Below are 72089 nucleotides of genomic sequence, written 5' to 3'. Positions count from 1 at the left end.
ACAGAAGGAGCCAAACGCACCAGTACTCAAAAGCCAACCCAAGGCCCACAAACCCCACATTTCATTGTGGCCTGTCATGAAATTAATGAATGCACCGTCATACCATGCAGCAAACACATGAACAAAATGATAATGCAACATACGAAATGAAAAACAGCAGAACAGTGAAAAACACAAATCAACTCAGGACACAAATAAAAGCCTCACGCATCCCACAAACAGCATCACTAATCTCTTTTGACATGGAGAACATGTACACCTCAATACCCACTGCAGACACAATAAAACTAATTGAAGAAAACTAACTGACATACAACAAACTACCTGCAGACAATATTAATGAAATAACTAAAATTCTCAAAGCAATCACATCCCAAAATTACTTCCAATTTAAAAATGGTTCAAACAGCTCTGAGCACTATGGGACTTAACTTCTAAGGTCATCAGTCCCCTAGAACTTAGAACTACTTAAACCTAACTAACCTAAGGACATCACACACATCCATGACCGAGGCAGGATTCGAACCTGTGACCGTAGCAGTCGCGCGGTTCCAGACTGTAGCACCTAGAACCGCTCGGCCACCCCGGCCGGCTTACTTCCAATTTGAAAAGGCATTTTACTTGCTAGAAGATGGGCTTCCAATGGGATCCACAATTTCAGGACCAATGGCAAATATATTCATCAACCACACAAAAAACACAATCTTTGATGCAGTCATCACAAAGAAAGGATACAAAATTGTTTACTGGTTCAGATATGAGGCCGACATAATCTGTATGGTAGATGAACCAACAGAGAAAATTGATAAATTCCATACAGATATAAACAACTTACATAAGAATATTCAATTCACCAACGAATAAGAAACACAAAATCAAGTACTTTCCCTGGATATAACAATAAAGAGAGAGAACAATAAACACACATTTGGCATCCTCACAAAAGCCAACAGCCACAGACATAATTATACATGCTTCATCTAAACACCCACAAAATCAAAAATTAGCGGCCCTAAGACACATGTTAATGATACGAAATATCATCCCACTCAGCAAAGAAAACTATGAAAAAGAATTATAAACAGTACAACTCATAGCCACAAACAATGGTTGCAGCACCCATATAGTACACAAACTCAGCCAAAAAATTAAAACGCAACTAAAGAAAAATCAAAACATGTAGAGAACACATAACCCCACAGACACTACAACACACATGGAAACACAAATCAATAACACTCATGATATGAATAACAGAAAAAATTTGTGCCTCTGACATACAAACACAAAGCACTACACAAAATAGCAAATATATTAAAGAAACAGGGATTACAAATAGCTTACAGAACAAGAAATTCAATATAATCACATTTACAAACAACAGACAAACCAGATAAATACCAACGAGCAGGTATATACCAGCTAGAGTGCCAAGAATGATTAGTCAGTATATCTAGGGATGACAAGCACGAACTTTAAAACTAGATATAAAGAACATATAAGAAGTTTGAAATATGAAAACAGCCATTCTACCTTCCCTGAACACCTCATAAAACACGGACGTGAACCATCCAACATGGAATGTGACAAGACAGTTATAAGAGTGAATAATCACAACAAAAAGCTCCTGAAATTTCAAGAAAATTTTCACATACAAAGAGCTATTGCAATGGAAAAGAAGGAACTCAACGACCAAATCCATGTAAACAATGACTCTCTGATCATGCTAGCCAACAAAACAATAACAAACGAAATGTAACCAGGATAAATAATTAATGAATCTCATTCCCCTCTCCTCCCCCCCCCCCCCCCAATCCCCACACATGCAGACACATGAACCCATATTTATTTTTAAAAAAATACATTTGCACATACCAAAATACACACATACATAAACTATTTATTATTAAAAAAATACTTTTGCACACAGCAAATTACACACACACACACACACACAAACTCATATTTAAAAAAACGGCAGAATACACACAAAACATCAAACACAACATAAACAAAAGACAGACAGACACACAAGAACAGTTGGCAACACTACAACCTAAAACACACAAATGTTGATCACCAAATGGAAATTGAAAGTGAAACGTGCGATGTGTAGATATGGATGGAAGAATCCCAGAAATCGGTCAGCTGCAGAATGAAAATTAACAAATACATCTCCAGGACCTCACACATGTGTTAACAGCGCTGGGAATCGTAAGTAACACTGAACGATACATTCACCATACGGAACTTAGGCTACAAAAGTTGCTTCTAACCTAAAAAGCAAGAGAAAAACACGACAAAATGTAATATTGCAGCATATTATGTTTATCACATAATACGTTTATTGTATGTGTCAAAGGAAACTTGTATTTCAGGCCACTGATGATGCTTCCCAAATAAAAGAAGCGAAACGCGTATGGCAATAAACAAACTACCTTTATTTAGTTGCAATGACGGTACATACCTCCACGAATTTAGAGCAACTAAGGGAAAGACGGAAAACAGATAAAAATGACGATAATATACAATAATGAAATTTCGGCAGTACGTTTGTCTACGTAATATATTTAAATGATGAACATTGCAAGATCACAGGTTAATGTAAGAGCGAGATAATCCGTTGCCAATGTGGAATACTAGTACGTTAATAACCGATGTAACCACCCGAATGTTGAATGAAAGGCATGCAAACGTGCATGCATTGTGTTGTAGAGGTACTGAGTGTCAGTTTATGGGATGGAGTTCCATGTCTCTTGTACTTGGTCGTTCAATACAGGGATAGAAAATGCTGTTTGCGGAGTACGCTGGGGTTGTTATCCGATGACGTTCCGTTTGTGCTCCATTGGAGACAGGTTTGGTGATCAAGCAAGCCAAGGCAACATGTCGACAGTCCATAGAGCATGTTGATTTACAGCAGCGGTATGTACGTGAGCGTTATCCTGTTGAAAAGCACCCCTTAGAATGATTTCCGTGAGTGACAGCACAATAGGTCGAATCGCCAGACTGGCGTCCAGATTGGCGGGGGATAACCACGAGAGTGTTCCTCCCATCGCAAGAAATCGCACCTCAGACCATAACTCCAGGTATAGGTCCCATTAGTCTTGGTTGCTGGCCCTCAACTAACCTCTTTCTAACACACGGCCATAACTGACACCGATGCAGAAGCAGCTTTCTTCATCAGAAAACGCAATAGACATCCTCGCTGCCATCCAATGAGCTCGCAAATGGCGGTGCTTTGGGGTAAGCTGAATGCATGCTACAGGGCGTCTGGCTCGGAGCTGTCCTTCAAGCAACCAGTTTGTAACAGTTCGTTGTGTCACTGTGGTTCCAACTGCTGCTCATATTGCTGCTGCAGATGTTGTACGATGCAGCAGAGCCATACGGCGAACACGATGGTCTTCCTTCTTGGTAGTGCTACATGGTCGTCCGGGACTCGGTTATCTTGCAACCGTAGATTCTCGTAACCATCGCTGACAGCAATCATGTGCAGTGGCTATATGCCTGCCAAGTCTTTCTAGAAATATCGCAGAAGGTCCAGCTTTTCGTAGACCTATTATACGACCTCTTTCAAACTCTGTGAGGTGTTGATAATGGCGTTTTTTTTTCACCTTAAAGACATTCTTGAGTAAGATCATGTGACCGCGTCCAATCTCAGAGGTAACTAACACTAACGACCGTTACAGCGTGTACGTAAAGCAAACCTGATTTCCATTCTCATAGTGGCACTAGTAGCGTCGCTCTTAATCGACTGGTGCTAAATTTGAGTAGCCGTAGCCAGATGTAGATGTAGAAACACGTCTTCCAACTTTCGTTTATGTCGTTCAACTCCTTCCTGGTGTTGCGATTTTTTTTCCGTCAGTGGAATTTAAATTGAAATTCTCTGTAACAGGTAAACGCACACTAGAAAGCATTAGTGTTGTTCACGTTTAGTGTTGTTACCAATTCTGATAACGTAAAGAAAGGACGTGAACAACGTCCGGTACTGAAGGAGTACTCTGATGGACGCGAAGATGCTTTTTGAGGTAGCGTGGTCACCACCTGGCATAGTTTGAAACGGGCCTCGTTGTGGGTCTTCATGTGGTCGGCTGATCGAATCTTGCAATGTGGGGTATCCACATCTAGCAGTGGCCCAATCGTGGACTGCGCTGGCACGTGAAGACAGACATGCTCGTCGTCAAGGTTCCAGTCGATCACTTGTGGTCGTCACACGGAATAAGCGCCGTATTGTGCAGCAAGCACATCGCAACCCCTTCACAGCTGCCCCTGCCTTCAGACAACAAGTAATGGATGAAATGATAATTAAATCAAGACCCTAAGCTGTCGACAGGCGTTGATATACATCAACGGGGCAGTTGAAAATGTGTGCCCCGACCGGGATTCGAACCCGGGATCATCTGCTTACATGGCAGACGCTCTATCCATCTCTCCTTTTTTCTTTCTTTTAATCTCATTTTGTTCGTTATTGTTAGTTTCAATTGTTCGTGGCGGACGTCACCTGACGCCCGTTGAAGTTCGTTATTGATCCATTCACTCAGTTTTTTTTATTACAGAGGGCGGCCAACCCTCTGAACCGAACACGCCGAGCTACCGTGCCGGCGTCTGAGCCACCGAGGGCACAGAGGACAGCGCGACTGCAGGGATTTATCCCTTGCACGCTCCCCGGGAGACCCACATTCCCAACTTAATGTCCACACGCTACATTCGTAGTGCCCCTGCCCATTACACTCATTACTAGCAGCAGACAATCTTACCGAGTTCCGTAAGAGTTCGGGCAATGCGTGTGCATCCAGCACAGAAGAAGAAGGTCAATGGCCGGTTAGCCGTAACTATATGAAGATGGTATCTGTTCTTTCGGACATTCGAATTTGTTGAGATGAGTCGATAATGGTATTGCCAGCGAAAAGCAGAGTTCTGGGTTTGAGCCTCGGTCTGGCACATACAAGTAATTTTACCTGTAAGAAAGTTTCAAAACATTACAAACTCCGCTGCAGTGTGAAAGTTTCATTCTGGAAGTCTACCTGACACATAAGCGGAAAAGTGTTCAGCTCTTAGTGATAAAACACAGTGTAACCGAAGACATGTGAGGGCATTTCGATGGCTCGTCACAGAAAGACACTATTTCTCCTCACTTTAGTAGTATGAGAGATATATTACTATTGAGATTCGAATAGTTATTTTACTTCTTCGTGTCTGAAGATCAAAGTTTTGCAGCTCACAACCGGGCTTCCTTCATTGCTTCCTTGCTTCCCTGTACTTTTTAGGGGATGTTCCGTATCCTGATATTAAAAGCAATGACTTCTGTGGTCACACTCATCTATAAGGCTCAACTTGATGAGGTTTGCTTTCATTGGTGCTGCGTCCGTTCTGAGGCAGTTCAGGCACCACCAGATCTTCCCTCTCAAGTTCTCGCCATTACATCTACAGTAATGAAGGATGGTCGTTTGGAGGCTTGGTAAGTTCTTTGTTGAGGAATGTCTTGTGTGGAGCGTAAGTCTTCTAGGACCACATGAAGGAGTGACGATCACCGAAGATATGCTTAAACTTCTCACAGTGTCCCTGTTCGTACGTTTGGGCCCGCAAAACCGATCGCTTTGTATGGTTTCTCACGAGGCGTTGGTTTCGCGCAACCACTTATTGAAGCATATTTCAGTTAAGCTTAAGTTGTCCTTTTTGGTGCTTACAGATCTGGGACACGTTGGGCGTGTGTAGTCTGTCTTGGAAAAGCACAATGCTTGAGCTATAAATCTCAACGCGTTTGATCTAGCTCCCCATTCACTGTTAGCTAATTCTGTCAGCATATTATTTATTGCTGCGACTTTATGACTGGCCAGCTGCAGTGATGTTTGTACCTCACCGACCGGTTCTGCACTAAATCCAAGAATGTCGATTTATCTATGTGTTCCAGAGTGATATCATTTCAAGTTACATTAAGCTTTGGATTTGCTCGTTTTGGGCGAAGAGGAAAGGCGCTGACTTGTGTCTTTGATAGATCTCGTTCAGAAAAAAATTCTGCTGTTATTCTGATATGGCGCTTAGAGCACTAATTCTATCCTTGAGCTTTGGTGACCAGATCTTCAGCATACGGGAAGTGGGCCGAGTAATTTGGTGTTGGTTGTTCACTTGTATAAGCTGAATAGAGCCTCACCATGACGCTAAGCTCTGCGAGCCCATTTTTCTGCCATTTCTATGATCTTTCTGTCCTCTAGCGTGACATACAACGTTCTTTTTGCAGTTATGATTCAGTGATTTTTACAAGCTGGTAATCATAACATTTAACATACAGTTTTGTCATGAGCGACCCTTGATTCACTGTGTCGTATACAGAGCTTAGGTTAACCAATGCCATTTCTTTTATTTGTTTATTTTCATTTCGTTTCTCTGTATATCCAACAGGAGACAATGTCTGGTTGATGCAAGACTTTCCTGGTGTGAACCGGGACTGTTGTGGGATAAGCTTTGGGTCTAGGATGCCTGTTACGGGATTCAGCAACAACCGTTTTACAGTTTATATGAGGGATGAGTGACAGGAGAGCGATCTCGGGTAATAGATCTTCAGGAATCAGGTGATTTTCCTGTCTTTAACAGTGCTACTGTCTTTACTATTCTCCACATCTTAAGGACCCTTCATGTCACCAGGCAGTGCTTGTCAAGGAGCAGGAACGACTGCTTGGCTCCAGGACCAAATTGTTTTATCTGCTGCACACAAACGTCGTCAACTCCAGCTGCTTTTCCCTTATTCGTTGAGCTTAGACTCTTATCAAGTTACTCTAAGGTGATTGGCAAAACGAAATTATTTCCTTCTTGCTGTGGGCATCAATTGATTGGAATTTAAACAAAGAGCCACTATAGTTAGCTCTCTGATGTCAGAGATATTTAGAAATATCAGGACCGTAGGCAGTTACAATTTACAGAAGTCGAATTCAGAGTTAACCTGGCCCGGGTGCGACTTCGTGTTGCATCGCTGGGCAGAGTATTCAGCGTCTACTGGGAAGGCACTCACCATGAGCTGTGGTAGACTGAGCGAGGGGTGACACCCGAGACGCGGAAGGGCAGACGATCTTTCCAGAAGCTGTCGGAACGTGCTCCACTTGCCACTGCCGAGAACGCAATCACGCGGGCGTAACAGGCTGCTGCGCTTTCCGACAGCTCCTGTCAGCCAAAGGCGCCGTCGTCCTGCAGACGGCTGTCCAGATGATCCCTCCGATAGCCGGTTCAAGCTGTCCACACTGAACACTGATACCATCACGATAGACCGCCATCCCAGAGGGCAGGGATCGCTTTACAGCGGTACAATGCTTGCCTCGTACAGCGCTGATTCTGATCTTGTTTGTTCTGTCATGCATTTCAATTTCTTTGCCGTGCAGTTCTAACACTAGTCTATGATTGCTTAAACGCAATAAGTCTACTTGGAAAATTAAAATGCAATGGTTTTAAAGGAACCCTGTTGTGTGGATGGAATTCTACTTTTATAACAGAAGATTAGAGGGTTAGACTGAAAAACTGCGTCCCTGGAACGAAACTTGGCTGAGATTCACCAATTTTCATTCCGGAAGGAACCGTTGTTCATAGCGACTGTATATTTTACAAGGAAGGACTGAGACACAGCAAACAGCCGCAATCCCATTGGCTTTTTATTATTCCTGCATACCCTTATTTAAGCTCTAAATAGCCTCATTCAGTGCATTTGAGTGAGCTACAATAAAAAAAAACTCGCAGCAGTACATGTCACCATTTGCTGTACACCATTAACGTCATATGACGAAATGTGCTCCTGGGAGTCTGTTGCATTATAACTCACTTAAATGCACTGAAGATGGCTATTTAGTGCTCAAATGTGGATATGCAGGAATAATAAAAAAACCAACGGGGTTGCGACTGTTTGTTGTGTTCCTATCATTAATTGAGATTGCTGGAACATAAAATATGCGAGTTACACTGTGTCCAGTATGGCCGCCTGCTATTCGCGGATATTCTTGTTGTTGATTTGTCTTGAGTGCGAAGAACGGGTTGTTGACTGTCCACGCCGGTCTATCCTGTCAAGCCTCTTTACCTATGTAGTACATAACATTTTGTTCTTTTATTCCACAAACGACATTCTCAGTGTAACAGTAGTCGAAGTCAAACGTAACTGCAATCGGTTTGTGGTGATACAGATTAACAAGTTATTAAAAATATATTTCTATGTACCCGCCCAGTTGGTCAAATTTTGATCTTTTTAATTTATTTTTCGTTCTCTGCTCCAAGGAGCAGTTTGAGATCCGGCATGCTGTAGAGTTAGCATTCTTTTTAGTCAGTTTCCGGGTGAGCTAAAGTTTCTTGGCCTTCTCAGCGTCTACACGAAGGAGTTGTTGTCCTGTTCAGCCCATGACCAGATAATATGGAAATGGGGCAGAGCGTTTTCCAATTGAGCATACGTGGCGAGGATTACGAGCTCCGATATTAGCCGCAAAATAACAGAAAAACTCTCCAGAATGTTAAATGAAATTGGGGTACTGCAACTACACTATGTGATTAAAAGTATTCGGATACATACATTTTTCATAATAGGTGCATTCTGCTGCCACCTACTGCAAAGTTCTCCATGTCAGCGATCTCAGTAGTCATTAGACACCGTGAGACAGATTATGGACTTCGAACATGGTCAGGTGATTGGCTGTCACTTGTTCCATACGTCTGTACGCGAGATTTCCACACTCCTAAACATCCCTAGGTCCACTGTTTCCGATGTGATAGTGAAGTAGAAACGTAGAGGGACACGTACAGCATAAAAGCGCACAGGCCGGCCTGTACTGATAGAGACCGCCGACAGCTGAAGAGAGTCGTAAGGTGTAATAGGCAGACATCGATCCAGACCATCACACAGGAATTCCAAACTGCATCAGGATCCACTGCAAGTACTATGACAGGCGAGAGGTGAGAAAACTTGGATTTCATGGTCGAGCGGCTGCTCATAAGCCACACATCACGCCGGTAAATGCCAAACGACGCCTCGCTTGGTGTAAGGAGCGTAAACATTGGACGATTGAACAGTGGAAAAACGTTGGTGTAAGGAGTGTAAACATTGGACGATTGAACAGTGGAAGAACGTTGTGTGGAGTGACGAATCACGGTACGCAATGTGGCGATCCGATGGCTGGGTGTTGGTATGACTAATGCCCGGCGAACGTCATCTGCAAGCGTGTGTAGTGCCAACAGTAAAATTCGGAGGCGGTGGTGTTATGGTATGGTCGTGTTTTTCATGGACGGGGCTTGTTTGCGTGGCACTACCACAGCACAGGCCTACATTGATGTTTTAAGCACCTTCTTGCTTCCCTCTGTTAAAGAGCAATTCGGAGATGGCGATTGCGCCTATCAACACGATCGAGCACCTGTTCATAATGGACTGCCTGTGGTAGAGTGGTTACACGACAACAAAATTCCTGTAATGGACTGGCCAGCACAGTGTCCTGACCTGGATCCTATAAAACACCTTTGGGCACTTCGTGCCAGGCCTCACCGACCAAAATCGATCCCCTCCCCAGTGCAGCACTCCGTGAACAATGAGCTGCCATTCCTTAAAAAACCTTCCAGCACCTGACTGAACGTATGACTGTGAGAGTGGAAGCTGTCATCATGTCCAAAGGTGGGCTAACACCATACTAAATTCCAGCACTAGCCGGCCGGGGTGGCCGAGCGGTTCTAGGCGCTACAGTCTGGAACCGCGTGACCGCTACGGTCGCAGGTTCGAATCCTGCTTGGGGCATGGATGTGTGAGAAGTCCTTAGGTTAGTTAGGTTTAAGTAGTTCTATGTTCTAGGGGACTGATGACCTTGGAAGTTAAGTCCCATAGTGCTCAGAGCCCAATTCCAGCATTTCCGATGGAAGGCGCCACGAACTTGTAAGTCATTTTCAGCCAGGCGTCCGGATAGTTTTGATCACGTAGTGTAGTTCTTCAATTTATTTTGGGAAAATGTTATTGAGAGAGAGAGAAAGAGAAAAAGAGAGAGAGAGAGAGAGAGGTATTAGTAAATGACTATCTAGCTGTATATACGGGGTGTTCCACATAAGGGTCGTCAGGCGCATTTTCCCTGGTGTTTATTAACATGTTTACAGTTTCGGTTGTTGTGTTGTGTATTTGCAGTGAGCCCAGTCACATACTGCTCGTCACGTCTTTTATGCGACGCACAGTGTCGACGGAAAGTTTCGGTTTGTTTTCCGTAGCAAACTAAGTGATTTTTAAAGCGGAATTTTAGATGCCTATTCGATAGAGCGGTCCCGAATTAGTCGACTGCGATATTCGTTGTATGAACGTGTATTAACAGGGACTGTAAAACACGGAGAATAACCAGTACTTCAGCAGTGATTCGCGCGCCGCCTTGGCCCGCTGTGGCTTCGACCACGCTACCCAGACGCTGCTGTAGTACCGTTCATTCAGAATAAGTCTGAGTCTCTGGAGGAGCCAAAGTGGAAATCTGCTCCAACCTCGACGTAAAACATTAAGACCAGCCACATCCACCGCTAAAAGTCAGTCCTGTGCGAAAATCCCGTAGGGTTTCTTTGATCGTTGCCGGGTATGAAAAAGCCGTGTCAGTGGAAGCCGAGCAACGGTATGGTATGCTGGTGTGTATGGAGTGGACAGTGTTATATGTATACGGCGCACCGTAACTAGCCGTCGTCTGATGTGAAGTGACGGTTCGCCAGCCTCTGCACAGAGGTTTGGTATGGGGCTTGTTCTGAATGCGCCAGTGGCCAATCGAATGCCTTCATGATGCATCGTGTCCAACATTTTCAAAAAAGAAGGTCTCGCAGACCCATACACCGTGCACCCATAATCGATCCGAGATCGCACAAATGCCCTATAAAACCGGAGCAGACAAATCCTGTCTGCTCCACAACTAGCGTGACTAACATTTTAAAATACTGAGAGCCTTCAGCGACCGTTTCTTCAGGTCCCTGAGATGTGGCAAACGTGTAAGTTTAAAATGGAACGAGAACGATTAAAAACAACACACACAGACTTCTCGGCTGAAAAATTAAAACCACTCTCTTCAGTGCCCATTCGTGCAGACGTCGAAGAGTGAGTTGCAACTGACGTGTTGTCGTGGCAAGGCTGCAAGAAGAGAAAAACACAAAGAAGTCATCCACAAACGAAGAACACTGGACAGGACTTTGCACTGCTGAAGTAATACTATTAATAGCTATGGCAAAGACAGTCACACTTAAAATACTACCTTGAGGGACACCGTTCTCCTACTCAAAGCGATCAGATAGGACGTCACCGACTCGGTATCAAAAATACCGTTGCGAGAGAAAGGGCCGAATGAAAATGGGAAGAAAAACACGAAAACCCCAACCGTGAAATTGCTCGGGCTGGCTCCAAGTAGTATCGTAGGCCTTCTCGATGTCAAAAAATATACCTGAAAGGTGATGCCAGTGCAGAAAAGCGTGTTGTATAGGCGCCTTCAGTGAGGCAATGTTATCAAAGGTGGAGCAATACCTCGTGAAACTGCACTGAAAGCGACCAAGGAGTTGCCTGGATTCTAACATCCAGACAAGGCGGCAGTTGACCATCCGCTCCAAGGTCTTTCCCAGGCAGCTAGTGAGAGCAACACAGCAATAACTAACCGCGCACGTACGGTCTTTCCCATGTTTTAAACAAGGAATCAAAATGGTCTCACGCCATGAGTCGGGAAAGTGACCTGACGCCCAAATGACATTAAAAAGTGTGAGGAGGGATGGTGTCGTGACCAGGGGATGCGTCAAGAGCCGCAGACAATGCAGAATACAGCTCCCACAAGGCGAATGGGCGGTTGTAATCTTCATCAGAGATGGACCACAAGTTCAAATTGCCCCTCTCAGCAAACGCTGTATGGTGCTAGGAACTTGGATCCTGACTGGTGGTTGCAGTAACCGTGGCAAAATAGGCAGCCATCGTCTGGGCTATGTCTCGCGGATTGGTTTGGAGAGTGCTGTTCCCCATTACAGCAGCCATGGGGCATCTCCAGCCTCTCCCAGAAATTCGCCTGATGGTCTCCCATACAGCGGAACTCTTTGTGGAACGAGTAATGGTGTTCAGGAACTGTTGTCACGACCTCTTCTTGCTCTCTCGAATAATCTGGCGACACCTTGCCCTCGGCACCCGAAAGGCTGCAAGATTCTCTGCAGTTGGCCGACACTTGAACCTACACAGAGCTGCACGCCTAGCCCTCATTGCAGAGCCACCAAGGGACAAGGTGCCTCTTCTGTTATTCCGTGGACTGTGGAATTGATGCAGCAGCAGCTTGATGGATCATTTTGGTAATTCCTCGACATCGGCACAATCTTCAAACTGGGCTAGCTGCCCGTAAAGTGTCCAGTCTGCTCTACAGGCCACCCATCACGGCGGCATCCTTTTGGGTTCCGTCCCATCTGGCAAGGGGAACCAGACCGGGAAGTGATCACTGCCATGCAAGTCAGCGACCATTCCCATTGAGCCGTGTGAGCAAAGGCTGGAGAGCAAAGCGAGAGATCGTTGGCAGAGAACGAACCACTTGCGGTGCAAAAGAGCCTGTTCTGTCCCGTATTTAGCAAATACGCACATGATGAAATGAAAAACCTACAACTGCTCTCCCCTGGGGGAGGTAGTTCCAGAGCTCCGAGCACATTGTGTGCATTAAAATCACCAGAGAGGATGAAGGGGTGGGGGAGCTTGTAAGAAGATCGTTGAGAGCCTCTTCTTTGAGCGCATCATGTGGCGGTAGGTAAAGGCAACATATTGTCAATGGATGACGCAAGTGCACTGATATGGCAACTGCTTGTAAATTCGTTGTAAGGGAGAGGCGAGGAGTGGTAGTCGGTACCGACGAAAATACCAACTCCTCCTCTAGCTCTCTCTCCACTCAGGTCGTCCTTCTTGTGAAGTACATAGCCCCGAAGCTCAGGGGTGTATGATTCAAGGAAAAGAACCTCCTGGAGACACAGACACAGTGGCCTACCCTGAGATGGTACACGAAGTTCCTCCACATACATCCTGAACTCCTGCAAATTCCACTGAAGTATGGGAACCACCATGGGCGTAGCAACTTCATCCTGCCTCCACCGGGGTGGGGAGACTGCAGCAGGTGGAGGGGCAGTCGTGGATAGATATGATTACTCCACACATACCTCATACTCCATCAGCTCTGGGGAAAAGTCAGAAGAAGCATCAGGTAGAATCACATCGACATGGTCGGATGGTTTACCACTTGATTTTACCTGCTGTTGCTGCTTTATAGTAGCTTTTCGCGATTTTGTAGGCTTTGCTTGAGCCGGAGTAGGAGTGGTAATGGCCGTGCTGGGCTTCTGAACAGTCTCAGCCGGCGGTGGTGCCTGGGGCTCGCTCAAGTTGCGCCCTGCACCTCACCTTTGTCTGCTGTTATAGGTAGGGGGGGGGGGGGGGCTACAGGCGTTGGAACACTTGCTGCTTTGCAAGTGCACTGACATGTGCAGGTGTAGTGCCAACATTCGTCACCTCCGTTTGCGTAGAAGCATCAGATTTCGGAGTAGGCTCTGAAGCATGAACGCAAAAGATGTAGCAATCGTGGGAGGCTGCATGAACTTTCAGTTCTTTTTGGTCTCACCATAGGGGATATCCTTTTTATTTCCTGTAATTTGCGTTCCTCTAGAAAGATTCTCCAGTCCCCACTCCAAGCTGGGTATTGTCTAGAGCAAATGATACATTTAGCTGGAGACGAGCAACCAACTCCTTCATGAGCAGTCTTACCGCAGTTGCTACACGTCGCTTCTCTTTTACACCTCAGGGTTGTATGCCCAAAACGCTGGCATTTAAAACAGCGCATTGGGTTTGGGACAGAGGCGGTACGTTTAGGCGAAGAAAGCCTGCCTTCGCGTGCTCTGGGAGTTTGGGGATGTTGAAGCTAACAATGGAGTAGTCATATTTCATCAGATTTCCATCCATCCTTTTCATAACGTTCTGAACATCAACAATTCTCTCCGAAGCCCACTCATTCTTCAGTTCTTCGATTGGTAAATCAGTGAGGTCCCTACATGATATAAAACTTTTGCTGAAGTTCAAAGTGCTGTGGAGCTCTGTATCGATGGCATATTCGCCCAGGCACTGAGCACTCTGTAGGTTAAAGACTTATTGGGAACTGGATGTTTCAATCAACAGCGTCCCATTTCGCAACCGCTTTACAGATTTTAAAGTCCCGGCGATTCCTTCTAAGGCCTTCTGGACGTAAAAAGGCGAGACCATCTAGAAATTACTTTCTTTCCTTTTTATTACTAAAAGCACATTCTGATTACCAAACCGTGTTCTGTTACACTTTACTGCTGCCTGCTGCCTTACTCTCGCATCTGGAGGGGCTGACTACCTGAGCCCTCTTATTATTTGGGGTGTTAGTACCCTCCAGAAACCCACCCTTTTCGCTGGGAGGAGGAAAAAAGATTTCGGAGAATCAATTTCGGTCTCACGAGCAGCCTGAGTAAAATTTATACAACTGAGGTGCGGCAGTTCCCCAGAGGTTGCCTGCCAACGACTGCTCTACCTGAACAGCCATTGAGGAGTTTTTTTAAAGAGGTTTTTGACGTCCTCACGATCCGGGCGGTCAAGCCAAGATCCCCGTTCCATGAGACAGACAACGTTCCACCGCCGCACCGCACAGTGGTCGCTGAAGCTTGCCCAGAGCTTAAGGTGACAGGATACTTGCGGCGCTTACCAGTCCTCAGCTCAGGAACACCGAGGTCGCCAAGCCTGTTCTCAGAAACTAAATGCTGAGCCCCTGAGGGCTATTTCTTGAGAAGTAGTGGACGGTATATGTTATATCTGTGGAGCTGGGAAAAACTATGGAGTGGAATGGACAATGCTTATTCACTTCCTGAAAAAGATTAGCTTGGATTTAAGATCGGTTCGAGAGCATTTTTCCACGCGAACGACATATCATATGGCCCCCACCTCCTCCCTCGTGTGTTTCCACTTGCGTCAGTTTCCGCTACCAGTTATGAAACTCCTCGTACAGAAATTTTGCACTTTGTGCGCCCCTGGTGCCCCTCTCGCCGGTCCTGCTGAATGAGAAACAGGGAATAATATTAAGCAATATATTTACGCTACAAAAAGTAATGTAGTAATGAGAGAGCAAATAGAGAGAATTAAAAGCCGCGGTGATGAGAGACATGACTACGGCTTATTACCGACCTTCTGTGATATTCATTTTCAAGACAGAGCAATGAAGTGCCGTCAAGAAGAAACGTGAGGTTGGGAGGAAGGAATAGCTGGAAGGAAAAACAAGTTTATTCGACATTTTCATTTATTTTATTTTGTAAACAATAGCGACACAAATTGTATTTTTTTAATACGGTGGGACAATAACAACTGCAGTTATAAATTATTCGTGTGCCAGAATGCTTAAACAATACCGAAAAACGTTTACAGAAGTTGTTAGCAACAGTAGTGCATAAACATTCAAAACTTCAGTATTAAATATTCTGTGATAAATTATTAAATTGTTCAGTCAGAAATTCACAATCTCGACTGTACTTCCTTTGACGAAATAAATGTCTTCCAGAGTACAAGTTGACATAAATAGCCAGGAGAGCAAGAGCTGCATATTTTGTGGCTCTCTGCAGATTCACAGATCAGTTTGCTTCAGATTATATGGCGTTTTTGCTAAAAATGAAAAAAAAATCAGTTGAAGTTTTAAGGATCTGAAAAACACCTATGAACAAATTAGTGTGAGAGCACGTATGCCAACCAAGAAGCGAATGGAAATCGAAAGGGAAAGAGGAAGATAAATGTGACAACAGTCAAAGACGAATTTTTATATATTTATGATTCAGAGTAAGCAGTGATATGACATGCAAAAATGCTAAACCTTTTATAGAGATAAGAAATAATTTTGTGCGTTTTAGGAGAAGCATTTAATGAAGTAGTTAGTCAAATTGTTCGTATAAAGTGTAGCCTTCATGGACACTGCGAAGACGCGCAGTGTTTACAATCCAACAAAATACATGTGTGTAGAAAGATAGAAGAAATGCAGCTGAAAGGCAAAATAGGTAACGTGGAGACCTTAAAAAGGATGAATGAAGGAATGTCATTGCTAACCATAAAAAACAAGGAAAGAAACTGACCAGCGCTTCCGATAAGAAGAGACCCAATAGCACAAGAAGCTTTAGAAGGAATCGCGAATGGATAAAATGTCAAAGGATGGAGAAAGTACCATCTAACAGACATCATTATGCTAACTGGCGGTGAAAACCGTGTATCAGAACGGGACTCGAACTCCGATCCTTCGTCAATGCTGTTACCAAATGAGCTGTCCAGGCATGCATCATGACCCGCCAGGACAGCTTCAATTATATCAGCGCATCTCTGTGTCCAAACTTCATAGACCTCCCGCATACCTTGCTGTTCTACCATTCTTCGAAGAAACAATTACTGTTTAGCAGCAGCGGATTGGTTGCGTCCGAAACTGAAGCTGTGATCGGAAATAGCTCGGTCATGAGGGCATTGCTCTTGAAAATAAGGTTGCAGTTCAAGTCCCAGACCAGTATATAAACCTGTCAGGTAGTTTCCAACTAGCGCATGGCCCTCTGCAGAGTGAAAATTCCTTATCGACATTAGGATAAATGTGTCCCACAATAAAATTAAGAAAATGACTGAGAAGATTAGAAAAGGGGAACGCTTAGCTAACTGCGATAGACCGGTCCCTGGGGCAGAACAAGGTCATGATTATGGTGGAGCATCTAGCGACATTTATGAAGTACTAGCAGGTAAACCTAGAATTTGCCAGGTAATCATTTTGCCAATTTTCTGTTGGAAAGTAAACAAAAAAATGAACTGTGTTTGTAGTGTACAGTTTCTGTGCTCTGGGCTCAGCTGCTTCGGGTGTGTACACCGCGATTGTGTAAAAGTCTCTACTGCAACGCATCGTAATAGCTCTTATACGGCTGTTTTTCGTCCAAAGCTTTCGCAGTTGAAATCTGTCAAAACCGCTGCCAGGTGTCAAGGATTTCCTTAAGTTGACTTCATTGTAAGAGTGTGTTAGTAGCAAAGAATAAATATATTAAAACTTCATGAGTGACGTAGCATTTTTTTCACATATCTCGGTGTTAATGACGTCATATCTTTTGGTCTATATGGCATACGATTATATATTTGTGTAGGTACCTTCAATATGGCACTGGACGAAGTGATCAGGCAGTGGAGAGCAATAAACGAGGAAATGGGAATACCAAAGACCCATGTGGGGGACAAAAAGGACAACAGGGCTCGAGTGGACTGCCCAGCCTTTGCAGATGACATAGCAATAGTAAGTGAGACGGAAGAAGACGCAAAGACACAACTCGACAACTTAAGTAAAGTAGCGAGAAATGTGGGACTGAGGATCGCCTATAACAAGACAAAGACATTAAATACCACCGCAGACTGTGAAACACTTGAAGGCACTGTACATATGCTGGATAAATTTAAATACCTGGGAGAATTTATAGCAGGAAGGAACAGGAGCAAGGAGAGAATAAGAGAGAGAAGATGAGGTCAGCCTTCTGCATGACGAGAGAGATATACAATACAAAGAATATATCCACAGAGGCAAAGATAAGCCACCACAAGGCAACAGTGAGGAATGCAGTATTATATGCTGCTGAGACGATGACACTAGGAAGAAATGGGGCAGAACAACTAGAGAAAGAAGAGAGAAAAATACTGAGAAAAATACTAGGTCCCAAAAGAGGTGGAGAGAGGTGGATGTGAAGACCTAGGGAAGAATTGTACCGGAACATGAGAACAATATCGGGGAAATCAGACTCAAAAGGGCAAGGTTAGCTGGACATGTAGTTAGGATGAGTATGGACAGAATGACGAAGAGAGTGTGGGAAACAACAGGGAGGACAAGGGGAAAGACAGGAACCAAGTGAATTGTTGAACCTCGGAAGGACTGGTTGGAACTGGGGATCAAGGTCTAAGGAAAGGAAAATTGGAGGAACAAATATACACCGACAAATATGCCGGGGATCAATGACAGGGAAGAATACAGGAAAAGATAAGAATGTCACCAGTGGAGCCGCCAGCAGAAAGGGAAACTGAAGATCTCGGAAGAAGAGCGGGAGAGAAGAAGAAAAAGAATGAAGAGGTTCTGGGAGAAGAAGAGGAAAATGCAGTCCACGAAGGGGCTACCCGTGGTCCTACAGAGGCCGTAACGCAAGAAGAAGAAGTATGTACCTTCAGCTGCGTATATGGGTACTGTCTGCGAAATTTATTGCGAATACAGTTAGTAGTACAGAAGTAACAAATTTAAACGTCATGCATGATGTGACACTTTTTCACGTATCTCATTCTTCTTCTGAAATGTGATACGTTGTTGTTGTTGTTGTTGTTGTTGTGGTCTTCAGTCCTGAGACTGGTTTGATGCAGCTCTCCATGCTGCTCTATCCTATGCAAGCTTCTTCATCTCCCAGTACCCACTGCAGCCTACATCCTTCTGAATCTGCTTATTGTATTCATCTCTTGGTCTCCCTCTACGATTTTTACCCTCCACGCTGCCCTCCAATACTAAATTAGTGATCCATCGATGTCTCAGAACATGTCCTACCAACCGATCCCTTCTTATAGTCAACTTGTGACACAAGCTCCTCTTCTCCCCAATTCTATTCAATACCTCCTCATTAGTTATGTGATCTACCCATCTAATCTTCAGCATTCTTCTGTAGCACCACATTTCGAAAGCTTCTATTCTCTTCTTGTCTAAACTATTTATCGTCCACGTTTCGCTTCCATACATGGCTACACTCCGTACAAATACTTTCAGAAACGACTTCCTGACATTTAAATCTATACTCGATGTTAACAAATTTCTCTTCTTCAGAAACGCTTTCCTTGCCATTGACAGTCTGCATTTTATATCCTCTCTACTTCGACCATCATCACTTATTTTGCTCCCCAAATAGCAAAACTCCTTTACTACTTTAAGTGCCTCATTTCCTAATCTAATTCCCTCAGCACCACCCGACTTAATTCGACTACATTCCATTATCCTTGTTTTGCTTTTGTTGATGTTCATCTCATACCCTCCTTTCAAGACACTGTCCATTCCGTTCAACTGCTCTTCCAAGTCCTTTGCTGTCTCTGACAGAATTACAATACCAAAGGCGAACCTCAAAGTTTTTATTTCTTCTCCATGGATTTTAATACCTACTACGAACTTTTCTTTTGTTTCCTTTATTGCTTGCTCAATACACAGATTGAATAATATCTGGGATAGGCTACAACCCTGCCTCACTCCCTTCCCAACGACTGCTTCCCTTTCATACCCCTCGACTCTTATAACTGCCATCTGGTTTCTGTACAAATTGTAAATAGCCTTTCGCTCCCTGTATTTTACCCCTGCCACCTTTAGAATTTGAAAGAGAGTATTCCAGTCAACATTGTCAAAAGCTTTCTCTAAGTCTACAAGTGCTAGAAACGTAGGTTTGCCTTTCCTTAATCTTTCTTTTAAGACAAGTCCTAGGGTCAGTGTTGCCTCACGATTTCCAACATTTCTACGGAATCCAAACTGATCTTCCCCGAGGTCGGCTTCTACCAGTTTTTCCATTCGTATTTAAAGAATTCGTGTTAGTATTTTGCAGCCGTGGCTTATTAAACTGATTGTTCGGTAATTTTCACATCTGTCAACACCTGCTTTCTTTGGGATTGGAATTATTATATTCTTCTTGAAGTCTGAAGATATTTCGCCTGTCTCATACATCTTGCTCACCAGATGGTAGAGTTTTCTCAGGACTGGCTCTCCCAAGGCTGTCAGTAGTTCTAATGAAATGTTGTCTACTCCGGGGGCCTTGTTTCGACTCAGGTCTTTCAGTGCTCTGTCAAACTCTTCACGCAGTATCATATTCCCATTTCATCTTCATCTACATCCTCTTACATTTCCATAATATCGTTCTCAAGTACATCGCCCTTGTATAGACCCTCTAGGTGATTCTTACCCCCACAGAAATTATTGCCTGACAGTAAGAAATATGTGTTTGGCTGAAATCGATTAAGGGCTTAGGAGGAGATGTGGAACACACACACGCTTTTACGCGCATACATCCATCCGCTTTTGTAACCTGTATTGATTGTGTTGACTATTTATTTGCTGCATTCATAGAAGCCAATGGTCACGTTGGTTTTAACCATCCGCGAAAGTGCACATATACCAAGAGTTTCCGGGGTAGTACAAACACGGGCATTTATTGCGTCTGAACGTTTCACGTAGGAGAAAGTGAACTGTGTCTGACCTTGTCGAGACACGGAAAAGGGGGAGATTGTGACGAAGCGGAATGAATGTGCATTGTAAGCCGGTAATGAGCTGTCCACGCACGGTCAGCTAGTTCCGTAGCATCACTCTGCGTCTACAATAGTATCACGTCTTCTCTCCGAAGCCCATCCAACTGCAAACATCTCTGTGAGCAGCGATTACGCATTCAGAATTCCGTCGCAGCTCCTCCTTTTACATACAGGCGGAAATGTGGAGCGCCGGCCCCGTGTCTCGACCCCGCCTTCTTCTCCGGTCCTCCCCCAGCCAAGGTCGCTTTATGTAAGAAGTGAGAGGGCTGCCGCGGAACACAATACGCCCGTTCCGGAGTGTGAAGACGCTCCGTGGCCGCGAAAGTGAAAGGCTAATAAGGCACAGCGCGAGGGAAGCGAAGCGCTCCATTACGGGATGGAGCGGTGGACGCGCGCTCAAAAATTTTAATGGAATGCGGCGCCATTGTGTGCCTGGGAGCGCTGGGCGATAACCTTGGGACGATTAACCTTAATTGGTGGCCAGAAGAATGCTCTTTGATTACGATGATACAGCCAAAATGCTTTCCTATTCCGCCCGAGAAATGCTCGGCCCGCAACGCGCTGGAATCGAAGGGATTGTCGAAAGCCGTGACGATGGAGAAACTCGTACCTGAGGAAGTACTTTCTTACATTCAGGGCCTATTCAGATTCCTCCCGGCACACCATCCACGGCACTGATATTGAAGGACAGCAACTTTGTAATTTGTAGGCTGCCGCTTAAAATAGACCTTCGGTGCAGCTACATTTCATTATGTTGTTTAGCAAAGCGACGATCAGACTGTATTACTTTTCCATGAGTCCAAACAGTGTATTAGCTGGATAGTTGTAATCTGCCAGCATTATGGCACCGGATAATCGGATTTAAATTCCAGTATATTTGTAAAATATCAATCTTTTGACCTACAACGATCGTATGGCATTATTTGATAGCTCCATCAAGAGACGTGCAGCCGCCGAAATTCTACATCTAAACTACCTCTATTTTCAGCGAGCCACCTTGCGGTGCGTGGCGGAGGGTACTTTGTGTACCACTGCCATTTCCCCTCTTTCCTGCTCGAATCACATAGAGTTCGGGAGAACAACGATTGCCGATAAGCCTCCGTGTGGCCTCGGAATTTTTTAATTTTATCTTCATGCTTTTTTCGCGAGTTATACATAGGAAGCAGCTATATATGATTCACTCTTTAAGACTGTACACTCCCTGAACTTTAACAGTAAACCGCACCATGATGCAGAACTCACCTCTTGGAACTGAAACGTCTGCTACTGGACTTGACTGAGCATCGCCAGTAAGCTTTCGCGCGGTTACTAAATGAACTTGAAATAAAACGCGCTGCTCTTCTTTGGATCCCCTCTATTTCTTCTACCTATCCTATCTCCTACGGATTCCATACTCCCGAGCAATGTTAAAGTATTGATCGAACGACGGCTTTGTAAGCTACCTCCTTTGTTGATGGACTACATTTCCTAAAGATTTTTCCGATGAATCTGTCTGACATCTGCCTTACCCGTGATTAGTTTCATGAGATCGTTCTGCTTTAAATAGCTTCGTATGCATACTCACGGATGTTTTATGGAAGTAATTGTTTGCAGCGATTGTTCTGAAGTCGTGTAATCATAAAATAATGGGTCTTCCTGTCTGTGTATACGGAATACGATACATTTGTTTATGTTGAGGGTAAGTTGCCACTTCCTGCGTCAAGGTTCGATCCTGTACAGGTCTTCCTGCATTTTGCTGCAATTTTCTAGCGTTGTGGCGCCTCAGAATGAAATAACATCATCCGCGAACAGCCTCATGGAACTTCTCATGTTTTCTACTATGTCACTCATACATATTCTGAAAAATAATGGACCTATAACATTATCTTGGGGTACGTCCGATGTCACTTTTATATCTGAAAACTTGTCTCCGTTGAAAATGACATGCTGTGTTCTGTTTGCTTAACTCTTTAGTCCAGTCACACTGCTGGGCTGATATTCCGTACGCTCGTATTTTGTTCACTAGGTGGTAGTGCGGCGGTGTAACGAGAGCCTTATGGAATTGATGGGAGCACCGCCTTCTCTGTCTCGTGGACCAACGGAGCGACCTGGATTTCAGACGATCGTTGATTTCGGAGCCCGTGCTGATTCCAACAGGGGAGACTCTATTCTGTTGCGCCCACAAACAGAGTGTCTGTATAGCTTCACAAGCAAATTGCTACAACAGCAGAGGAGCGCAGCAGGCACCGAGGAGCTTCAGGCGTACAGGGGACAACACTAGCTTACGTTTGATGCACTAGGGCGGATGTGGGACCGCTTCACCTGATGGTGGGACAACGGTTTGTGGTTCCGTTCCCTTGTTTCTGTATAATCAACTTCCACACATGCTATGTCTGTGAAGTTCTTTCAGAAGGATCTTCTCACTGCCACAGAAAAGGTGTGTAAGGTGAACTAGAATTCGACCGACAAAGTTTCAGAGGTTGTTCAATGGTACGTTGTGAGTATTTTCGTACAAGGGACCCAAAGTCTCCAGCGACTCGTTATACTGATATTCCATATTGGTTAGCTCCTTACCCTAACTACATTCGTATCTGAACTGCACTAAAAGTAGTGTTCAGCATTACGAATACCGATGGTGTTATTATAGATAGGTTTACTGATGAAAAGTTGGCAACTTTGCATTTTGTGTATGGTTCCACTCAATACAGTGGAACAGCGGTACAACGGCGCTATGTTGAACCGTTCTCGCATCGACGACTGTGACATCACCATAGCTTTGCATGTGTCTCATGACTGTTGCATTGTTATGTGTTGTACGTCTTGGTTATTGCGTATTACAGGCTTCCTCGCTGTTGTAAAGATATTTTCACAAAAACAATGGTGATTGCGGTAACTTACCGAATAAAGCAGAATTACATTTTTACTTAAGAGCGTGCCGGCAACGCGCTCAGATAGCTGTGCGTGATAAAGCGCAGCTATCCGGACGGGGAACCGTGTAAAGAGTCAGATAAAAAATACCAATAGAATTTCTTTTTCTATGTAAAAATACGTTTTGTAATTAAAATCATAATAAAATCTTTTGGTCAGCGACTTTGTAAAAGAGGTCAAAAGGAAACTAAATCTACCATCTTCTGCTGTGTACAAATGACATGGCATTTCATTTCGTCTCGCCATTCTGTGGCGTCTTTTCTTTTCTTGCTGTAACAGAGTAACCACACGTTTCTATGTACCTTTTCTTTGGATAAAATACAAGATTTTTTTGAAATTTGTAGGTGGAATTTAATTATAACATACAACCTGATAACATCTCAGCATAATAACCACAACACTGTATGAATATTTGCATCTTTCTTTTCAGAGGTGTGAGGAAAGAATTGGCGACAAATTGCTCGAGGGTAGAACGGCCGAAAGCATTGCGCGCTCTTTCGTTACCTATTCAGTATCACTAATCAAAGACACCCCGTGATCAAGTTGCTGATAATATCTTTCCATTCCTCTCGTATATTTCGAACGTAAGAATCATGTTAGGCTGATCGCTCAATTACCTTCGAACTATGACGTCGGCAGTTGCTTCAGTGAATTGGTGTAGTATAGTGCCTCACGATATTAATAGACTGTAAATTCATAATTAAGTGAATACGCATCATTAATTTCATTTATCTATGTTTTTTGCTCAGGTTTACCGTCTCTGAGCGTTTCTCTCGCCCGTCACAGGATTGCACATTAATCAGTATGTTTTATTTCCGTGACGTACTGGGAAAAGTTCTCCAACACTGATATCCCAGACCTTTCTCTTTTACTATAAATTCCAGAGGGAAACATTTCTTACCCCACTCCGGCCTCATTTACACGATTCGCAATCATTTAGAAATTTTCACTCACTTTCACATGAACAACACCACAAACAGACAGTTGGAATACACTTATAACGTCCAGAGGGCAAACGGGGTGGCATCAACAAAGTATACTGCCAACTCCTTAAATTAACCACGACAAATTCGTTAAAAATCATGCCGAACCTCAGCCGACGCAACGCAAAAAAGAAATAAGAGGAAGACGAGCTGTCGGACACCGTGCGTCCCTTATACCAAAATGTTAAACAGATATCCCTGAACAACCTCTGAAAGTTTGTCGGTAGCGTTCTCTTTCACCTTGTATAACTTCATTAAAAAAAGTGTCGACGTTATTATTCGGCAGCTATAAACGTTCTGTATGTCGGGGGAAAAAATGGTTCAAATGGCTCTGAGCACTATGCGTCCTAACTTCTGAGGTCATCAGTCCCCTAGAACTTAGAACTACCTAAACCTAAGTAACCTAAGGACATCACACACATCCAGCGGTCGCGCGGTTCCAGACTGTAGTGCCTAGAACCGCATGGCCACAGCGGCCGGCACGTCTGGGAAATTCACCCCATTGTTCGCTGTAACATGACAAAAACAGCAGCTCGATATGTTCACTCTTTCTAGTTATATTTGAAATGATCGGTCATAACTACCTCAGCGTGTACGGCGGAAAACGCGAACCGACTGCTTTCAGCAAAAGAGTGCAGCTGTAGTTCTGGAATTAAGGAAACAGATCCATTTACCGCATCTCTTGATAAAAACACTATAAATAAGGAAACGTTTACCGCAGGAAATCCGAACGCGCAGAAACTGGAAGTAGCCTATCTGAAATGTTGTTCTACCGAAGAAATTCAAAAATGGATAGGGTGCGAAACGAAGATATGTCCAAAAGGATACGTAAGGAAAGAAGTCTAAGAAAGTAAGGAATAGGTCAGTGGAGCATCTGCTGTGACATCCTGTGTTAGTTACCTTGGCGCAGGAAGGAGCAGTAGGTGCAGACAAAGACTGAATGTTGCGCGTAGTAGCTATGTAGACTGGGTGACATACTTCGCGAGACCCCTCTCCTTTTCGTTATGCTGAACTGCCAAGATTTACTACCTGCTACTCAGCACAATAGGCAAGCAGATACATTGCTACCAATATATTACCAATTCTCATGTGTCCCTACTGTACCTTAAACAAAACAAAAATTGGGATACTAACTGGACTGAAGTTTGGAGTTAACAAAAGATGAATTTCAAGCAAAACTGGTTTAACAAAAAGGTCCATTTTTTTCTGCCACACAACAAGGGAGGAAAATAGTCATCTAAGAGCATTACAGCTAGTAATAACAACGTTCTGTGTGACTCGCACGTTTTTATAAGACATGATGTGGAGTTCGAGTAAAGTTAGTAACCGATCTACAATTTTATTTCTTCCATAGCGTTTATAGATCTTCACGGCTGGCTAATGCTTTACTACATTCTTCTCATCGCAGGGTCAGTAAATGGAGACACCAATTAGACTTGAGAGCTACAGTTCGAATGTATGAGTCAGACGTTTGTGATGGACGTTCGGTGGATCAAAGGAGCCGATAATCACAATTTCAGAGAAGAATCACATAAAAGCGGTGAACATATTTATTTATCAGTATTAACATGATTTGATGTCTAAGGCGAATCATCTTATGTGTTAATGTAGTTCTCGTAGTTATACTAAGATCCACATAAATTTTTCCTGTTGTTACTGGCTGAAAAACGAAAACTGCTAACAATCTGGAATAGTATTGCATCGGAGGGACAGGCTACAGAAATCCTTCTATACACCGTCTGTTACGAAGCACTATAGCAGTGCATTCCCTCGCTTTTTTGAGCTATTACCTCTCGAAGTATTGCTATATAAACTAAAACTCCCAACAGATTTTAGTGACTAACCGAAATTTACGTTGGAAAAAAGCTGTTGTGAATAATACTTGAATGATCTTATTTTTTAAATAACAGAAAAATATGTAATAATTTATTAAGGTTCAACAAATATAGCTCACATGTTTATTGCGTTATATTAAATCAAGAAATAATGAAAGTCAATGAGATAATTGTTACTGCTTATTTATAATAATCTTTTTTTATATTCGGTTTGGTCTCGGCGAATGCACATCATAAATTGTATTCCAAGTACAATCGGTTTCTCGCTTTTGTTTCAACTCCACCATAGCCGTAAATCCACTTTCACATCCGTAAGTTGTGTAAAATGAAATTAGTGTTCTTAAGCCTTTTTCTTATAAACATGGATATATGACAGTAATCTTCCTCCAAAGTGTTGCTAATTCTATTTTGGGGAAATCTGTTTCCAGTTTATTGTCTTCGCATAGTCCAAGAAATTCTGCTTTCGCTTGAAATTAAGAATCTTAAACATTCCTTCATTCTCTGAGAAGTTCTTAAAAGCAAGACATTTGCTTGTCGATTCTCCAGTTCAATAAGACAGTTACTGACAGGCTTTATTACTGATGGCTTATTTTGTGTCTGAAGCAGCATTATCACACTACTGTTTCAGTTCTGGGAACATCGAAATGTCCTGAACTTCACCCCTGCCTTTATAATGCTCCCACCTGCGAAGAAATCTGGCAACTTTATTTTGTGCTCTCACAAGCCTCACCAATTTCCTTGTAAGCCGAAGACAAGCATTTCCTTAGGACATTTTTGTTCCGTTGTTAAACCAACAAAAAATGCATGTTTTTCTCACCAGACGCATTTCTCCTTATTGAAGTAAGAAAGATATTCACAATGTGATTTATTTTCTAGCTAGAAAAACAGTTCATGAACAAGTTGTTGGTTTTTGCTTACGGCTGTATCTGCTTGGTTTTTTCGCGTGCATCAGAAAATGCCATCTGCTACCACGTCTTTTGTTTGTTTCTTCGTTAGACACTGATACTCGTGGTCTAATTTTACGCTACATTGCAGAATTATGTGTTTTCTTACATTTAATACAGCTCATTTTTCGTACACCACTGTTTACTATTCATTTGTATACTTCTAAGCATGTATTGTGTTTTGCAGTGTTACCAACGTTGCCACTAGACTTCTTTGATTTTTTCTTTCATTGTACGTGTGTCGTTCCATTTAATAATGTTGCTGTGCATTTACATCTGTGTAAGCGTAATGAAGGAATACTGATGGAGTTTTTTGATGAATCGCTGGGTGAGCGAGGAGGAAAGATGAGTGGAAATCAGTGTACGGTAGTGTGATGGACAGTGAGCTGGAGCAGAAAGGTGAGGGGCAAGAAATGAAATGAAATTGGGGAGGAGGGGGTGCGGAAGAGGTTGAGTGGGAGGGGATGAAGAATGGAAAAGGCCCTTTTCTTTTTCACCTGATTTCTTCAATTATTTTACATAGTGTATGGTTTCCAGAATTTATTTGATGATTGAGCAACTGTTTATTTTGTTTTAACGCTTGGTGTAAACGGGAATATTCTTGAAAACGGATGAGGTGTCTGGCTTTAGTATTCCTTTCAGTGATGGCCGGTCTATGTTATTCCGGATTTAGATGGTCTGAAAACGTTGAACTGTTTGTACCGTATTTTAGTGTTCTGATGTGTTCTTTATGTCTTTTGTCAAATGTCCTGCCAGTCAGCCAAATGTACATTTTTTTCATAGTCTCTGCAGCTGAACTAACAGATGCCAGATTGTTGTTATCATCCTGGTCTTGATTTCAGTCTTGGGATGCGGTTTGTACTGAGTTGTTTGTTATGTTAGCAATGTTTATGCCTTGTTTTTTTTTAAATATGTTACCTATTTTATGTGTAATTTTATGGTAGGACATTGCATGACTTCGTTTGTGTAGCTGTATGTGCCGAGGTGGTTTGATTAATTTTTTCATAATTTGTCTCTTTACTTTTCCGTTTAGTTTGTCTACCAGTGTTTCTTTGTGTCCATTTTAATACTGTCTTTTTTTATAATGACTAACTCTTTTTGGTCATCAGGAGTGTTTTGGGGGAACCTGTTCATTTTGTTTAATATGTATCTTATTGCAGCCTGTTTCTGATTGTGCAGGTGGTTTGAAGTTGCAACTAAGACAGTGCCAATTGTTGGGGGTTTTCTATATGTGTCAAATGTGTGTCTGTGGCTTTCATTTCTTATGGCTATGTGTAGAAAGTTGTGTGCATTTTCTTATTCTTCGTCTACTCTGAACTTTATGTTCTTGGTTGTAGTGTTTGTGACTACGTATATTTGTTGTATTATACATCTAGGTTCATCTAACGTGCATATTACGTCATCCATCGACATGTACCAGCAGATGATGTTGTAACTATTCCTTGTTATTATGTCTTCAAACATTAATTTTCGATATGATTCTTGAAAATGTTGCCTAGTGTTTCTGAAATAGGTGAATCAATGGGTCAACCTTCTCCTTGTTTGTAGTATTCTGGATTCAATTCAAAATAATTTTTCTGTGTTATTAAATGCAACAAATTTTATAGTTTCATCTGTGTGCTGATGAAGTACCTGGTTGCGTATTTTCGGGTTTTCTTCAGTTAATCCTATGGATTCATTAACAGGGATGCAACTGTACATACTTTCTACATCATTCTGCCTAGAACTGTCGGCTGCGACACACACAGTTGTGCAGCTGTGATCAAATAGCATCTCTGAGGTGCAGTTCGCCTCTCTTTTAAATCCCGGTGTTCTCACCATAAACGTTTACAACAAAACCGGTGTAACTGGTTAAAAATAATATCTCAACAATCTTCCTTCTTTCGTCTATAACATCTGCTATGCTCCTGTGCCTGAGAACAATGGAGAGACGAAGCGGAGGGTGGGGGGGGGGATGCTATATCATCTGCAGCAGTGCGTTTTTTAACGCTGCACTGGTATGTACATACCGCAGTGGCAAGAGTGTACTTAATGTGCTATGTAGTGTATTTGATATGCTACTATTGGTTTGTGTATACTCTGTGCGGTATTTGAATTCCAGTCGTTTTTACAATGGATCCATGTCCACTGTGACGATAACCCAACAATAATTGTTTTATGTCACGTAGAGATCGTGTGTAGGTGGATGTAGGTGGTGTTGTGTTGGAATTCCAGTCGTGTTTACACTGGATTCTTGTGTCTGACAGCTTTTGTGGCCACTTTATTTAAAGTGGCATTTTCATGCCATTTTAATCTAGGAATAACTATTTATGGATTGAGTAAGTGTAATTTAGGGTAATACAGGTTATATGTCTGATGATGACAATTGCAGATGCAACAAACAAATTAGTCCTTCCAACTGAGGAATAGAGGATGATCTTTTCTGCTGACGCTTCATGTTGTTCTCTATGGTGTAAAAAACCTGAGTGGTTGTTAGCATACCTAGATAAGTGGAGGAGAGAGAAAATGGAGGAGATCAGGCAACGATGCATTCGCGGTACCTTCCTGCCATTTTTCTGGTAACTATTCAGTGTGAGGAACTTTTCCCACAATTTTCACTTATTGAATTGGCCTAAGGTAAGTGGGTGGGGGGAGGAGGGGGAGAAGAGATGGAGAGGGTGGAACCCTGCAACAATGTGGAGTGAGTACTATGCAGTGAAGATCTGCCAGCAAGGTGGGGTTAATTTCCACAGCTGCAACATTTTCCTACAGTAGTATTGCTGGACGGTTGGGATCCTTAATAGATAGAATTGACGGAGGATATGTAAAAAGTTCAATGAAGCGGAACTCGCTAAGTATTATAGCGAAATAAAGGAGAATGTCGTGGATTTGATACGCAAGTTGAGACGCCAGTCATTAAAACAAAGGCGATTATCGTTGCGGCAGGATCTTTTCAATCACCGACTTTCTTCTCCAAATGAAATGTTTTCTTGAGGTCCACTTACATAGGCAGAAATTATTGTAGTAATAAAATAAGAGAAATCAGAGCTCACCCGGGAAGACTTAGGTGTTCGTTTTTCCCGCACGTTGTCCGAGAGACGAATGGTAGAGAAATAGCATGAAGATAGTTCGATGAACCCTCTGCCAGGCATTTAAGTGTGAATTGCAGAATACTCATGTATGAGGTCTGTTCGGGTTGTAAGGTCCGATCGTGCGCGTAATGGAAACCACAGTGAAAAGCAGATGAAGCTATGCAGAAATGTCAGGAAGTGTCTCTAGTATGCCCGTCAACGTGTCACGTCTCTCTTTTCAGATCTGAGCGCTCAGAGAACTGTAAATATGCGTAGATAAATAGTGTCTCCCCGGAAATCTGAGGGCCGGTCAGATATTTCGCCTGATGCCATGCAGCCCACACAACGTAACAGTCATGCCCTTCCTTCTCCATGACTTTTCTCGGCCGCACTCTGCAGGGGCAATAAGTTGAGCCTACAGCGTTTTCCATGGGAAGTGTTTGATCACCCACAATACAGCCCGTAATTGGCTCCCCCTGCGTTTCACCTCTGCTCACATGAACCGCTGGCTATGAAGAAAACATTTTGGCACAGACAGCGAGCTGTAGACCAGCGCAGAGAATTGGCGCAGAACACAGGCGGCTGCCTTCTATGGCGAGGACACTACTACAAATGTCTAAATCGGAGCGGCGACGATGTAGAAAAATAGCTGGAAGGGGTAGCTAGCTTTTGCAAATAAAACATTTTTGATTTAAACAATGGTTTCCATTTCGTGACAGTCTGGACCTTAATTTCGGAATAGCCCTCGTAGATGTAGATGTAGGTGTAGAAGTGTCTATCATAATAGTTCAGTCAGACTTGATGCCTAGCTGCTGCTAGAAGTAGCAGCTATGCTTTTCAAATTTCATATTTAGCGTTTTATTCATACATTCTCCTTACGTATGTGTAAAATACGTGGAATTTCTTATTTGTATCCTTTCTGCTGTTGCCATTTTAATCGCTAGGAGATATTATAGTATGAACACTTGTGTTTTGGTCTGCGAGGACCTGTAATTACATTGTGGACAAACAGATTCCAGGAACTTGGACAATTTTTCCAAGCCAATTAAACTGTCACTGAGGAACTCTTGAGTGGGTGTTTCAATGCGCTACAGAAAGCCGACGAAGAACGCTGAATATTTAGCACTTAAGGGATTTAATTTTAAGCCCCGAGAACACAGGGCTTAGAAAACTTCGCTGAAAGAAACCTCAGAGGTATTGTAGTATTGTGTCTCACTGTTTAGAGACACAAAAAGCGTGGGTGTTTTCAGCTCGTTACTAAATGCACATAAGTAGGAGGCCGAGTTGATAGCAGCTGAAGGAGTCCAGGTTGCAATAATATGAGGTACGGTACACTGTTAGAGAGAAGGATTATTATTCCAGAAACACGTAGTACAATGAAATTACTTATCTTCAGTAGTTTGTATGACTGCGGCTGCAGCTATGAACTGTTGTTGTTTTGGTGTTCAGTCCTGAGACTGGTTTGGTGCAGCTCTCCATGCTACTCTATCCTGTGCAAGCTTCTTCATCTCCCAGTACCCACTGCAGCCTGCATCCTTCTGAATCTGCTTAATGTATTCATCTCTTGGTCTCCCTCTACGATTTTTACCCTCCACGCTGGCCTCTAATGCTAAATTTGTGATCCCATGATGCCTCAGAACATGTTCTACCAACCGGTCCATTCTTCTTGTCAAGTTGTGCCACAAACTCCTCTTCTCCCCAATTCTATTCAATACCTCCTCATTGGTTATGTGATCTACCCATCTAATCTTCAGCATTAGTCTGTAGCACCACATATCGAAAGCTTCTATTCTCTTCTTGTCTAAACTATTTATCGTCCACGTTTCACTTCCATACATGGCTACACTCCATACAAATACTTTCAGAAACGACTTCCTGACACTTAAATCAATACTCGATGTTAACAAATTTCTCTTCTTCAGAAACACTTTCCTTGCCATTGCCAGTCTACATTTCATATCCACTCTACTTCGACCATCATCAGTTATTTTGCTTCCCAAATAGCAAAACTCCTTTACTACTTTTAGTGTCTCATTTCCTGATCTAATTCCCTCAGCATCACCCGATTTAATTCGACTACATTCCATTATCCTCGTTTTGCTTTAGTTGATGTTCATCTAACACCCTCCTTTCAAGACACTATCCAATCAGTTCAACTGCTCTTCCAAGTCCTTTGCTGTCTCTGACAGAATTACAATGTCATCGGCGAACCTCAAAGTTTTTATTTCTTCTCCATGGATTTTAATTCCTACTCCGCACTTTTCTCTTGTTTCCTTTACTGCTTGCTCAATATACAGATTGAATAACATCGGGGAGAGGCTACAACCCTGTCTCACTCCCTTCCCAACCACTGCTTACCTTTCATGTCCCTCGACTCTTATAACTGCCATCTGGTTTCTGCACAAATTGTAAATAGCCTTTCGCTCCCTGTATTTTATTCCTGCCACCTTTAGAATTTCAAAGAGAGTATTCTAATCAACATTGACAAAAGCTTTCTCTAAGCCTACAAATACTAGAAACGTAGGTTTGCCTTTTCTTAATCTTTCTTCTAAGATAAGTCGTAGGGTCAGTATTGCCTCACGTGTTCCAACATTTCTACGGAAATCAAACTGATCTTCCCCGAGGTCGTCTTCTACCGGTTTTTCCATTCGTCTGTAAAGAATTCGGGTTAGTATTTTGCAGCTGTGACTTCCAAACTTTACCGGGCGTGAGTCGTGCTTGGGCAGCTCAGATGGTAGAGCACTTGCCCGCGAAAGGCAAAGGTCCCGAGTTCGAGTCTCGGTTGGGCACACAGTTTTAATCTGCCAGGAAGTTTCATATCAGCGCACACTCCGCTGCAGAGTGAAAAATCTCATTCTGGAAACATCCCCCAGGCTGTGGCTAAGCCATGTCTCCACAGTATCCTTTCTTTCAGGAGTGCTAGTTCTGCAAGGTTCGCAGGAGAGTTTCTGTAAAGTTTGGAAGGTAGGAGACGAAATACTGGCAGAAGTAAAGCTGTGAGGAGCGGGTGTGAGTCGTGCTTCGGTAGCTCAGATGGTAGAGCACTTGCTCGCGAAAGGCAAAGGTCCCGAGTTCGTCTCGGTCCGGCAAACAGTTTTAATCTGCCAGGAAGTTTCATATCAGCGCACACTCCGCTGCAGAGTGAAAATCTCATTCTGGAATTTATTGATTACTTAAATTATTTAATGAAGCAACATGTTCCCTGCTACAATGGCAATACAAAAACATTTAACAAAAGTACACGTAGTGGACGGATGACGGGGACCGTGTAGCGAGGATAAGCACAAGATGGCGTGGCACTAGTTTCAGAAATAGGTCTTTGGTTTGGCTCACATAACGTTTGTTGAATTCCAGTTTTGTACCACGAGGAATTCAAGAAAATAACTGACAGAACCCAGGTACGTAGTTTTTAGTTACTGGTGGACGAAATTTCGGCTGATGATGCGTAACTATGAGGCCTTGTCAGGTGGGAAAAGTTCCACTCTATAAAATTTATTTCAGTTAATTCTCAAATGAATTGTTGACTCGCCAGTCAGTATCTGCGAGGTACGATCGAAAAATATGGTGAATAATTCTATTAGAAACAGGGTATTAAGCTTACATAAAATTTGATTTAATTGGTTTCAAAGTACTGTCATTGGCTAGCGGTGCACTCATCACAGCATTGAATCCATGACTGAAAGCATTCCTGGAAGCCTTGTTGTGGAAGGGCGTTCAGCTGCCCTGTCGTGGTCCTCTCTGTATCAGGACTGGTGCCAAAAGTTTTCCTTCAAGTACGGTTATAATGTTTGAGGAAAGCCAGAAGTAAGGCGGATGTCGGCAGACAGGAATATTTTACACAACCAGAAACCCTCGATTAAAAGCGAGTTGAGGCATAGCGTATTGTCGTGATGAAGGAGGAAGCCAGTGCACATTTTTCTGGTCTCTTTCTTCGTACATTGTTTTTCACACGTTGCAGTACACACTTGTGAGATTTAGCATTTATAGTTGTTCCTCTTGCAACGAACTTTGGTCGCACTTGCCCTCAATATCGAAAAAACAATGAGCATGACTTTGATACTCGATGTGACTTTTTAGGGCGATTCACTGATTTTCCATTGGAAACAGTGAATTTTCGTCTCAGGGTCCAAGTTTCATCTACAGTTACAAATCTGGACCCAAATTCCGGATCTGAATAAAGTCGATCCTTCAGGTCCGTCAAACTGAAACATGATTTTCCTTCTGTTCATCACTCAAATGTCTGCTAACAAATTTTGTACTCACCCGTCTCATTTACAAAATATCGGTTGAAATATTTTTCACTGACTCGTACAAGTTGCTAAGTTCTTCAATACGCTCTCGAATAGATGTTTAACTGTTTGAACAAACAATTTTTGCCCCTTTTTTGCACGATTTCTTATGTTTTTAAGGGTAATGGACGTCCAGAATGTTGATTGTCACTTACCGACTCATTTCTGCTTTTAAATTGCTCATACCACTTGTAAATAGTCTTCTATGTTACAGCATTGTCACCATAAGCCTATTCCAACGTTTCAAGAGTTTATTTAGCACTTTTTTGCAACCTGAAGCGTAACGTAATGTTTACCCGTTGCTCTACATCCATTACGCTAGACAGACATGACACAACACTCTAACGTCTCTGGATACTGGCTGACATGTCAGGACATGTTCCATCTTGACGCCGCCTGTCTCAGCGGGTCACGCTATCGGACATATTACAACAAATGTGTGTAGCGACAGCAGTTATTGGTAAAAGACCCAGTCATCGTATTTTTTGATCACACCTCGTATATGCCATTAATATTTTTTCGCCGATGGTTGCATCATAGCATGCTCCGAGTCAACATGATCATGAGGATTCTACTAGAGGATTCACAGAAAGGTTTGACACAGTCGTTGTCTAAGAAGTGTTAGTGCGTAGTAGGTAATAAGTGGTCATTCGAAACCCGTATAGCAGTTATACCGTTTATACGAGGTATGTAGTTCACGGGACCACCGCCAGATCACGTTTCCTAAATCCCACAATATTTCCTCGAGGCTACTGCACGATATCGTCAAATGGTGACTGTTTGTTACTGCTGAGAATCAGCAATTGATAGTGTCCGCCTGCGATGGTCTGTTACGGAGCGCTCATTTAAAAAGTCGCACATCCGCGATCCAGTTGCTCGCAGACGGATGACTAGCGTGTTCAGAGCCCCCTTAAGCTGTCGCTTTCCGCTCATAGCCTAGTTATCGTGCTGCTGTCGATTGTCGCATTGGCCGGGAACCAAACCAGAATTGGTGGCCATGTTTGCCCCGCTACGTTACGTTGTAACTGTCATCGGAAATCCTTCTTTGGTTCTATATCTAATGGCGACAAGCGCAGCGTTCCAGGCCGTACATAGTTGGAATCTTGACTTCCTATTTATTTCGCCATCCGCCGTGCGAATATGTATTTCCTCTGTTACCACCAGCCGCAGAAAGACGAAGTTGAGCATATAATCTTCGTTTTCGCGTCCATCATGCGGTATTCTGTACTAGTGTAATTTTCAGTTTCTACGGATTTTATCCACCAGTTGTCTGAGACGTGTATTATCGTGTACGTGCAACCTAATCGCACTTCTAAAATTTATGATGACGAGCATTATTTAGAGCAGACCAGATCGGCTATAGCCACGGGTGATGTCCGTCTCAGTCTTGTCTGTGTATTTCATAACATTGCCGAATGTAAGTGGTAGTTAGTTTCTTGTTAGCTTCGGTCGCGGATCAACTGAAAGAATTACGTAGGTGTTTGTATGCATTCTTCGTTTAAATTCTTAACACAGACATAGGTCAGCTAAATGAGCTCAAGTGCAATGATTGTTTCATATATTAAAAATTGTTATATCAAACCTAATTTTTCTCTTGAAGCACCTTCAGGATCTCCTCAGTTTCCAGTCGAGTTCCTATCATCTCAAAATTCTAGCTTTAGCCATGTGTATTAGCTCCTGCTACACGATGCCAACTCTGCATGTTGACGTCTTGAAACCGCTCGCAGGACGCAAGCAGAAGTACGTGTCATGTTGTTTGATCGAGGGTGGCTCAGCGATGCGATAGTATGAAGCTGGAAGTAATCTCGAGTACACCTCCTTTCCTGAAACCGAAATCGTTTTAACAGGACCTGACAGATTGCTCAGTTTCACTAGGAGAACAAAGATACCTTTAATGTTGTGTCTGTTGATGACTATTCAGATACTGATAAAATACCGCAAAAGTATGACAAGAAATCTGTGATCGTGTCTGCTTCCTTTCATTTATTTTTTTCCCTCAAACGGGCTTGTTTTGTTTCGAATTCTAAATAAATTTGTCTTTCAGAAGAACTATTCAGCTGGAAAACCGTCGCAAGGTGTTGAAGATTGTGTGATTTACAAAACATGATCCGACGGCAGACCCGATAGCTATATATCGAACATATCCGCCGGAAAAATGGTGCGTAGGCGTTGACTGAAATAAACTTTATAGTTAAAAGTAAGAAACCGATTCTCTCCGACAATGACACGATGAGAAGTAACAAGTTGCAGTCTGATTGAAAGAAATGTAGCTCATTAATGGTATGTGGCATTTAACATGAGGTAACAGCCATCATCTTTTGTGTCCAGTTGCAGATCACCACGACATCCCGCCACAAGGAGCGCTGCATGACTGTCTTAGAGATTAATAGCGACCACGGAGTCGAGTTCGGGCCCAACTGACGGGTCTCCTACCTTCCAAACTTTTCAGAAGCTCTCCTGTGAACCTTGCAGAACCTGGAAAGGTAGGAGACGAGGTACTGGCAGAAGTAAGGCTGTGAGGACGGGGCGTGAGTCGTGTTTGGGTAGCTTGCGTGCTGGATACGGACGACCATCGGTTGGTCTGCGGCGAGGCATTGGCTGTCTGGACTCCCGCAAGAAAGATAATAGCGTTCACGCGGCGCACTATCTATACCGCAGTCTGTTCTGACATAGTATTTTTTCCAGAGGAAACGTATTTTCCGCGTCATAAGACGAACGCAGTGGCGTGGATCACAGGTATGACGGTCCATTACATCTATAGAGACACACGTACGAACTTACTGAACGTCCTGGATTACTGGCAATACTTGCAAGATGGACACACGAAACTATTACGGCTACAAAAGTACAAGGATTGGTATGCCAGTTTCCTAGTAACGGTTTTTGCGGACCCGCCAAATACTTGGGGTGTGCCGGGTGCGCAAAGATGAGCGGCGGTGCTTTCGTTGTGAAACCGACCAAGTAATGTGATCGACTAAGAACACTATGCGAGTATGCGACCTACGAAAAACTCACGCTTGAACAGTTAGCAAATGGATGTACTTCAAATTTTGTTCTTATATCCAAAATACTTTTCTTTAGGGTGCCGGAGGTGGCCCCACTTCGATTTTGTTGTTCTTTCATGCTGCATGGTAGCACGGCAGCGAGGTTCCTTCCAGAACAGTTATCATGTGTCAGGACGTACCATGTTTATTCTGTGAATAATAAAGGTTTCTGTTTCTCCTAAAAAAGAAAAAAGAAAAAAAAGAAAAGAAAAAGGTGGTAGAGCACTTGCCCGCGAAAGGCAAAAGTCCCGAGTTCGAGTCTCGGTCCGGCACACAGTTTTAATCTGCCAGGAAGTTTCATATCAGCGCACACTCCGCTACAGAGTGAAAATTTTCGGACTTTGGAATCCCGGAAGATTGTGTGTGGAATTATGTCATTCTAAACCCGTTACCGATCGCATTTCGTACACTTTGAGCTTCCTGCGCTGGATATCAGTACAACAGCATGCCATTTCGAAGCCTGTATATCAGCCTGAAATGTGAACAGCTGTACTGCAAATGCGTGCTTACTATGTGAGACAACGCTGCAAGATTACTTAAATAAAAGTAAGGTTCATGTGTAAACTGAGGTGAGTAGTTCTTCGTAGTTGCTTTTATTCATACTAATATTAATTTTGATAAAATATAAATAAAGTACACTTGTAATATTCTTCTACAATGCAAAATATGATTGGTATTTAGCAGTCCCGTCAGGTGCAGGGCAATGACTTCACAAAAGTTCAGGCCACATTGATTTTTGGCTGCTTCCCTTTGACGTTTACAGCTTTTTCTGCTTTCAAGACCTTTTACATATAAAAACATATACATAATAAGGCATTGCATTTTATAAAAAAACAATAGAAATAATCCATGACTTGTAATAAATTAATGAACTTAGAAACATTTTGTTTTGTTTCAAGCCCCGGCTGCCTAGTACAGAAGAGGCCTTACAGACGAAGAAATTCATACTCAAATAGAAAATTCTCAAGATGATATGACACACCATCTAATATAGTGATGTAGCGAAGATGAAATTCTGATATTACTCTGCGGGATAATAATGCAAAAACTTTTCAGGCGTGTGCTAGTACTTCACAAAATATTACAGAACCTGAACTAAGTACTAATAAGGAAGAGGCAGACAATGAAGAAAATTTTCAAACTGTATCTCATGAGGTACGTGCAAGAATTACTCAGAACGCGGATGGGCCACTGTGCAACTCACTATCTTTAAAACAATTTTGGAAATTAAATATGCAGTGTACCCAAAACCCAGAAATATAGAACAAAGATTGAAGTGGTGGGACAGTTGTGCAAGATTATAATGTACACATGAGTGGCGTGGATAAAGCTGACATGCTGACATAGTTAGGTCCCCTTAGGAAACGGATAGAGAGTCAAAAAGTATTAAAACAGACTGATTTTTGCAATGGTTGGAATGACCCCTGTGAATTCCTATATTTCATACTGTGACTTAAAAGGGATATTTCGATTGATTGATTTCAAACCTGGGACTACACTTGGTCTACCCACACTTGGAAAGCAAATCTTCAGAAAACTGCGATCAAAATTCTCCTTTCTCCACTCCAGGGAGAACAAAGACAGCATTTTCGGTACCAAACGACATACGTTTCCAGAATACAGGATCTTACTGGCTAACTTCTCTCTATTCAAAAGGTAGATGTGAACTTTTCTCAACTACAAAGCTGTAATCAAGAACAAATTCGAATTGTTCGTATAGCAATGTTAATGAAAAAAAGAACTGTTTTTAAATGTATCACGGGAAGCAGTAATAGTAGCTGTGTGGTTCTTTCCGGACTTCACATTCTCTTAATGTAGTTGACTTGTATAATCCTAAAGGGACTTACAAATTGTCTGAACATTTTACGTATTTTAATGTCTCTGTATCATGTTTTAAATAATTTGCTATTAATTCAACAAGCGGTCATAAAGCATTAAAGCAAGCATTTTGAACCCTGATTTTATATTTCTACAATCACAGTAAATAACGGTTAAGTTTGTCAGTCACATGTGAATGATAAGAAACAATAATTGTCATATACAGTGTTTCGGCCAAATTTTGACGATTTTCGGGGGCAACAATCTAGAATGGCGCTAACCGTAGTGAAAATGGTATTGTACCAGTACTGGAGAGTGCAGCTGGGAGCAGCGACTGACAGGGGTTAAATGCTTGTGAAATGAACTGTGAAATTTTTTACGTATTTTGCTCGTTATGACTGACCGAATATAGACCATTCTCCGACTATTGACTAATTAAATTAAAATTAATAATGATCTAATAATAATCAAATTGTGTTCAAATCGAAATAGGAACAAAGAAGGGGTACTGAAACTTCCTGGCAGATTAAAACTGTGCGGCGGACCGAGACTCGAACTCGGGACTTTGCCTTTCGCGGGCAAGTGCTCTACCAACTGAGCTACCCAAGCACGACTCACGCCCTGTCCTCACAGCTTTACTTCCGCCAGTACCTCGTCTCCTACCTTCCAAGCGGGCAAGTGCTCTACCAACTGAGCTACCCAAGCACGACTCACGCCCTGTCCTCACAGCTTTACTTCCGCCAGTACCTCGTCTCCTACCTTCCAAGCGGGCAAGTGCTCTACCAACTGAGCTACCCAAGCACGACTCACGCCCTGTCCTCACAGCTTTACTTCCGCCAGTACCTCGTCTCCTACCTTCCAAGCTGTGAGGACGGGGCGTGAGTCGTGCTTGGGTAGCTCAGGTGGTAGAGCACTTGCCCGCGAAAGGCAAAGGTCCCGAGTTCGAGTCTCAGTCCGGCACACAGTTTTAATCTGCCAGGAAGTTTCATATCAGCGCACACTCCGCTGCAGAGTGAAAATCTCATTCATTCAAAGAAAGGGTACTAGTCACATGATCACCTTCATGTTCTTACTTGCATCTTAGTTCTATCCCTAACTAAATAAATTCCACTTGCATGAGTTAAACTTGCGATCCATAATATTATCGAAATATGAACCAGAGTGGCATTGTAAGCTAACACATAATAATGGAATATGAGAGGAGAATCAAATGCTGAACAAACTAAAAGCAGAATTGTAGTGAAAAATTTATTAAAAGTGAAATTTATTTTCGTGAAAACAAAGTCCTTTCATCGAGTTTACACTCACGTTTGTACATTCTCTGTATGTATGTAAAACAACGAATGAAGATTCTCTTATTTAAAAATCTTTTGCTAGCGCTTCAGATACGAAGCAATAAGCTTTCAGCGCCTCTCACAGTGAAAAAATTCCTAACAGTTTTGTACTGGCTGCTGCAGACAGAACGCGCTACCCCCTGAAGTTCACCCGACGCCCTCCAACGGCGACAGTGGGCGCAGGCGCTCCGAAAGAGCCGAATGCCGGACCTCCCGGGATGGAGAGGTCGCCGCCGGTAGGGCCGAACGAAGGAGCCTCCAGGGTGTTCCCGAAGGCCGGGCCCGGAGCGCCTCCTCTGCCCGTGGCATCGAAGCCCCCAGCGCCGAACCCTCCGGCCGAGGCGTCGAACTGCTGGCCGCCGCCGCCGAAGGCGCCACCTGCGGTCTGTCCCGGCAGAGCTCCCACCCTGGGGGCGGCCAGGTTGCCGTCTGGACGGACCGAGCCAGATGCGAAAGCGTTACCGGGCGGCGCCAGAGCGAGTCCGGAGGCGGTGGGGGTGGGTGCGGGGGCGGGCCTCGGTGCCAGCGACCGCGGCTGCTGGCTGCCCACCACGCGCCCTCCGCCCCCGCCGCCACCGCCCCCGGGCGTGGGTGCGGGCGGGAAGACGGGCTCGCCCTCGTAGATGACCTCGGCGTGGAAGCCCGACTCTTCGGTGGCGGAGTACTTGACTATCTGGTTGCGGCCGTCGGGCAGCTGCACGGCGTACTGGCCCTCGATGCCCTTGCCGTCGCTGTTCTCCTGCTGGCGGAAAGCGGCGCCGCTCTCCGCGTCGCTCACCGAGTACTGGAACTGGTACGGCTCCGGCTGCAACAGTGGCGTCGTCTTCTGAGGTTAAACAAGCACACTGCATCACTGTTCGAACATCATTTGGACGGCTCTTGTTTACTGGAAATGGGTGGATAAACGGGCAGGGGAAGAATACACGAATCGCCACAGGAAGTTACTGTGTAGGACGCTAAAAGGAAAGAGGAACGATACAAATTTTGTATATTCACATACACCTTTACCTTTAACCCAAATAAATAGAGATTCATTTTGATTAATTTTTCTTTTGCTACGAGTATACAAGACGAGAGGCGATGTTCAGTCATAAGCGGATTTGCCAAAATCTTTACTACCAATTTCAAACATATGATAAGTACGACAGGCAATTACATCTCTATCATTAAAACTTTCAAGACCAGGTACACTCGAAACTCCGCTACCACCTCTTATCTTACTATGGCAACGGTGAACCATCCATTTCCACGTGAGAAAGTGTCGTTAATATCCAAACTAAAATTAAGAGAACATCCAAGAAATACACAAGGTCCATCGACGAGGGCGTGTGCTGCAACACTCTTCACTGGAATGCGATTTTTCTTGTCTCCTGATGTTGTTGTAAGTTCAATGTTTTCTATAGTTTTGTAGACTGTTGTGCGGGTACGACGATGCCTTCTGTAGGGCATGTTGGCGGCGTTCAATGCAGTTGCCTGTAGTTAGTTGGCAATTGCATCCTTGCCTGTAGCGTCAGCCACTAACCGGACAAGGGTACATCTAGAACCGGAGGCTCAAGGATGCAACAGTTTTGTTATGTAAACACTCTTATCGCTTAAAGTTGGCGGCGCGCCAGCGGGGACGCACACACGATGTGAGTAAATGGCAAAGAAATAAATTGCATTAAAAGGGATGGATGAGGAAGAAAAGTCCAATTAACGAGAGGTTTACAATCTTTTGACTCAAAAAATCGATTTTTTAAACTGCATATATATATATACTCCTGGAAATGGAAAAAAGAACACATTGACACCGGTGTGTCAGACCCACCATACTTGCTCCGGACACTGCGAGAGGGCTGTACAAGCAATGATCACACGCACGGCACAGCGGACACACCAGGAACCGCGGTGTTGGCCGTCGAATGGCGCTAGCTGCGCAGCATTTGTGCACCGCCGCCGTCAGTGTCAGCCAGTTTGCCGCGGCATACGGAGCTCCATCGCAGTCTTTAACACTGGTAGCATGCCGCGACAGCGTGGACGTGAACCGTATGTGCAGTTGACGGACTTTGAGAGAGGGCGTATAGTGGGCATGCGGGAGGCCGGGTGGACGTACCGCCGAATTGCTCAACACGTGGGGCGTGAGGTCTCCACAGTACATCGATGTTGTCGCCAGTGGTCGGCGGAAGGTGCACGTGCCCGTCGACCTGGGACCGGACCGCAGCGACGCACGGATGCACGCCAAGACCGTAGGATCCTACGCAGTGCCGTAGGGGACCGCACCGCCACTTCCCAGCAAATTAGGGACACTGTTGCTCCTGGGGTATCGGCGAGGACCATTCGCAACCGTCTCCATGAAGCTGGGCTACGGTCCCGCACACCGTTAGGCCGTCTTCCGCTCACGCCCCAACATCGTGCAGCCCGCCTCCAGTGGTGTCGCGACAGGCGTGAATGGAGGGACGAATGGAGACGTGTCGTCTTCAGCGATGAGAGTCGCTTCTGCCTTGGTGCCAATGATGGTCGTATGCGTGTTTGGCGCCGTGCAGGTAAGCGCCACAATCAGGACTGCATACGACCGAGGCACACAGGGCCAACACCCGGCATCATGGTGTGGGGAGCGATCTCCTACACTGGCCGTACACCACTGGTGATCGTCGAGGGGACACTGAATAGTGCACGGTACATCCAAACCGTCATCGAACCCATCGTTCTACCATTCCTAGACCGGCAAGGGAACTTGCTGTTCCAACAGGACAATGCACGTCCGCATGTATCCCGTGCCACCCAACGTGCTCTAGAAGGTGTAAGTCAACTACCCTGGCCAGCAAGATCTCCGGATCTGTCCCCCATTGAGCATGTTTGGGACTGGATGAAGCGTCGTCTCACGCGGTCTGCACGTCCAGCACGAACGCTGGTCCAACTGAGGCGCCAGGTGGAAATGGCATGGCAAGCCGTTCCACAGGACTACATCCAGCATCTCTACGATCGTCTCCATGGGAGAATAGCAGCCTGCATTGATGCGAAAGGTGGATATACACTGTACTAGTGCCGACATTGTGCATGCTCTGTTGCCTGTGTCTATGTGCCTGTGGTTCTGTCAGTGTGATCATGTGATGTATCTGACCCCAGGAATGTGTCAATAAAGTTTCCCCTTCCTGGGACAATGAATTCACGGTGTTCTTATTTCAATTTCCAGGAGTGTATATCCACCCTGAAACGGTTTTTCCCAATACGGAACGGAAATGTTTGTTACTAGCGGTTGAACAAAAAACGCTCCTGCCTGAAATCGGCCTTTTTCAAACATAAGTTTCTTTCTGTAGGAGAACGAGTTATTGTAGCGGTGCTTGGGAAGAAGCACACAAAATTCAAATGAAAGTTGAACGCGTGTGTTTGGAAGTTAGCCCCCAGGCATTTGCATTCTGGTGCGAAGACAGTGGAGACTGCGACTTTCCTGGCAGTGAGCACCTTCAACGAAGGGTATTCAGCAATTCTGAAGACCATGACAATGATGGACGTCACCCTGGGATTCTATTCGACGCAGTTCGCCAAGCATTCGGACGACCACCGGATTCAAGCGGCCGAGCACCGCTTGTCACCGGCCGTACGAGCTGCTCTGGAGCAGCGCAGGATGGCCCAGATCGAGCAGAACGCCCTTTATGGGGAAGAGGAAAGACTAGTTTATGGACCCGCAATAGCAGATTGAACGAAAGTTGCATAATGTTGCATTTATATGTAGTCAAAACTTCAAACGCCTTTTTCTCGAAATGACGTATTCTTATCGCGCGGTATGGTAACTTCAAATCTACAGAACCGATTGGCATGATTCTTTGTTTCCGACGAAGCTAACTAAATTGTCTAGGAGTTGTACCACTGTTATTCCGACCCATCAATTATAAATATTTTTACTTGGCCGACGAAGTCGAAAAATCGATGAAAAAAACCCTATTTTACTTCAAATGTCCGCCATTTTGTTTCCTATGGTCCAAGTAACTTAAGCGAAGTACAACTCCTAAAGAATCTTATACACTTCACTAACGTCAACTTTGATTTCAGACGAGCCGACTAACCTGTGACATTCCGCGCGTGGAGGTCTACATCGAAATTTTGTTTCGTTCCGACGGCACTTCCGCCTTTGCTCTTCGACATTTCCGGTAAAAAAATTTCCAGTTTGTAAAGGAAATATCAAAACACATTTTGACCAAATTTGACATTGATATCTAAAGCCAAAGATAGTAAACACTTAAGTTTTATGAGGTCCTTTCGGGTGCGCAGACTTGTGTAAGGTCTTGCTTTGTCGTGCAGGAGTAGATCCTTTGCATTTTTGTGACGACGAATACATCGCAGGAGTTACAGCTGTGTGCGGCCGGCCGGCCCATGAAAGATCTGGCAGGTCTGCGCCACATTGTTACGATGATGACAGACGCCTCGCCCAACGACTCACCATGCTTTTGTTCACTCCAGGTCTCCGTTGACATTCTCCAAGCGCATATGAATATCTTCAATATTCTGGTTTTCCGCCGAAAGAAACTCAATAACAGATCTCTGCTTGGAGCGCACCTCCATTACAGATGCCATATTGAAGGCTACGTAAAGTGCCGCCACCAATCGGAACTTCATGACAGTATAGTGGCTGATGCGGGAATATTTCAGAATGCCCCACGACAAATTTCACGTTCTTTTAACCGCAATTTGCCGAGAAAAAGAATGTATTTCATTACTTATCGAACGCCCTTCATAAAATAATCAAGGAAAAGAAACGAAAAAGAATTTGTTCTGCGCAGCCGGCCGGAGTGGCCGTGCGGTTCTAGGTGCTACAGTCTGGAGCCGAGCGACCGCTACGGTCGCAGGTTCGAATCCTGCCTCGGGCATGGATGTGTGTGATGTCCTTAGATTAGTTAGGTTTAATTAGTTCTAAGTTCTAGGCGACTGATGACCTCAGAAGTCGCATAGTGCTCAGAGCCATTTGAACCATTTGTTCTGCGCAAAAGTAGAACCAACTCTACGCAGTACCAAGGGTGAAGATGAGGTCTGAGTATAAGACCAGCTGGAGTTATGCGGAAGCAGGAGCTTACCGTGTAATGAAGTTTGTATAGCCGTAGAAGACAATACGAGTAGACTGGAATTGGCTCTTTTTTCAAAGAAGGTTCAAAAAATGGTTCAAACGGTTCTAAGCACTATGGGACTTAATATCTGAGGTCATCAGTCCCCTCGACTTAGAACTATTTATACCTAACTAACATAAGGACATCACACACATCCATGCCCGAGGCAGCATTCGAACCTGCTACCGTAGCAGCCGCGTGGTTCTGGACTCAGCGCCTAGAACCGCTTGACCACAACGGCCGGCCCAAAAAAGGTAACAAGAGAGAATTTAAGAACTATAAAGACGTGATAAGATGTGCCACTGTGAAATGGGAGATAATTCTTGAGAAAAGATTAAGGGACAAAATTGAGATGAAAATGAAGAAACCACATTACGGCTTCAATCTGACGAGATCAACGACTGATTTTATATTTAAAGTAAGGCAGCTCTACAAGAAAACGTTATAAGTATGGGGTTTGACAATATGTGCTACAATAATGTATGGGAAACCCTGGAGAGCATATGCGTGTAAACATGCGCAGTTGACAGGGTGACGAAACTTGCTGATGAGGTTACAGAATAGATAAAGCAGAGGAAGCGGTTTAAAATATTGAAGTGTACTTCCATAAAATGTTGAAGTGTTCTTCCACTTTTTATGGCTTGCATGTTGACAAAATGGTTCAGATAATTGGAAGGATATTTATATGTTGATAGTGTAGCTTTTGATGATGACCGAGCGAGGTGGCGCAGTGGTTAGCACACTGGACTCGCATTCGGGAGGACGACGGTTCAATCCCGTCTCCGGCCATCCTGATTTAGGTTTTCCGTGATTTCCCTAAATCGCTTCAGGCAAATGCCGGGATGGTTCCTTTGAAAGGGTACGGCCGGTTTCCTTCCCCATCCTTCCCTCACCCGAGCTTGCGCTCCGTCTCTAATGACCTCGTTGTCGACGGGACGTTAAACACTAATCTCCTCCTCCTCCTTTTGATGATGAATTAATGAACTGGTAAAATAAGGAAAATGTTCAACATGAATTAGTTGTATGGACTGACGTGGGTAGGTACGTGGTATATAACATGTGGAATAGTGAGTTTGTGACTGTGACCAGGAAGAGAACGGCAGGAAAGAATTTAGAGGTCAACAGCTGCAAATATCTTGAAAGTGCAGTGGAAAAAGTTGGGAAAAAATGTATGAGGAAGTCAATGTGAGACGGAGACAAGAAGCAGCATTTCTTACAAGTCTCAGGATACTGGCGTGGAATAAAGATGTCCTAAGGAAGACCAACTGAGAAATGTATCGACCCTACTACATGAGGTTACACCTATCGCGACATATAGTTCCGAAACCTCGACGAAGCAGTACAGAGGTTTAAGCAAGATATAGGTTTCTGAAATTAAGTTTCACTGAAGCAGAGTGAGAGTACCAAAAATGTTCAGAATGAAAGTGAAGAGATCTGGGAAACATTAAAGTAGATATACCTACAGGAGCGAATATAATCGACAAGGGATAAATGGTACGGAAATAAAGGATGATGTTTGACTTCGAGGTTCCAGTGTAAAAGATCGAGGGATAGTTGGATGAAAGGAGTAAAGAAGGCATTCCGAGGAAAGGCGAGGGCAGTGACGGAGGATAAGGGGATAGAGGAAAATAAATAGGTAAATGTGTAAAACAGCCCCAACTAGCGTGTGGGAGCTGTTCTTGATGAAGATGGTTATGCTGATGATGATGACAACCATTTAGTAGGAAGAAAAGTCGCGAACTGCAGATTGCACTCGCAACAAATTTATAAAATATTCTGTAATACTATTCAGATTTGTGAAGTCTATCTACACTGACGGAAAAAACTCTCACCACCAAGAAATAATTAATACAAAGTAATGAAATTCGGGAATACATTTATCTAGGTAAAATATTTCAGTGATAGGCATTGCAAGATGTTAATGTAAGTTCGAGATAAGTCACTGCAAAAGTGAAATGCTGGTACTTATTAACTTGTGTAAGCGCGCGAATGTTTTGTGCAAGCATGAACACGTGCGTGCATTTTGATGTACATGTATCAGAAGTCTGCATACAGGGCCACTTAAAGCTGGTTGTGAATGAGGCTGGAGCTATCATCCGATGATGTCCCATTATTTGCTTGATTGGAGACATATTTGTTGATCGAGCAGGCTAGCCAACATGTCGATACTCTGTAGGGCATGCTGGGTTACAACAGAGGTACGTGGGCGAGCTAATGTCCTATTGGAAAATACCCCCTGGAAAGCTGCTCATAAATGACAGCACAATAGATCGAATCATTAGACTGACGTACAATTTTTTTTTTTTTTGCATTCAGAGTGTGTGGATAACCACGATAGTGCTCATACTATCACGCAAAATCCCATCCCGGACCATAACTCCAGGTGTAGGTCCAGAGTGTCCTAGCACGGAGACACGTTAGTTGCAGGCCCACAACTGGCTTCCTAACCAACACACGGCCATCACTGGCACCGAGGCAGAACCGGCTCTCCCAGACAACGCATCAGACCTTCATCCTGCGCTCCAATGAGCTCTCGCTTGACACCACTGAAGTCGCAAATGACTGTGGCTCGGGGTCCGTGGAAAGCACGCTGCAGGGCGTCTGGCGGCTCGGGACTGTCATTGAAGCAACCGATTTGTAACAGTTCGTTGTGTCACTATGGTGGCAAGTCAGATTGCTGCTGCAGATGCAGTACGACGTCTCAGGGCCATGATGGTCTTCCCTCTCGGTAATGCCATTTTACCGTCCGGACCCCGATCTTCTTGCGACCGTTCATTCTTGTGACCACGGTTGCCAGCAGTCATGTACAGTGACTACATTCCTGCCAAGTCTTTCTGCAGTAACGCAGAAGGAACATCCAGCTTCTCGTAGCCTTATTACACGATCTCGTTCAAATTCAGTAAGGTTTGGATAACGGCTTCATTGTCGGCTTAAAGGCATTCTTGACTAATATCAACTCACCATATCCAATCTCATACGTAACTAACGCTTGTTACTATTATAAAGTGTAGTTAAGGCAAACCTGATATGCAATCTCATATTGGCGCTACTAGCGTCACTCTTATGCGACATCCGTGATGGAATAAACATCATCTTTCAGATGCAGTAACACTTCTGTTTATGTCGCACAACTCCTCAGTGTTGCGATTTTTTTCTGTCAGTGTATAGAAGATCAAAAATGTAGGAAAAAATAAAAAAGGAGCAAATAAGAGAATACCGTCATTACACTAACATTTATTCAAAAAATGGTTCAAATGGCTCTGAGCACTATGGGACTTAACTTCTGAGGTCATCAGACCCCTAGAACTTAGAACTCCTTAAACTTAACTAACCTAAGGACATCACACACACCCATGCCCGAGGCAGGATTCGAACCTGCGACAGTAGCGGTTGCGCGGTTCCGGACTGTACCGCCTAGAACCGCTCGGCCACCCCGGCCGGCTTCCTGTGAGGCTTTTGAAGTGGTCCACATCTATACTTTAAACTTGTACGAAGCGGTTTGAACGCTGCACTACACTGAAGCAGGTTTTCAACCTGGATGAAATGGGCTTGTTTGGAAACGGATACCTAATCGCACATTCATTTCTAAATGGTTCAAATGGCTCTCAGCACTATGGGACTTAACATCTGAGGTCATCAGTCCCCTAGACTTGGAACTACTTAAACCTAACTAACCTAAAGACATCACACACATCCATGCCCGAGGCAAGATTCGAACCTGCGACCGTAGCGGTCGCGCGGTTCCAGACTGTAGCGCCTAGAATCGCTCAGCCACTTCGGCCGGCTAACATTTATTTATTTTATTTTATCATTGCTGTACGCCTATTAATGTTTCAATACGGCGGCGTACCAGCGAAACCAGCAGCCGCTCCTAACAATACGAGTCATTTTTATACTATCAATGCTGGCTGCACTGTTCGCGTGCCACAGCGGATCGAGGAGGATTGAGGCTGCGACGTAATTTGGCTCGCTCTGCTCTAATGGTAGAATTTCATATTGTATATTAGCGAAACTATTCAGGTATAGTATTGCATACAGTATTTTTATTTGTTGTTGAAAATAATTTAGATCTTTAATAAATCGACTTCACCAAGATAGTTTTGCGTTCGCCGTTTCAGGTAGCAAACTTTGACAGCCACAATAAAGGTCCTAGAGCTTCAGTTAATATCGATGGACACAAAAATTTTGCTATAAGATTTACGCCAACCGCAATTATTAGAACATGTAAGAAAATCAGTTAGGTGATTGGGAGCGCCACTTGCTGTGTAATGTATTGTTTTGTTCATTATATGCATTTCCAGTTTAGTACATTAGTCACCATATTAGGTATCCTCCAGGGGCACGTTGCTCAACCTCCTCACAGTAGCAGCTGTTAGGTTGCATAGCTTATGAGGACACCAAACACAACCAGAAGACACCGCCCGCAAACTTCGAAATCACCCTGGATAGGGGTCTCCACTTTAAATATGACCAGTTTTTTGTTGTGCATAGTTTATTGAGCGCGGTCGATATTTTTTTCTACTTGTCATGGATTAGACTTTTACTAAGCACATTTGAAGTTTCTCAATTGTTGTTAGCTTTTTTTATGTCGCTCTGAGTTTGAGTAATATATAATAACACAAAGTATGCTGAACTAGACATGTAGTACGGCTAGGCATTGATATATAAGATGAATTTTTTTTGCATTTACATTATATTAAAACTGTTGATTCTCTTTATTGTTTGGATTAAAATCGAAGAACTAAAACATAAAGATAAGAATAGAACTGTATTTAAAATGCGTTGTAGAAACGGCGATGTCATTTTAGAAAAGAGCATTGAACTTGTACTAAAACGCTGGAGGACCTCGATGGGGGGGGGGGGGGGGGAAGTTTTGAAGAGGAAAAAATGTGCTCTGTATAGTTGAAGGTTGTGATAAATATCAGGTCCACTACCATGGAAATGGATAGTTGGTAGAAAGTGGGAAAAAGCCTTGTGGGTAAGCACGACCACAGTGTAACCAGTTGTTGCTGTTTTTGGGGTAGGAGACCAAACAGCGAGGTCATCGGTCTCATCGGATTAGGGAAGGACGGAGAAGGAAGTCGGCCGTGCCCTTTCAAAGGAACCGTCCCGGCATTAGCCTAGGAAAATTTAGGGAAATCACGGAAAACCTAAATCAGGATGGCCGGACGCGGGATTGAACCGTCGTCCTCCCGAATGCGAGTCCAGTGTGCTCACCACTGCGCCACCTCGCTCGCTCGTAGTGTAACCAGGAGGACGGGTGGGGAAGATATAGAAGGAAGACGGAGAGGGAACATTAATTCGAAATCGAACAGGTGAGGAGAAGTTATAGATGATAGGATGATTAAGTATAGAGGCTAATTTCATTGTGTGGAAGAGAGAGCCGTTGAAGTTGCGCTGGGACAGGATATAAAGTGCGTGTAACTGTAAGAACAGTGAGATGTGCTGTTATAGGAGCAGCAACATACCAGGATCAGTGATCAGAGTGGAAACAATGGGGTTAATGGAATCTAGGTTGCGGATAGTGTAGGGCATACGAAAGTTAATGAAAAGGGATGTCAATTTTATGAGACAGTAGAGGATCCATGTGGGGGGAAGGTAAATGGATGTGGAAAGCATGATGGAGTGCAGGGTCTTTGACAGAGATGAAAGAATTTGGAGGAGTGGATTTTTAGGCAACATTGGTGTGCGAGAGGATGGAACAGAAGGAGATTTTGCGGTTGTTGACTACAGTGGAGCGCGATGGTCCTAATTTTCGGCCAGTCAGTAGTTTTATTCCAACGTAGACATTCTGTTGGGTGGTTAGGAGGCGAATTTTCGCTCTTAGTTGTCGCTTGAGGCTTGGTCCAACATATTTTAGTGTATTAGTTAACTGGATAGAAGGTAGTAAATTCAGAGGTAAAAATCATTAATGAAGAAGCTAAAGGTGGTTCGTTCTACAGTTATTGCCCATATTAGAGGAATTTTTCTTCAGGAGCCACTAATTATATTAGGAGGTTCAAATGGCTCTGAGCACTATGGGACTTGACATCTGAGGTCATCAGTCCCCTAGAACTTAGAACTACTTAAACCTAACTAACCTATGGACACCACACATATCCATCCCCGAGGCAGGATTCGAACCTGCGACCGTAGCGGTCGCACGGTTCCAGAGTGAAGCGCCTAGAACCGCTCGGCCACACCGGCCGGCACATCAGGAGCAAACCTGATTGAGATGGAGGGATCGTTGTGATTTCTGGAGTGTTGGGTAGAAGGCTAGGAATGCAGGAGCATCGGCATACTGAAGGAGATAGATTGGAAGGATGCTTTTGGCAGATCATCAGTGTAGAGGATATAAAGTAGAGAAGACAGGAATGAGCCTCTGGACACACCTGCAGGATAGAAAGTGCGGGAATTGGTATTACTCGTATTAACTATAAGATGGAGGGTCAGATGGAAAGGAACCAATTAAGCAGACATAGTTAATCTGGAACACGTATGTCTGGAGTTTGAAGAGGAGATTGGAATGTTATTCACAATCATAATCTATATCGAGGGCGAGAGATGCGAAAATTCTAAATACCGAGGTGGGACTAATGGGTAGATATGAGGTATAATGCTCCAGAATGCCTGTCAGTAATGCAGTTGCGACTTGCAGCAGTGTTGTGTGTTTTGCCTAGCACTTGTTTTATATCACATACTGTAACGGATGTGATCAGTTCTCTCTGTGGTACGCCGTCCAAATAACAGAAATTGGGAGAAAGTGGTGTGACAATGATGTCCATACGTTCATTGACTGTGGGGATTAGGGTTTAATCGAGATTAGGGTGATTAGGAACTGTGAAGATGTCGGAGAGACAGGATGTCAGGTGGTTAGCTTTGCCTAGGTAGTCAGTTAGAAAGCTTTGCAGTAACTGGAGAAGCTAATGTAGAGAGTATCAAGCCTGGAGCTCGTTTGCTCCCACTCCCAGGCTATTTTGTCATTGAGCAAATTTCTGATGTGTCTCAATGACTGCCGGTGGTGTCAGAAAGTATACCGGTTCTGAGTCTGCAGGAACGAAAGGCATAAGCGACGGAACTCAGTACAAACAGTTGAATGTGTGGAGGGAAGGGTGGGTGATTGAGATACACTGGTTTACTAGTGATGTGGGTGGATACGACGTTTAACATGGTCTGCTGCTGGAAGAAGGTGACATGAGGTATACCATGACGGTTTTGAAAGGTCTGTGGCTTATTCCTGTTATGGGTGTCTGGATTTCCAGTAGACATTGCAGCTGGATTACGAAGACTCTTGGATAAATTTTGAGCGAATATTGGGATGGGGTACAAGGATGTGAATAAGATGTGTACGTGGTCATTTATTATTGGATCCAGGACGCACGTGGTGAGCCGGCCGGGGTGGACGAGCGGTTCTAGGCGCTACGGTCGCAGGTTCGAATCCTGCCTCGGGCAGGGGTGTGTGTGATGTCCTTAGGTTAGTTAGGTTTAAGTAATTCTAAGTTCTAGGGTACTGACGACCTCAGAAGTTAAGTCCCATAGTGCTCAGAGCCATTTGAACCATTTTGCACTCACGTGGTGATACGTATATGGCGGTTATGAGATACTAGAATAAAGTCTGGGGCGGCTGTGTTGTGGGACGGGAACTACGTCACCTTGGAGGTTGGGAATAAACTGATGCCACGCAGGAGTTCTACCAGAAATTGGCTAGGAATGGTCAGAAGCAGTATTAGAAGTGGAAAAGTTACGGTCTGTGTGGTGAGGACGTCATAGAGGATGTCGGTGTGAGGACGGATTTGGCACTGGTACTGTGGAGGTTTTTCAGGAGAGGATTTGAATAAGGTATTCATTGGGAAAGTCATAAAATGCCTGTGGTCGAACAGAAGTGTTCTCTTGGTGCCCCACTGCAACTCGGCCTTCGGCCAGGGGAATGGGTCGTTTACACTATGTTATAGTGAAACGTTCGGATGGACGAGCGGTCTAAGGCGCTGGAGTCATGGACTGTGCGGCAGGTCCCGGCGGAGGTTCGAGTCCTCCCTCGGGCATGGGTGTGTGTGTTTGTCCTTAGGATGATTTAGGTTAAGTAGTGTGTAAGCTTAGGGACTGATGACCTTAGCAGTTAAGTCCCATAAGATTTCACACACATTTGAACATTTTTTTGGTTCGGATGGAGTGCTAGAGTTGGGGGAGGTTCTTGTTTAAAATAAAGGTATGGACATTGTATTGCGACATGGTTTGCGTAAATAACAGTTTATTTGTTGTGTGTGATGGGATGTTGCGGAAGAGGATACCGTATTGCTGTCGTGCCATTGTAAGGTTTTGGAAGTGGTTTATGTGAGTGAGAGATAGAGAGGGTTTACCTTGGGGTATCGATGCGGTTGAAGACGAAGTGGACTGGACTAAGAGGGTAGGTGGCCTGGGTGTTTGGATGGACACAGAGCAGGCAGCGAAGGAGAATTTCTCGAGGGTGTGTGGTCACTGGACTGCGTGAATGTTTTGATGTACGATCGCCATGAACTTTATAACGTTTATAGCAGTGAGAGGTGGACGGAGATGATTGGATGAATAGGGTTATCGATGGAATGGATTGGCACTGTCAGTTTTTTAACAATCTCCTGTCTCTTTTAATCGCAACAAAAATGGAGGTATGGAATAAGAACTGCTGATGAAGTTCAGTTACATAATTTGTTGCACACAATCACACATTTAACTGTGCATGGTACTCACTCTCAGTTGGGCAATTTTTTATTGAAGCTCCATGCCTGCACCGGCTGCTGTGACAGAGTGGTTCTAGGCGCTTCAGTCCGGAACCGCGCTGATGCTACGGTCACAGGTTCGAATCCTGCCTCGGGCATGGATGTGTGTGATGTCCTTAGGTTAGTTAGGTTTAAGTAGCTCTACGTATAGGGGACTGATGACCTCAGATGTTAAGTCCCATAGTACTTAGAGCAACTGGAGTAAATGCCAGAATGTTGAACGCAATCATGCAAACGTGCATGTAGTGTGTTGCGCCGGATGTCATTCTGTGGGATGAAGTTACATGCCAGTTGCACTTGGTTGGCCAATACAGGGACGGTTAACGCTGGCTGCGTATGACGCTGGAGTTTTCGTCTGATGGTGTCCCATATGTGATCGATTAGAGACAGACGTAGTTGATCGTGCAGGCCAAGGCAACATGTCGACACTCTGTAGAGCTCGCTGGGTTACAATAGCAGCATTTGGGCGAGCATTGCTCCTTGCAAAACACACCCTGAAATGCTGTTACTTAATGGCAGCACAACGGGACGAAACACCAGATTGAGGTACAGATTTTCAGTCAGGGTACGTGGGATAGCCATACGAGTACTCTTGATGTCATACGATATCACACCTGGAACCATAACTCCAGGTATAGGTCCAGAATGTCTAGCACCCAGACAGGTTGGCTGTAGGCCCTTGAGTGGCCTCTTTCTAACCAACACGTGGCCATCATTGGCGCCGAGGAAGAACCAGATTTCATCAGGAAACACAACAGACCTGCAACGTGGAATGGTGGCGACTTTTTTCCATCACAACAGACCTGCAATGTGGAATGATGGCGACTTTTTTCCGTCACAACAGACCTGCGATGTGGAATGGTGGTGACTTTTTTCCATCACAACAGACCACTCTGCCCTCCAATGAGCTCTCGCTTGACACCACTGAATTCGCAAATGGCGGTGGTTTGGGGTCAACTGAATGCAAGCTGCAGGGCGTCTGGCTCGGGGCTGTCACTGAAGTAACCGGTTAGTAACTTGTCACTCTGGTTCTGACTGCTGCTCAAATTTCTGATGCAGTACGATGCCCCAGAGCCAAAAGCCGAACACGATGGGCTCCCCCCCCCCCCCCCCCCCTGTAGTGGTCAAGGACTACCGTCAATGGGGTGTATTTAAAGTAAACATAATTTTCATCCTTCTAGTGACGCCACTAATATCACTCTTAGGCGGCTGGCACGAAATTTGAATAGACGTCGTCTTTCAGGTGTAGAAACGTACCTACCAATTTTGTTTATTTCGCACAACTCCTTCTGCGGGTGTCGACTTCTTTCCGTCAGTGTATGTCATATCCGCAAATTGCATTCTGTCCGGGCAGAGCTACTAACGGCTCACTGCGGCAGTGTGGAACGGTTGCGACTGAACGATCGGAAGGAACGAATGCGCTACAGGGAGGCCAATAACACATCACCTTGCCGAGCTACCTCCGCCTAATAATTTGCGAGAGGCAACTCGGGGGCTGACCATTATGGTGACAAGGCACGAGTGGTATTGGGCTATTTCAAAAAGTTATTGAAATTGTAACAGTGAGAAGAGATACGTAATAAAAACTGAATAGATTTGTCTTTGCTATTCAAAACCGAAGTGCTTGATGGAAAGAAGCTTTTCCATTGGTAAATAGTACACTATTAAAAATGTAATAGGGTCCAGCGAGGAATACTTTTTCTTCATAGATACTACTGATGATATTGTTTCAATACTTAGTTATCTATAATTCCAAAAAAATGGAAGTGACAATTAAGAATATTACCAAAGCACCAGTTTAATCAGTCATGGTTACAAAATACTGACAGGAATTATTTACAGAAGAATGGAAAGACTGGTAGAAGCTGACCTAGAAGAGTATTTTGTGTTTTGGGGAATAGTAGGATCACAAGAGGCAGTACTGATCCTACGATTTATCTTAGAAGATAGGTTGAAGAAAGGTATATCTATATTTATAGCATTTTTAGATCGAGGGTAAGCTTTTTACAATGCTGACTGGACTAAATTTGAAATTCTGAGGTAACAGGGATATAGCATTATGAGTGCAAGGTCATGTGCAACTTGTATAGAAATCAGTCTGCAGTTTCTAAGAGTGAAATGGCATCAAAGGAAAGCACTAGCTGAGAAGAGAGTGACATAGGGTTGTAGCCTATCCCGATATTATTCACTTCCCACAATGAGCTAGCTATGAAGGAAAAGCAAGGATACATTTGGAAAAAGTTCGGGGAGTAGATAAAAGAATTTGAAGTTGGCTGATGACACTGTAATTCTGTCAGAGACATAAAATAACTTAGAAGAACAGTTGAATGAAATGAATACGACCTTGAAAACAGGTTACGAAATGAATGTCAACAAAACTAAGAGAAGGATAATGGAATGAATTCGAATTAAATAAGGCGATGCTGTGGTACTAAGATTAGGATAGGAGGCACTAAATGTAGATATGTTTTGTTACAGGTCATCAAAAGAACTGACGAAGGCTGGAACAGAGAGAAAATAAAATGCAGATTGGCAAGAGGCGGAAGAGCGTTTCTGAGAAGGAGATTTGTTAACATCTAATCCTGGGTGGTTATAATTAAAGTGCAGATACTCACAGACGTTCATTGTGGACTGTTATCATCGTATGACAGCGGAAATTGGTAGAGATTCTAATGCGTTAATACGGAACCGATGTACACGGAAAAAAATTAGTTCCAACTTTGGCCTCCAGATACAAATCTTGAGCTGTGAATGCAAGAAAGATTTAATAGATATGTTTCCATATGTGTTGGAATAGGAACGGGATGGGGCTCAAAAGGCAAACAGGTGAGAAAGCCATAAAGTTGATTTTATTATTAACCGCCACTAATAGAATTTCTTCAGTCTGATCTACAGAGGCGTCGGCGAGATGTTGTACAGTGTCAAATTGGCACCTGATGGGCAAAATTGGAACTAATTTTTTTCAGCGTAAATCGGCTTCACATTAACGCATTAGCATATCTGCCAATTTTTACTACCATACTAGTTGCAGTCCACACTGGACCTCCGTGAGTAGCTACAATTTAATTATAACCACATGGTATAGGGAGTCTTTTCTGAAGACATTTGTCAGGAGTGTAGCGTTATACGGAAGGGAATGTGGAAATGTAGCGTTGTATGGAAGTGAAACGTGGACAGTAGGTCGGACAAGAACAGAACAGGAGCTTTTGAAATGTAGTGTTACAGAAGAATGCTAAAGGTTAGAAGGGTAGATCAAAAAACTATGGAGGGAAAAAGAAATTTATGACATAATTTGATTAGAAGAAAGGTTGACGTATCCTGAGCGGACAAGGAACCGCCAGTTTGGTAATGACGGGAAGTGTGGTAGGGGGAGGTGGGCGTGAAGAGGGAGACCACGGCTCGAATAGAGGAAACAAGTTCGAATGGATGAAGGTTATAGTGGTTACGCAGAGATTTTATAGGACAGAGTAGCACAGAGAGCTGCATCAGATCAGTCCTTGCACTGAAGAACACAACAACAGTATCACTCATCCCTACTATGTAATGGGGATGGTGCAAATGGTGCAAATGGCTCAGAGCACTATGGGACTTAACTTCTAAGGTCATCAGTCCCCTAGTACTTAGAACTACTTAAACTTAACTAACCTAAGGACATCACACACATCCATGCCAGAGGCAGGATTCGAACCTGCGACCGTAGCGGTCACGCGGTTCCAGCCTGTAGCGCCTAGAACCGCACGGCCACCCCGGCCGGCGGGATGTCGGATATCGTTGAAACAACTGGTTTTCCGTTGCATCGGTTTTTTCCACGCCAGTTTAACGTGCCTGTTAAAACCGCCGAAAATAACCGGTTTCTGAAATAACCGATTTTCGGTTTTTTATTCCTATTATTTCCTGTAGTATAGGTAGCAATCGAAGTTTCATGATACATAGAATCAAAATATTAAATTGAGAAGACAAATAAAAGAAAACTTAGTCTGTACACCGTTCGCTGCTTTTCTCTGAGTGTGATAATTGGTTGAACACTGCAAAAACTCACCAGTATTCTCCTACTGATTGTAATTTTTTGAAACGCTGCTCAAAAATTATGTTGTAATGGAGAATCATACCACTATTTGGACGTTACGAGTAGTCAGTACTAAATGGTGAAACTACCGTTGAGTAACTTCGTTTTTGATGTTAATTTGTCCGTTTTCAAAGGCTACGGTAAAGGCACATTATGTTGACACAGGCAACAAAAAATGGATCAAATAACTCTGAGCACTATGGGACTTAACATCTGAGGTCATCAGTCCCCTAGAACTTAGAACTACTTAAACCTAACTAACCTAAGGACATCACACACATCCATGCCCAAGGCAGGATTGGAACCTGCGACCGTAGGGGTCGCGCGGTTCCAGATTGAAGCGCCTAGAACCGTTCGGCCACACCGGCTGGCTGACACAGGCAGCAGATCAGCTACTTTCAATTTTTATTGTTGTTCAGCTATTAATTTGTTACTTACTGTTAGCACCCTCTTTTCTTACTTCATAGAAATGGTAGACAAATCTTTAATTTTTCAAAGCAAATGAAACTTTGTACTTCATTCCTACTTGACTTTGTAAAGATATTTCCAGACTGGTTAGAGCCATAATGCAGTACAACGGATGTCTGGCGACGACAGCGAGAATCTAACGTACAGACCAGGAGTGTCCAACCTTTTAGGTTGGGCCACACATAATATACTTGTCTAACAATAACCACTGACCAAAAAAACAAACAAACAAAAAACAAAAGGGACAACTGAGAGAACAGCATCGCGTGCCCGAAATTTAAAACTGGCGTTTTTTTTTCTTTTTTTTTTTTTTTTCACTGATCGTGTGATAGATGCTCACTTCTCGGGCTGAGACTGAGAAAGAGTCACCAAACGTATCGTATCTACCTTATGCTGGCCAAGTATCCAGAAAGATTGATAGTCTTGTATGAAAGCATAGCATCTAAATAAAAAGTATTCTTTGTAAAAGACGATCTAGGTCTCTGTAATCTGGGTGTGTACTGCATTCTATGCAACTGTGACATCCTCTTGTTTATAGCAGACCACAGAAACAATCAAGGAAAGATGTGAGATACATCAGCGACCCACACAACTAAAATATTCAAGCAAATCAAATCAGCTGTCACGCGAGCACTGCCATGAATATAATCATGAAATGTAATACAATGAGACCAATGTTGTGGTGTAAATGTCTAGTTTCTGTGACTGCATGATTAAAAAATCTATCAAAATAAAGTTGTCAGAAAACCTAACAAACAGGGATATAGGTTTCAATTTAAATAACCCTTGGGAATGGCACTCAATTTATTAATAGCCATCGCATCCACTAGAGTAGGGAAATGCTGTGCAAATTTGAGTTTCAAGGAATACATGAGAGATCTGGAAACAAAAGCATGAAAGGGTGTAGGGAACATTGGGAATTGAACTTGGCTATAAATAGCAGCACAAGAGACAACAGTAGTTCAGTCTGGTTGGAGTCCAGCCAGAGAATATACACACTTAACAGCGAAACTCGTAGAACCTGAAGAAGATGACTGGCTCAGTCATCAAAATATTGTGCGTAAAATGGAAACAATAATTTGGCAGAACACCTGGAAGCACACAATTAACCGCAGAAATTACTTTCACCTACCAACAGAATTTACACAGTTGGAATTAAATACCTCATGTCAAAAAGGATTTTTGTTAAACAGAATATTTGCTGCAGCAGTTATATGTAAGAAGTTGAAACTGTGTGCCTAATGAGGATTTGATCCTGGCTCCCAGACTTTTTCTGGCTCTACCCCATTTATAATTACAGAAGGGGTACGCCCTGTGACAAAATTTAACACTGAACTACTTTGTGAGGCTTGCTTGAATGGTGGTAATTGGTAGTGAACTGCCCAGAACAAAGAGTTAGTGAAGGTGTCCTGGAGTCTCCAATTTTCATTAGAAAGAATTCTTTTGTTTTGGAGGTTTGGAATGTTGAACACCGATTAATTTCAGTACATTAGCGGTTGTTGTTCAGAGAAAATTGTCTCATAGCTGGAAGAAAAAAATTGTTTGACAAGCTTTGGTTGGTGTAAATCTTAGGTGTTTGAAACATTCTGAAAAGGGTATGAATAAATGTGTAAACTGGTATGCCATACAAACCCACAATGATTTAGGTATTTGTTAACAGTAAACAAGAAAAAGTTCCTTATAATTTATAAGATAGCATCCATATTTTCATGGAATGGAGTTTCAACTGTTAATTTCCTTTTTTAGTCCTGGACCATTAGAAGAATATTCTCAGTCACCAGACACTTCACGACCTAATCATATTTTAGAAAATTTTCTTCTTTCCTTAGCTTGCCTCTCTGAATCCCCTTTTTTGCTCTCTGAATACCTCTTTCACTAACCGATGTAGAATGATAATTACGTATTTTTCTTGATAATTTGATTAACTGCAGCACATCATGCTTACTAATACATGCTTATTATGTTTTACTACACAGTGGCCATTCTTCTATAGAATCTGAAATTTTCAGGGAGCTAGGGAGCATTTGTCTGGTATAGACCACACCTGCACACCTACACACGTACCTTAAGCCATGACACACGGGAAACCCGACATTATTGTCTCAGCACTGCTGTACCAGTTCTTATGCCATGTGCTCGATTCTGTCAATATTATCTAAATAGTACAGAGTGCTTTTCCCATTTTCTATAATATTGCAATATTTTAATCCGTTGCAAAGTTGACGAAAAAAGTACTTCTTTCCTAAAAAAAGGTTTATTTAAAAACGAGAAATTTTACTCTGCCGCTATGGCTAATTGGTTTTTCGGCTCTTTTACTCGGTTATTAGCAAAAAATAAAAAAAGAACCTTTTTTTAACCGAGGCCAAATTTAATACCGGAAAATACCGGTTAGTCAGAAACGAAATATCGGTATCCACTATAACTGGTAGGTTTTTCCCAGGCTCACCGGTCCGAAGACGTCGTCAGCTAACCGGCCAGAGACGTCGGGCCGGAGTCCGACGGCCGGCGACCGTCGAGGAGGAGGCGGCGGCTGCGGGGGCGGCGGCGCCGGCGCCGCGGCGAGTGGGAGGGTGCCCGGGGGCACGCCGGCCGAGCGCCCGAACGCGTCCAGAGCTCTGCCGGTCGCCTGCGGCTGTCCGAAGCCGGCCAGCGGCCTGCCCTGGGCCTGGGAGAACGCGTCCTGCGGCCTGCCGCCCTGCAGGGGCCCCGAGAAGCCTCCAAACGCCAGCTGCTGCTGCTGCTGCGCCACCGCACCCCACAGAGCGGACACGCTCACCAACACCTGTTCACAGTAGTTGCAGTTTTCACATTCGATTCGGTGAACTAATGTCAGACAGTAAGTCAAGAAGGGTATGGGAAGGTGCGTATTAAATGCGTAAGGCTGCTCACCACTTCCCGTTTGGGCAGTGGAAGGCGCTCAGCCTTCACTGCCACAGCACCAGGATTCTACATCTACATCAACATGTGTTCTCTGCAGAACACAGTGCAGCGCCTGCCAGAGGGAATTTTTTCCTTATACCACGCTTTGCAGCTGTTCCTCGTTCCATTCGCGTACAGATCAGTGGTAGAATAATTGCGTAAACGTCTCTACACGCGCTTTAATTAGGCTTATCATTATGATCTCTACGAGAGCGATACATAGCAAGTAGTAGCGTACGCCTAGATTCCTCACCTAAAGATGATTATTGAAATTTTTCAAATAGATTTTCGCGGAATAGTTAGCGTCATTATTCAATCGCTTCTTCAGCATAACCGTGACACTCACCTATGTGTCTTACAAACCTGTGACCATTCGTGCTGCCCTTCTTTGAAGACTACATATATCCCTATATGTCCTACTTATCGCGGATCCCAAATACAGGGTGATTCACGAAGAAATGCAAAGATTATTACACAAGTAAATTTATTTATTTTGTAGGTCTTATAATTATATTTTTCCCTGAGACATTTAAGCCTCTTCTTTATCTACGACATTGATTGAAGCAGAAGAAATGAAATAAAATTTGAGCTGCGGCCGGACCTCGAGGTCCGGCGGCACCACAAATTTTATTTCATTTCTTCTGCTTCAAGCATTATCGTAAATTTGTTTACTTTCCGTTAAGAACGTAGAAACGTTTATGTCATTCTTGGCAACCGTTAGTGAGTTGTATCAGTCCTTTCCTAACCTTGAAATGGGTTAGTTTTCTGTGTTTTTCAGTGAAAGAGCATAATAATACTAGTGTATTTAAGTTCAACATGGATTCACATGTGTTATGGTATTAATAAGCGCCTATTATCTGACACATGCAGTTTTACTTAACGTTATTAGCATCATTTTTACAAAATTAAATTCTCTACAATTTCTATTGAAAACTTTGTCTGCAATTTAAAAAACAAATTGGGCCATTAGTTAATAAGCTAAAAATTTTACGAAATTACTTCTTTTCTTCTCTGGATGTTCTGGAAGACTACTGCCGGTACACACTTGGGACATGTTTTATTAGATTCACCAGATCAATAATAACAAAATAAGTGGAAATCGTGCTTTACTTTAACCTCGTACAGTTTTGCAATGGCTTCATATTAGCGAAGCTGCTAAATTTCAGGCAAAATCTTTTATTAGCCGTAACTAAACATTTGCGGACCTATGTTTATATCAACTTTTTCTTTAGTTTTACTTGTAGAATAACATATTAAAATATTTGCATTCCTTCGTGAATCACCCAGTATATGAACAACCTTTTATGGACAGACTTTCAATTTTCCCGTATCCTGCTAATGAACCAAAATCTGCTTTACCTGTTAGTAGAGTTCCGCTCCTACATTTCGGTAATTTTGGGTCAGTACGTAAATGACATAGTACATGGTAGGATTACCGGTAGTATTGGCAGCACTGGTAAGGAAAGAAACATAAATGATTGTATGAGAAAGAAACGGGAAGCCAACGACTTCTCTTTAATTTTTGTTTGCATGTTTTCAGCGTAATTATAACTGTTCGTCGTCTAGTGTTAGTCCATTGTACATTTTATATCCTTATAAAACATAAATTTCATTTTATATATACGGAAAATTAGTTGATACAAACAAATCAGTTACATTTGAAGCAAGTACAGTTTATATGCACAAACATAAAAAATTATATACTTACTTGAATAGTACCTAAATTAAACATTCAAATTTTTTCCATGTTCTTATAATACTCTTTATTTTTAAGTAACAGATAGGAGGACATCTACGTAGAGCAAAACTGTTTCGTAGGCTATGTGACCAAAACGTAATTTAAAATATAAGTAAACCCACTGCATAGCGTGCCCTCCTCCAATGCAAGCGAACCCGGGTTCGATTCCCGGCTGGGTCGAGGATATCTATGAAGTGGAGATTTTCCCGTCCGACCATTTCACGAGTGTACCGTGAATATCAGGAATTCGGTAAAACATCAAATCTCAGACATCGCTGCGGCCGAAAAAAGATAATGCAAGAACAGGACTAACGACTACTCAAGAGAATCGTTCAGCGTGATAGAATTGCAACCCTTCCGCAAATTCCTGCAGATTTCAGGCTGGGCCATCAACAAGTGTCAGCGTGCGAACCATTCAACGAAGCACATCGACTTGGGCTTTCGGAGTCGAAGGTCCATTGTTGTACCCTTGAAGACTGCATGACAGAGCTTTACGCCTCGCCCGGGCCCGTCAACACCGATATTGGACTGTTAATGACTTGAAACATGTTGCCTGGTCGGACGAACCTCGTTTCAATTTGTATCGTGTGGATGGAAGTGTACCGGTTTGGAGACAACCTCGTCAATCCATGGACCCTGCACGTCAGCAGGGGACTGTTCAAGCTGGTGGAGGCCCTGTTATCGTATGGGGCGTGAGCTGTTGGCGTGATATGGGATTCCTGATTCGTCTAGATACGATTGTGACAGGTGACATGTACGTAAACATCCTGTCTGATCACCTTCATCCATTCATGTCCATTGTGCACTTTGACGGACTTCGGCAATTCCAGCAGGACAATGCGACACCGCACATATCCAGAATTGCTACAGAGTCGCTCCAGGAATACTCTTCTGAGTATAAACACTTCCCCCGGCCAGCAAATTCCCCAGACATGAACAGTATTGGGCATATCTGGGATGTCTTGCAACGAGCTCTTCAGAAGAAATCTCCACCTCCTCGTACTCTTACTGATTTATGGTGCCAATTTACTCCTCCACAACTTCAGTTATTAGTCGGGTGTGGGAGCCCTACACGATATTAGGCAGGTGTACCAGTTTCATTGGCTCTTCAATGTAGTAAGACACTGATCACATATGTAAAGCAAGCTATCTAAATTAAGTAACGCCTAATAGTTATGCCTCAAGGCTAATGTGGAGGAACCGCAGTCATGATCTGAACTGACCAAGGCAACCAGGAAAACTATTCTAGTCTCTGTTAACTTATTACAGTTTATGGTAGCCTACACTTGTTTAACAATTCTACCTATCACTTATGCTATGTGGTCATTCCATTTAATATCCCCATTAAATATTACAACGAGACATTTGTATGAGTTGACTGGTTGCATTTCTGACTCACATTGTAGTCATATGGCACTGCTTTCCTCCGTTTTGTAAAACTCACAGTTTTATATTACTGAAAATTTAAAGCAGTTCCTCAGACTTCGCATAATTTCAAAACCTTATCAGAATCTAAGAATGTTTTGCAGTTTTTTTCAGATAGTACTTCACTATAGATAACTGCATCTGTAAATAGCCTGAGGATACTACCGATACTGTCTGCCTGACAACGTGGAAAAACGAGGGTTCGCACACACTACCTGTTGCACTCTTGAAATTACAGTGATGCGCAAAACTTAAAGATAAAAGTAACTTTCACATATTGCGTCACTGCTCAATAACATAGCTCAATGAGACTTGGACCGTAAATAGAAAGAAGTGCTACAGCATAGTACGGAAGGCAAGCTAAAGGAATAGGTAATGAGATGAATAGAGATCACACTTTTATTCAACGATAGTAATTATAGTGAAGTCAGTGTGATTTATGGTGGTACCATGGTCATCACAAAATAACGGGTCATGGTTCTTGGTACAGTGTGTGATCACCATGGATAGCAAAGCATTCTCTGCAACGTGTTTCCACACTGTCCATAAGGATGGTAAGGAGCTCCTGTTATAGGGTTTTCCATTCCTCCACTAACGCAGTTGATAATTGCTAATTAATCGTTGGTTTCTGATGTGCTGCCATACGTCTCTGGATCGCACCTCACACGTTCTCGGTAGGACTTAAGCCGAAGAACGTGCAGGCCAGTCCATTGGCCGAATAGCCTCTCATTCTAAGGGCTGCTCTACCTGCACTGTTCGATGCGGTGGCGCATTGACATCTATAAAAATGAAGTCGAGGCCGAATGCACTCATAAAAAGATGCACATGGGGAAGTAGTACAGTGGTTTAACAACGTTTACATGTGAAGTAACGTGTTCAAAGATTTGGAGATCAGTTGTCGCATGCAACATTATTCCCTTCCACACCATAATAAGTGAACCACCAAAGCGATCATGTTCGACACTGTTGCTGGATATATTACGTGCTCAAATATGGGGAGAGTGGTAGCATGGATGCATTGGGGAGGCGTACTGCATCACGCCTACATTCAGTTGTTAACCGCGCTTGTGGAGGAATGAAACTCCGGACCACAAGAACGCGTTATCAACTTTGTGGCCATGTGGCATGTTGCAGAGCATGCATTGCCGTCCGATGTGCCACGGACCCTATTAAGAACCATTTCCCGCCATTTGTAATGTCCAGGGGTCCACCATGAATCGCGGTGACTTCAGAATAATTTTTGTTTTTGAATAAAAGTGTCATTTCTGGCCGACCGGAGTGGCCGAGCGGTTCTAGGCGCTTCAGTCGGGAACCGCGCGACCGCTACGGTCGCAGGTTCGAATCCTGCCTGGGTCATGGATGTGTGTGATGTCCTTAGGTTAGTTACGTTTAAGTAGTTCTTAGTTCTAGGGGACTGATGATCTCCGCTGTTAAGTCCCATAGTGCTCAGAGCCATTTGAACCATTTGTCATTTCTGTTCGTCTCATTGTGTATCTCTCCGAGTTACATTTTGTAGTATAGTGTAGCTGTTCTTTGTATGTATAGTCCAAATTTGTTCGGGCGATTTTATCTGGTAGTGACACAGCATAAGAAAGTTTCTTTCATCCTTAAGTTCTGCATACCAGTCCGAGTTACATTTTGAACTATAGTGTAGCAGTTCTTTGTGTGTATGGTCCAAATTTATTCAGGCTATTTTATTTGGCAGTGACACATCATGAGAAAGTTACTTTCATTATAAAGTTCTGCATACCAGCGTACTCTTACATTTACACTTGGCTCTCCATCCAAGATACGCTACGTCTTCCTTACCAAGAACCGAGCTACAAATTTCGTTTTTTACCCCATATGATCGTACTTTCATTAATAAACATTGATTTGGTACTGAGACGAACGCTTTTCGTAGATCGAGGAATGTTGCATCTACCTGACTGCCTTGATTCAGGACTCTCAGGGTGTCGTACGAGAAAACACAAGTTGTATTTCGCATACTGATTTTTTCGGAATTGGCATGGTCGAGGTCATTCTGTTCGAGATACTTAATTACTTTTAATATGAAGCAGAGTAGCTGCGCAGGGAGAAAGGAGATGTATGGCTGATGCAAGTGAAAGGAGTTCCGACTACCAGCGTGCACAGTGAAAAATGTTCGCTGCAAACGTTGAGGCGATTTAAGCCCTAGAACATTGACAAAACACGCGTGATATGTAGTCGTGAGGGATCGTTACTTTTGATCGATGGCAGTTGTTTAGGAAAACGTTTTAAACATTTAGACTAGGTAATCGGACATTTTCTGTATCAGCAAGAGAAAGTCTTGGTGCATAAAGAACGGACCGCTGTACACTACCCAGAGATTAAGTGCTGGAAGTTAGAAGTCATGCATGGAAAGCGTCTTGGAACGATCATCAGATACTCTATTATACCGCGATTCAAGAGAAAAAATTTCTGCTAAGGACTATGGGACCAAATGGCTGAGGTCAGGGTTCCCTAGGCTTACGTACTAATTAACCCAACTTAAACTAACTTACGCGAAGGACAACACACACACCCATGACCGAGGGAGGACTCAAACCTTCGACGAGAGGAGCCGTGCGAACCGCGATTAGGTGCCTCAGACAGCGCGGCTACCCCGCACGGCTGATTCAAGAGACATGGTGACAAATTCGCTGAGTGGCAACTATTTTATTTGTTCGGCACGTAATTCCGCTTTCGGCTGCCGCGAAAGAGGTCGCCGAAACCTCATGACATGGCTATGGTCATTGACCCACCCCACGGTTGGATCGACATTTCGTATCTAGCCATTGAAACATTCGGAACAACTGTCATCTCGATTTCTGGACCTAGAATTTGTCATGGAACTCTGTGATTGTGTGTTGCTTAAGATGATCCTGGCTTTCTGATTTGAGCTCACGGCAGTCTCAACGTTCCCTCTCTACTGGCCATTGACTTAGCATTGATCTTGGTTTACAGACGATAGGTAGTCCACGGAATTTTCCTATCTAGTCTACGTCAAGCTACGACTCCAAACTACGACTCCAAACTACGACTCCAAACCATGTTAAACAACATTGCATCGTTGCTGACAACCGTGACAGATTTCGAAGACTTCCATCATGCGAAGTGGAGCTCGTCTGTTTTTCAAATTAAAAAATGGTTCAAATGGCTCTGAGCACTATGGGACTTAACAGCGGAGGTCATCAGTCCCCTAGAACTTAGAAATACTTAAACCTAACCAACCTACGGACATCACACACATCCATGCCCGAGGCAGGATTCGAACCTGCGACCGTAGTGGTCGCGCGGTTCCGCACTGCAGCGCCTAGAACAGCTTGGCCACTCCGGCCGGCTTTCTTCATATTATGTACATATTTTGAATATCTTGAATCAACCTACTAAAGAGATATTGTGGCATGGAAAAATTAGGACTTGGCAAGACGTAAACATCTACTGGAAAAAATTTATTTGTACCATACGGCCGGCAGAATTTTTAACTAAAGTGATACTTCCCCAACAGGCACGTCACGTCTATTAATCCTGGAACCGACACATAGGCACACGCACGAATTTAGGTATTCCCTCAGAAAACCGAACATGGTCCCGGTGTTCATTAAACGTCTTAATGCCAGTGGAATGAAGTGTGTGTGACCTCAGATAACGCGTTAACGTGTATAACATTAACGTAGTTAAAACTGCTTAAGCTTATTATGAGATTCTGAGGAAATTTTAAGCTTCATCTATATCTACGTCTACACCGATACTCCGAAAACCTCCTGGCAGTGTGCAATGGAGGGTATTTTGTGTGCCACTACCGCTTACCCCCCTTTTCAGTTCCAGTCACGAATTGATGGACAGGAAGAGCGACTGTTGCCAAGCCTCCGCACGACATCGAAACCAACTGACTTTACCCTCACACTCTTTTCGCGAAATCTACACAGGAGGAAGCAATATTTTCATTGACTCTTCCAGAAACATATGAACTCGAAATTTTAAGAGCAAGATTTACATCCGTACAACCTGATCGATTTGAAGCTAGCAATGCCAGAAATATGCAATGTCTTGTATTTTACTGGAGTAACAGTTGTGCCTCTAAGTTAAAAATGGAGTGTAGTATAGTACAATTAAAAGGAAGTAGCAATACGTGGATACACGTATTCATTAACTGGTTAACTGAAAATTCTGAAGTTTTTACAGGTAAAAAAAGAGATTAATAATGTCTTTGTAGGACAGCGCAGGACGCATACGCAGCTGGATAAATACGGATATCCTGTGTAGACAAAGAACAGCATTGTGAATGGTTACCGGTTTGTTTGTCTCAAGGCAGAATTTCACAGAACTGTTTAAAAAACTGAATTGGTTACCGGTCAAGGAAAGGCACTGAACAACTCACAATACTCGCCAACTAAATTTGCTTTCATTGTGTAATCAAGAAATTAATTTATTAATATTTTCACGTGTCTATGCTACTTATTAAATGCAATAGATTATATTCTTCTTCTGCTAAATTGTTCTTCATCAGTAATGCTACCACTTTCGGGGGATTGTTCCTTTATCTTGACACATTTTGACCCGAACAGTCACAACTACAGCGAAAAATTTTAACTGCTTCCAATTCTATTTCAGACATGGAACCAGCATCAAGGGCGAATAATACAGTATGCCGTGTCCCACTTTCAAAACTTACAAGAGTTGTTAGTTTTGGAAAGGCGATACAACATGTCTAAAACAGGTAGTATTACTAACAAAGGACTTTTTGCTGAAGTGGTAATTTATTAGCTACTTCTAGAAATATTGTAAAAACCGTGGGGAGAGATTTGTTGCTGTCAGCTGACACAAGATCACATAAAACAGCTGTTTCCTCATACCTCCATTCATGAATCTGACTTAGGTGAGACACGGTCTTTCTTACTACACAGCTCGATATTAAAACTACAATAACATCTGCGGTATGCAACAAACGTGGAATCCATATGAGTTGCACTACGCGCTTGGACATGCAAGTGATTGGCAATGCAGTGCAACCCTGTGAAGTGAGTAATTGTGACGCCATGTCCTCTGTATGCAAAGAAAGATTACGCAGCAGATTTCCAACTCAGAAATCGAATTTCAGTATGTTTTGTGAGGAGACCGTGTTATGCCTCGTGTAAGAAGCCGATAAAGAAGTAGATAATACGGATATAGGAATTTTTATAGAAATTTGTTGCCTGTCATCAACATGTTTCAATAATTGTGTTGAGAATCTAACAGAAAAAGTTTTTTGAAAAGCAGGAGGCGTAGGAGGAGAAAGGACAAAGACAATTCAGCGTGGAAATGATCAAGCAATCTTGATAGAATCATAGGAAGAGGGTTGATAAGTGGGAAAATATTATGGAATGAGGTTAAATGTAGAGACCATCTAAGTGATAAAAATCAGCAAACTTGTAAAATCCGCCAAAATATCATAGGAAGGAAAGATCCAGGAATAAGCAATGTGTTTTAGGTACTTTGGGAGTTTCTTAGAATAAATGCGTATGGTAAAAAGACAGTTGAAATGAGAAATATTTTTGGGCCGGCCGGAGTGGCCGAGCGGTTCTAGGCACTACAGTCTGGAACCGCGCGACCGCTACGGTCGTAGGTTCGAATCCTGCCTCGGGCATGGATGTTTGTGATGTCCTTAGGTTAGTTAGGTTTAAGTAGTTCTAAGTTTAGGGGACTAATTACCTCAGAAGTTAAGTCCCATGGTGCTCAGAGCCATTTGAACCATTTTTTGTGATATATTTGTTGACATCAGAAATGATTTCAACAAAACTATGAAACAGATCTGAGAAATAGTTTGTCTAGGCTGTAGTGTTAAATGCTAGTGAACACGGGCAACTAAAAAGAAAGAGGAAAAATAGTTTAATAGATCTTAAATGTGATAATGAAAGAAAGTGCTTAATGTGAAATGTGCTGACAGAATGAGGAATAAAGAAGTATTTCTATGAATAAGAGGGACAAGAAAGCTGATAGAAACGAGATGAATGAGGAAAACATCTTGGATGAGCATGTATTGCAAAAAAGTTGCCCTCAACGGGGTCTCATCGATCGTAAGTTGACAAAGAAGAAACGAAATAGAAGGAGAAGGCTCGGAAAACCAGATGACCGTAAAAACTGCAGAAGTTAGAAGTAGGTTAAGGACGGTGCACAGGACAGAGGAAATTAAGGAGCGTCCAGTTGAGATCAGTAGCGACAGAGATGTACCAAAGAAGAGAGGAAAGTTTTAGTTTACCACGCCCCTTCTCGTGTGACTGCTGCCTGTCTCGCGACAGCAGGTACTCTACCTTCAGGCACAGCATCGCCGCTTCAGATGTGCCGCACTCAGCAAATACAGTCCGCAATTACGGAGCGTTTCATTTGGGAGGGCGGTCTGGCAACTGAGACGGAAGAGCGAATGTAGACCGCTTATATAGCGCCATTTCGGTCTGCTCGAGGCATTACAAAACGGGCCTTTAAGTTAACGGCATACTGGGCGTGAGTTGACAGGCGGCTACAGGCAGGATGCGCCGTGAAGGGTCACCGCGAGGCCAGCCAGATGGTATCAGGGCCGCCAGGGAGCCCTGCCCTCTGGCGAAACAACTCCGTCTTCTGCTCCACTCTGCTGACTTACGTTATGAAACTCACTCGCTTTCTGCATATTTGTTGCATCTTTTCGGTTAGGCAGATCATCGTCTCCACTTCCAGAGCTACTCATAACATTTTAATTGTCGTTGGTGTTGTTCTTGTTCTTGTTGCAGTCTTCAGTCTGAAGACTGGTCTCATACAGTTCTCCATGCCACTCTATCCTAAGCAAACCTCTTAATCTCCGAAAAACTGCTGCAGCCTGCATCCTTTCGAACCTGTTTACTTCATTCATCGCTTCATCTTTCTCTGTAACTTTAACCCTCCACACTTTTCTCCTGCACAAAATCGTCGAACCCTTGACGTCTCAGAACGTGTCCTATCAACCGATCCCTGTGTTTAGTCCAGCCCTGCCAGTTCTGTTTTACCTCCAAAAAAACTTGATAACACTTAAATCAATATTCGATATTAACAAATTTCTCTTTCCAGAAATGGCTTTTTGCCATTGTCAGTGTACATTTTATATCCTCTTTACTTCTGTCGTCATCGGTTATTTTATTGCCGAAATAGCAAAGCTCATCTACGATTCTTAGTATCTCGTTTCCTAATCTAAT

At 43.4% G+C, this 72089-nt stretch overlaps 1 protein-coding gene across 1 annotated transcript; it reads right to left on the bottom strand.

Annotated features, from left to right (window-relative positions):
• Positions 1-40382: 40382 nt before the first annotated feature.
• LOC124615900 (cuticle protein 19.8-like) lies at positions 40383-71289 on the bottom strand. The gene is made up of 3 exons (XM_047144075.1): positions 71199-71289; positions 61273-61608; positions 40383-41287 (listed from the first exon to the last, which is right to left on the bottom strand). The coding sequence occupies exons 1-3, from the start codon at positions 71211-71213 to the stop codon at positions 40616-40618; spliced, it is 1023 nt and encodes a 340-aa protein (XP_047000031.1). The 5' UTR covers positions 71214-71289; the 3' UTR covers positions 40383-40615.
• Between the last annotated feature and the right edge of the window lie 800 nt (positions 71290-72089).

The sequence above is a fragment of the Schistocerca americana genome, chromosome 5, assembly GCF_021461395.2.
Source record: "Schistocerca americana isolate TAMUIC-IGC-003095 chromosome 5, iqSchAmer2.1, whole genome shotgun sequence".
NCBI lineage: Eukaryota > Metazoa > Arthropoda > Insecta > Orthoptera > Acrididae > Schistocerca > Schistocerca americana.
Note: the sequence above shows the minus strand (reverse complement) of the source record. Positions and strands in the feature narration are given on the sequence as shown.

Excerpts from the sequence above, each read along its gene's own strand:
- LOC124615900 (XM_047144075.1), bottom strand. Across the intron at positions 41,288-61,272 it reads CTGACGACGTCTTCGGACCG|CCGGAGCCGTACCAGTTCCA; the intron begins GTGAGCCTGGGA and ends CCACTGTTGCAG.